This window comes from Daucus carota, chromosome 1 (assembly GCF_001625215.2).
Source record: "Daucus carota subsp. sativus chromosome 1, DH1 v3.0, whole genome shotgun sequence".
Lineage (NCBI taxonomy): Eukaryota > Viridiplantae > Streptophyta > Magnoliopsida > Apiales > Apiaceae > Daucus > Daucus carota.
The window spans coordinates 10,400,714-10,472,802 of record NC_030381.2 but is presented as its reverse complement, the minus strand read 5'-3'; the positions used below and the strand labels follow the sequence as shown (position 1 = coordinate 10,472,802).

The window sequence follows — 72,089 nt, the reverse complement described above, 5'->3', positions numbered from 1 at the left end:
AGAGGATGCAACAATTGTAGCAGCAACAGGAACAGGAGTAATAAGAGAAGTAGTAGTAGTAGTAGCTCTTGAAGACTTCTCCCCCTTTTTGGAATCAGCAAGCACATCACAAGGAATTGGGATGTTCTGAGCTTGGAGGAGAGTAAGAAGTAACCTCTGTTGAGTGTTTTGATTGATAAGAACTTGATTAAGTTGACACTCAACATCTTATACTCTTTTGTCTAGAGCATCAACAGAAGCAGCAAGTGAAGAATTTTGATGCAACTTGGATCTTATGTTGGCCATTGTGTCATAAGACATTCTAGCATCCAGATTTTTCTTATTATCTTTCTTGACATCAGAGACTGCATTATGAAGATCTCCAATTTCTTGTCTGAGTTGAGTAAGGTGAGATTTGTGAAGTCTCAAGTTATCCTTCACAAACATAGAGAGAGTTTTCTTCATTGGATCTTCATCTTCAGCCCACTCCATTGCTCTCTTATATTGCCTTAGAATTTCCATTTTAGTGTCACCAAAATTGAAGTTTTGGCTGAACACTAAATCTGGCATTTCTGAAGGCCCAGCTGCTTCTTCATCTTCATCATCATCTTCATCAGCCAGGGAGTCATCATATTTAGAATCACCCTGTGTAGAGAGCATGCCCTTAGGAACAGCAGCATGTGCAATTTTTGCTCTCTCCAGTGCTTCAGATGTGTGAAGCAACCCCAAAGTTTCTTCTGCTAGGACATTGGACTGGTCAGCCATAATTTGATAGGCTGACACTGGATGAGTGAATGTAGAAGCTTCCAAGGGGTCCACAGCAGATTCCATCCTTGTTTCTTCTGTACCTGCATTTCTCTCATGATCTCTATATTCTTGCATCAGGGTCTCACCCTGGCTCACCACATCCTCACCGTCACCATCTAAGGTGGTACCCACAATCTCTCCTTTTGCCTGGGAGGAAGAAATTCCCAGCCTCTCACTCACATCCTCTCCTTTTGCCTGTCTGCAAGACAGCCTCTCCTCTAGCTCAATTTCTCTCAGCCCTAAAAGTGCAGTAACAATGATAAGTTCTTCACTGACAGCTCTTGTGACAGCAAGATGATCTAATTGAGTTGCATCTGCCAGTGGAACTTCTTCTATCAATGGCTGAGGAATAGCCATTGATGCTACATTGTCATTCATCAACGGCTGATTGCTGTCAAGCACAGCCGTTGATAGAACTGCACTTACCGATTGGTGAGAAATACCGATCGATGATATGAAAGAATTAGCAATTGATGCATTAGCAGTTGATGCATCAATAGTGACAACTAGTGAATCTGTGAAGAGTGATGGATTTGGTAATTCCACAACTTCACTAGTAGTCACAGAAGAAATTGATTGATGACTAAACAAATCCTGTGAAGGATGATCACCAATTTCAGAGATTGACTTCTCCAAGAACAGAGTTGGAGAATTTGGGTGGGGGATGTTGTATAGTAAATCAACATCCTCCATATGGAAATCTGAGATTGGAGAGAGTGTTTCAACAGGAGGGGTCTGTGACTCCACATTTGTTGGAGCCACATCAATATGAATTTGAGAAGTGGTTTGTACTGTCACAAAATCTGTGATTTTGGACTGCACAGTGGAGTGTGTGTCAAGTGCCCTTTTCTTCTTTCTCCTAGAGAAGGTTTTGGGAGGTTTTTGGTCAGTGTCCCTGCCCCTTTTGTTCTGTGCTCTTGGAGGAGAGCTCTTTTCAATAGTGGCACCTTGTTGAGAAGATGTCACTAGTAGTGTGTTTGATTCCATATTAATCACCACATCTTTTTGGGAAGATGTGGGATGGCTTGGCTGGACCTCACTCACCTCTCCTTCCTTATTCTGAGGGCTTCTTTGATGATCACCCCTCCCCTCACCACTCACCACCTTCACACTCCCCTTAGGTTGTGAAGAAGTTGTTACAAATGGTATCTTTTGGGAGACACCAGAGGTGGTTTTCTTAGATTTGGACTTAGGAATTTTCTTAGTTTTGACAGCTTGGGTAGGAAGTTGGGGGTGTTCAACTTCCATTGCTGCACTGGAAGTAGAAGAAGGTTGAGGATTGGAAGAAGTACTGGGAATAGAAGGTACCTGCATTAGTGATGGAAGTGACAAGGGTACTTGATCATTTGCAAGTATCCTCATCAGATCACCACAGACCCTCTTGCTTTGCACCCAGCAGTCCATCTTGTTTTCTGGCTGTGCAATTACTAAATCCTTGACTAGATGATTAGCAATGATCGTCAAGAATCTAGCAAAATAAATATTATTGGGTCTTCCTTCATGAGGACCCAATTTAGCAACAATTTCATACAACACTAAATCACCAATGTCAAAATAATCATCAGTTACTAGCATGTAGAACATGGATTGCATAGACATTGTGAAAGCATCATAATTGGAAAATTTACCAGAAAAGACTTTGATAAAAAAAATCACAAAGAAAACTCCACTCTTTGCGCATATGGCGCCTAAGAATCTGTCCTAAGTTAGATAAATCACCATTATAGTGCATATTTCTAAGCATGCTGACAATTGCATTATCACTAGGTAATCTATCAGTAGAGTTCCTAGGCAGATTAAGAGCATCCCTAACAATTTCACCATCAATATTGTAGCTAGTACCATTGATAGAAACAGACAAGGTTTTAGAGGTTGAGTCATACCTTCCAGATGTCCACATTTGCTCAACAATCTCACAGAAGATAGTTGGAGCATGAAGCATGGCGTATGAGAACTTACACTCCTTGATGAAATCCATCATGGTATGAAACGCTGCAGAATGTTTCCCATCTTTGTCCACATAGGCGACATGATTGTTCTGCTCATAGACAAACCCGGTTCGACTTGTGATTTTGACAACAGGCGCCATAGATGAAAAAGCTTAAGAAAAGATTAGGGCTTGTAGGAGTTGAGAGAGAAGGAGAGTTAAGAGTTTGCAATACTCTCAGTAAAAGTAAATGAAGTAATCGTTCAAAAAGTAGCCAAGCGTCACCGATCGATATATACATATATGTATGTATATACCGATCGATAATTAAATTGAGAACTGACGGTTGCTATTTTAACATATCAATGGCTAAATAAAAGAGCCATTGATATGTCAAAATTGTATTTACTTATCCAGTGATATGTGACACACTATCAATTGCTAAAATAGCGATCGATAGTGGACAAATAGAGAAAGATAGTTCAATATCCTATCTGTCACTTATCACAGGCTGCATAAAATAGGTAAAAAAGTAACTAGAGAAATTTAACATACCAAGTTCACTTATTAATCTTGAGAATGTAGATTCATCAAGTGGTTTGGTGAAAATATCTGCTAGCTGCTTTTCACTGGGAACAAAATGGAGTTCAATTGTTCCATTCATTACATGTTCCCTAATGAAATGATACCTTATGTTAATGTGCTTTGTTCTTGAGTGCTGCACTGGATTTTTAGTTATGGAAAAGGCACTTGTGTTGTCACAGAAAATAGGAATCTTGGAAATGTTCAATCCATAATCAACCAATTGATTTCATCCACAAAATCTGTGCACAACAACTGCCAGCTGCAATATATTCAGCTTCTGCAGTTGATGTAGAAACTGAGTTTTGCTTTTTGCTAAACCAAGAAACTAGGTTATTTCCTAGAAATTGACAAGTTCCAGTGGTGCTTTTTCTGTCAATTCTACACCCTGCATAGTCAGCATCTGAAAAACCAATTAAATCAAAGCCACAATCTCTAGGGTACCAAATGCCAAGATTTGGAGTACCCTTGAGATATCTGAAAATCCTTTTAATTGCTGTTAAATGAGATTCCCTAGGATCAGCTTGGAATCTAGCACAAAGACATGTGGCAAACATTATATCAGGTCTACTGGCTGTTAAATATAAAAGTGAACCAACCATGCCTCTATAACTTGAAATGTCCACTTTCTTTTCCATAGTGTTCAATTCAAGTTTAGTGGCAGTGGCCATGGGAGTTTTAGCAGTTCAACAATTTATAAGATCAAACTTTTTCAATAAGTCATAGACATATTTAGTTTGACTTATAAATATGCCATCACTCACTTGTTTGACTTGCAAACCAAGAAAGTAAGTCAATTCTCCCATCATGCTCATTTCATATTTACTTTGCATTAGCTTGGCAAACTTTTTACAAAGTTTCTCATCTGTAGATCCAAATATAATGTCATACACATAAATCTGAACAAGTATACTAGAACCATTAACATTTCTATAAAATAATGTCTTATCAACAGTACCTCTTGTGAAGTGATTCTCAAGAAGAAACTGTGATAAGGTGTCATACCAGGCTCTAGGTGCTTGCTTCAATCCATAGAGAGCTTTCAGGGAAAATTTGGATCTTCAAAACCAGGTGGCTGACTTACATACACTTCTTCTTCAAGCTCACCATTTAGAAAGGCACTCTTAACATCCATTTGATAGACTTTGAAATTAGCATGGGCAGCATAAGCAAGAAAGATTCTTATGGCTTCAAGTCTGGCTACAGGAGCAAATGTCTTATCATAATCTATTCCTTCTTCTTGACAGTAGCCCTTAGCAACCAGTCTTGCTTTGTTCCTTGTCACCACACCATTTTCATCCATCTTATTTCTGAATACCCATCTTGTACCAACAATTGCTCTATCTTTGGGTTTGGGTACCAGCTTCCACACTTTGTTTCTTTCAAACTGATTCAGCTCCTCTTGCATAGCTAAAATCCAGTCAGGATCAAGAAGGGCTTCTTCAACCTTTTTAGGTTCTTCCTGTGAGAGAAAGCTACTGTATAGACATTCATCCATAGTAGCTCTTCTTGTTTTGACACCAGCAGCAGCATCTCTAATAATAAGCTCAAAGGGATGATCCCTTGTCTATTTTCTTTGTGGAGGAAGATTTGATCTGGATGAACTGGCTTCATTTGTAAAGTCAGTTTCATTTTGAGAAGCTCCCCCTAAGTGTATGGACCTTGAACTACCAGCCATTGATGAACTAGTATTGGATAAATCATTAGCCATTGATGTAGATTGAGTTACATCAACTGATGTTCTGGTATTGGGTAAATTATTACCAATTGATGGAGGAATCACACCAGAATTTATACTTTCAACATAGTTATCATCATCACTTTCCAGTTCAATTATTCCTTCAGACTCATTTTCAAATTGAAGGACATCATGAAATCCTTCATCATCTAAGCCTTGTATTTTCTTGTCATCAAACATCACATGGACAGATTCCATAACAATGTTTAATCTTAGATTATAAACTCTATAGGCTTTTCCAGCAGCATATCCAACAAATATTCCTTCATCTGCCTTTGCTTCAAATTCACCAAAATTTTCACCTTGATTTCTTAACACAAAACACTTGCATCCAAAGACATGCAGAAAGTTCAATGTTGGCTTCTTCTCTTTAAACAATTGATAGGGAGTCATTCCTTGTGCTTGATTGATCAAAGAGATATTTTGAGTATAGCATGCTGTGTTAACAGCTTCAGCCCAAAAGTAAGTTGGCAACTTTGATTCTTCAAGCATTGTTCTAGCAGCTTCAATAAGAGTTTTGTTCTTCCTTTCAACTACACCATTTTGTTGGGGAGTTCTTGCAGCAGAGAACTCATGGTGAATTCCTTTATCTTCACAGAAACTCTTCATAACAGAGTTTTTGAACTCAGTCCCATTATCACTTCTGATCCTTGAGACTTTTCTTCCTGGATCAATGTTGTCAACTATCTTGATATGATTGATGATGATTTCACTTGCTTCATCCTTGGAGTGAAGAAAATAAGTCCAAGTAAATCTTGTAAAATCATCCACAATCACAAGACAATACTTCTTCTTTGAAATGGACATTATGTTGACTGGTCCAAACAAGTCCATATGTAGAAGCTGTAGAGGTCTATCAATTGATGATTTCAGTTTGCTTTTGAAAGAGGACTTTCTTTGCTTTCCAATTTGGCAAGCATCACACATACCATCCTGGGAAAATTCCAACTTTGGCAGTCCTCTAACAAGATCTTTTTACACAAGATCATTCATAGCTTTGAAGTTTAAATGAGACAATTTCTTATGCCACAACCAACTCTCATCCAAGCTTGCTTTGCTGAATAAGCAAGTAAGAGAATCTGCACTTGTAGAGTTGAAATCAGCTATGTAGACATTGCCTTTCCTATTTCCAGTTAAAACCACTTTGTTATCTTTCTTATCAGAGATAACACAGGCTTCTGTTGAAAACCAAACTTGATGTCCTCTGTCACATAGTTGACTGATGCTAAGCAGATTGTGCTTAAGTCCTTTCACTAATGCAACATTGTCAATGATGACATTCCCTTTTGAAATTATGCCATATCCCAAGGTAAATCCTTTGCTGTCATCTCCAAAGGTTATACTTGGGCCAGCTCTTTCCTCAAATTTGCTGAGCAGGGTGGAATCTCCAGTCATGTGTCTTGAGCAACCACTATCAAGATACCACAGATTCTTTCTACCTCCCTGCACAGATTCAAGACAATTTAAGTTGATTTTGGTACCTAAGCAGTCTTGAGTCCAGTTTTGTTAGACACAGCCTTAGGTTTAGAAGAGTTATTTTCCTTGGATTTAGAAGGTTTAGAAACAACTTCATCCTCAGAGTTAATCTTCTTAACTTTAGACATCACAGCAGAGTTAGAGGAACCAACATTAGTAGGGTTCACAGAAAATTGATTTGCATAAGCATGATTCATGTTATCATGATAATTGGGCATAGCAGACATGTTAAATGCATTAAAGTATGGATTAGGCATGAAAGGCATATTAGCATATTGAATGGGAGTAGGAGGAAACATAGGCATGTATGACATGTGAGAGTTCATCATAGAATTAGGCATGCAATGATCAGATAGAGCATTTTTGCAGTTAACAGCAAGATGATTAACACTACCACATTTGGAACAGGTTTTTCTGACAGCATATTTGTCAGGTGTGTAATCATTCTTTTTGTTGATCCCAACTTTGCCATTCCTAGAACTCTTCTTCTTCCCTTTTCCAGCTTCCATTCTTTCTTCACTATGACCAATTCCTTCTTTTTCAATCTTCTTGGAACTACCAGATTCCTTCACAAAGTTCTTATTGATGGGCCCATATTTTTTATCCAACTTTTTGAGTTTGTTTTCATCAACTGCTGTTTGATTTTTTGATGGATAGCTTTCATCCATTGATTGAGAATCTATCAATGGATGATCACTATCCACTAAGAGATCAGATTCATCTAACAGTTTTTTGTTCGTTCTCCAGGCACTTTTACAAGTTTCCTCAAGAACTTGTGTGGAGCACATGTTCTCAAGAACATTCCTAGAATCCTTCCATTTAGCAATAATCTCTTGTTCCCTTTCCAATTGCTTTTTGAGAATCTCTTCTCTTTTTAGAACAGCCAACAACTCATATTTGGCAAGCTCAGAAGCCTTTTTGAATTTATCCATTTGGATTAATTCAGTTTCAAGCTTTCCATTTTTTTCAGCAAGCAAATCATTAGTCCCTTTAATTCTAACATTTTCTTTTGTCAGAGATTTAAGAGAGACTCTAAGATTATAGATTTCATTAGACATGTCATCAATGATTTGTTTACATTCAGATTTAGTGAGATCAGCTGTGTTGGTTGTTTTTACCTGTCCATTGCTGGTGGTGGAAGAATCAGCATCATCTCCAATTGCCATCAAGGCAAGATTGACATGCTCCTCAATGTCAGAATCACCTTCATCAATAGCCCAGTCACCATCCTCAGTTATGAATGCCTTTTCCTTGCTTTGCTTGAGTAGATCAAAGTATTTTTCTTCTGTAATCTACATTCTCTGAGGAAGATCCTTTTCTTTTCAGCAGAAGGTCTTATGCACTCATTAGAGAAGTGTCCAGGTAGACCACAGTTGAAGCATTTGAATTTTGATCTATCAACCATACCAGATGGTTTGGATTGATTTCCTCTATTGAATGGTCTAGAGCTGACAGCATTTCTTTTGAATTTGAGTTTGGAGAATTTTCTGGCAAGAAATGCTAGATGTTCATCAAGATCATCTAGCTCATCTTGAGCTGAAGGTTCTTCATCTTCCTCAATGACTTTTCCTTTCTTCTTTCCATCATCCTTCTTTCCTTCACAAGCAGAGCTGCTTGAGGTCTTTCCAGCAATCACAGACTTTAATGCCTTCTCCTCTTCCTCTTCCTTTTCTGCCACAAGAGCCACAGTTTTCTCCCTCTTGGAGTTCTTTTCCAGTTCTTCATATTGCTGTATTTCAAGCTCATAAGTTTTAAGAATACCATATAATTTGTCAAGAGAGTATTCATTAAAATTCTGAGCCTGTCTTAGAGCAACAGTCATAGGTTTCCAATCTCTAGGTAAAGCTCTCAAGAATTTGAGATTTGAATCCTTGACCATGTAGATTCTACCATACAACTTTAATCCATTTAACAGTTTTTGAAATCTGTTAAACAAATCATTTAGAGATTCACCAGATTTAGAGTGAAAGCTCTCATACTGTTGAACAAACAGCTGCATTTTGTTTTCCCTAACTTGATCAGTGCCTTCACATAAAGTTTGAATAGTGTCCCATACTTCCTTTGCAGTTGGACAGTTGATAACACTATCAAACATGTCATCATCAATACCATTGAAAAGAATGTTCATAGCCTTGTTATCCTTGTGCACTTCTTTCTCATCTTCCTCAGTGAACTCAGAAGGATTTTTAGGCACTTCAACATCTTCAGCTTCACTTCCATCAAGTCTCAGGGCAGTGTTGATTTTAACTAGAACATGTGGTCCTTTCTCAATACAGTTGATGTAGCTAGGATCCAAGGAGAGAAGATGCATCCTCATTTTTACTTTCCAATGAAAGTAGTGTTCTTTGACCAGCATTGGAATCTTGACTCCTTCATCTCTTCTTCCCATTGTTGATTGTCTTTAGGATCTGAAAACTTCTTGTATGTTTGAACCTGGCTCTGATACCAATTGTTATTCAGACAATTCAAACAATAAGTTAGATTGTAGAAGGGGGGGTTGAATACAATCTACAAAAATTTCAATAACTTTTTGCACAACAAATCATATTCAAATTACAAGAGAATATAAAAGCTAAAACAGAAATTTAAAGAACAAGGATCTTAAAAATTTCAGGTGGATTGTTTGATCCACTTAAGAGATTTTTATATCAAGAACCTTCCAAGTAAAAATACTTGGCTGCTTACAAAAGAATGAAGAGCAGAAGCTTACAATTTCTTGCTAACTTTCTCTAATGCTTTGCTCTTCAGTTCTTGGTGTTTGAATACTTTGAAATGTGAAATTACAAAGTGAATATATACTACTACAAACAAAGCTAGTCTGTAAAAGTATTTTCCTACTCACTTTCTAGCTAGTACAAATATAGAATTTCTTGGACTTGATACTGCATTTGGCAGCTTGAAATTCTTGTTGCTTTGCCAGAAATGGTAGGCTTCGAGGTTCTCAATATTTGACTAAACTCCTTTTGGTTTAGCTTCCAAAGCTGGTGTAGCATCTGTCACATCAACCCATGTGAACTTTGTCTTTTACCTGACTTGTAGCTGTCAATTGCTGATAATCAATTGCTAAAATCATCAATTGATGATACACTGAAATAGCAGTTGATAGTCTTCTTTGAGTTATGGGATAATGATGATGTTGATGTAGCGGTTGATAGTCTTCTTTCCAAATAGCCATTGATACTTTAAATTACCGATCGATCTTCACTTCACTTGGATAGATTACATGACTTCTCATATTTACAATTATGTCACCCTATCTAAACATCCATTGATAGATCAACTGCTAATCTAAAAGTATACATTATTTTTACATCAACTGCTAAAATGCTCCAGCTTTGTTACAATACCTCATCAGCCGTTGATGGGTCAATCTAATCAATTGATACTGCCTTAGCATGCTACCAATTGACCAGCTACATGCAATTTTATTCTAAGTAAGAATAAAATACCTTGTATCATCAAGCATCACATATTCCTAACAAAAGTAAATCATATAAAAATTAACAACAACAAACATGTCCGATGAATAAAACAAATATTATAAAAGAATATCCAACAAACATACATCACTAATAGTTATTTTATTGATATCAACCATCAATATATGTCAAGACTATATTCGTTTCCCGTGTTTGAATTTGTCGACTCCAATATAACGGTCTATAACTACCTTTACTTGCAACAACCTTTATTTTTTTAATATTGTATAAACAGCCTTCACTATTCATTGCAAAATAAAACAGCCTTCACTATTCGTTGCTGAAGAACGGCACCTCTTAGTTAGAAATCGAGCAAGAGAACTATCACCAGATAGAGGTAGGGTTGTGGTATTGAGAGAGAGGGGGTTGTGTTTAGATGATCCAAAACCCTACAATCTATAAGGGTATTTATAGGTGCAGAAAGACTTGTGTGCTACTCTTTCCCATAATTAAATAATCTGAAACAAAATCATATTAAAACTTTTAAGCTACTATATTCCATAAATAATTTGAAACAAAATCAGATTTTGAAACTTGCTTCTAATATACCCGAAACTTAAAAAGGTAGTTCTAATTTTTGATATTTTTCATTCAAAAATTCCATAAAATTAGAAGAATAGAATGGAGCGATTTGAGAGGCGCCACCTACACGCCCCTTGCTTCTCCTTTAAAAATCGAGAAAGAGAACTATCACTAGAGAGAGGTACGTTTGTGGTATTGAGAGAGAGGAAGTTGTGTTTAGATGATCCAAGACCCTACAATCTATAGGGGTATTTATAGGTGCAGAGAGACTTGTGTGCTACTCTTTCCCATAATTAAATAATCTGAAACAAAATCAGATTAAAACTTTCAAGCTACTATATTCCCTAAATAATCTGTCTTTCCCATAATTAAATAATCTGAAACAAAATCAGATTAAGACTTTCAAGCTACTATATTCCATAAATAATTTGAAACAAAATTAGATTCTGAAACTTGCTTCTTATATACCCGAAACTAAAAAAGGTAGTTCTAACTTTTGATATTTTTCTTCCAAAAATTCCAGAAAATTAAGAACATAGAACAAAGCGATGTGAGAGGCGCCACCTACACGCCCCTCGCTTCTCCTTTATATAAGTATATTGATATGCCGACCACATTGAGATGCGTGCAAAAAGAAATGGCTCGCTCTTTCTTGGACAAAAGGAGTTCTTAGTCTAACGGCTTTCGTCTATTTGATTTAAAGATCTAACGATTTAACATCAAACTATTGAGCGTGATGCGATAGCCTAGTGACAAGGGCTTAATTCTCTCGTCATCCTAGGTCAGTGGTTCGATTCTCGCTCATCTTGAGATTTATTTGTGTATGTGTGTGTGTGTGTGTCTATATATATATATATATATATATATATATAATAAGCCCAATTATTCAAAAAAAACAATAATCCCTCCGTCCCAGTGGGATGATACGTTTACTATTTGCACGCATTTTGAGCCTTTTATAAAGTATAGCTCCATAATCTTTTTTAAAAAATTTCCTTTTTTGAATAAAAATTTAAACATCAAACATTTATCAGAATTTTTTAAAAAAAAAATTATAGAACTCTACTTTTAATTAATCTTAAATAGCGTGCCAAAAAGTAACCTATACAATTTACTGGGTCAGAGGGAGTATCAAACTACCAACAATGTTTCGGCTTGAATAATATACCAGAGATATATTAGTATGTTGGGTATTTTAGTTGATTACGTTATACCGTTTGAGTATGTTATATAGTTTGGTGTGATGACGAAATTCAATTTTCTACTATCAATATTAGTTTAATAATGAAATTTAATCTTTTAGTGTCAATATTAGAAAGACATATGGTTAGAGAATATAGAGGGTGTGTTTGAAATTTAATGAAATCGGATTTTGATTACTTTAAAAGTCATTATATATTGCTTGTTGCAAATTTATGTGTCGTAATCTTTTCAACTACTATTAGATTTTATTGTAAAATTAGCTTTAATAATACAATCATATTGTTGTTTCTCAAATAATCAAATTCTATTCATTGTATTTTTACTCAAAACATTCAGTTTTCTGTATGATGGCAAGATTGTCTTCTAAGCGAACATAAAAAATCCGCTTCTAGAAAATGTCACAAAAACCAATGGCAGATCAGTTGGATAAAGTTTTATTTTGAGGACAAAAATATCATTCTACAACATGAAAGATTTGTAGTGGTGGGTCGATAACTTGACACAAAGAAAGTTGTTTGAGAGCATCTCCAATGGCACTCTCAATCATACTTTAAAATATAATATTATATGTGGCTCTTATTGAGTTATACAGTTGGGTCGTCCTAAACTATAATATCTTAACAATTCTATTGAATTTGATTTATTTATACAACAAGAGCGAGGAAATTGTAGAAACAATGTCTTAGAGAGTTTACTGATATACCAAATATAAGTATAGGAGGTTCCATAGTTGTATATTTTATAAATTTGAAGAATACTACTTATTAATCTATGTGATTATAATTGTTAATCATATTGCGATCATAAATTTTACCGACACTATTAATGCATTGAAGACATAAAACTAAAAAAAATGTTAATAAAATAATTTTATTAAAATGAGGTGTAGTGTATATAATGCATTATAAAAAATAATAAAGTGGAAATTATGTAGCTCAAAAAAAGAAGCTTTAGGGGCTGGTATTGTATCATGATTTTCAATGACTTTTATTGACTTTTAAAATCTAGGTGTATTCAATTGAGATTTTTAAATACTCTTTTAAAGTAAAGAGGTATTGTATCAGGATTTCTAAAAAGTCTTTCAAAGTTTGAGGTATTGAATTACAACTTTTAAAGAGTTATTAAAAGTCAGTTGTTATTCAATATATCAATGACTTTGGTGGAAATATATAATTGATAGACTTTTAATGATTTTCTATGGAAAATTGTATATATTTTTTCAGAAAATTTTCAGGTAATTCTTGAAAAGATTTGACATGACTTTTATCATTCCCTCAATTAACCGGTCGCTCCAACCTAGGGTTCATCATTTGAGAAAAGTCTCTCCAATTCATCTTGTGTGAAAAAAGTTCCTTTTCTTCTCTATTATGATTTTCTATTATCATTCTGTGTTTTTACATACATATAGATCTACTTGCTTCTACTCATGATTTTTAATTTATACAAATTGTCGAAGATCTCAATCTTGTTATAAGCATACAACGAAAATTCAGCTACATTCAGAGCCTATCACGCATATATTCCATTCAAAGGCCATACCTACCAATTAAACATCCGTACACCTTCAAACTTAACAATCCACATATAGTGACTGAATCAAGTGAAGCAGAATTCTGTATCGACGAGAAGCACTACTTAAGTAGACCAAAAATGTTGCAGTATTAAAGGCAACATGATCAGTCTTCCAACAACTCTACGTACTTGAGCTATATCAGTCAGTTTATGGTATCAAAACACATCATTATTAATATTAATATGAAGAGTGAAAAACACATAATTCTCGAACTCTAAAATCCGTAAATTTATAGTATCAAAAGTGAATACGAAAATCTGATACAAGGTCACAATTAACATTATGTTTGTAAATATGATTCAGTATACAGTATTATAGTATATACACCCAACTTGGGTATAGTAGAAGATCGAGAGGGTATAGCAAAAGGTCTAGAGGGTTTCAGAGAGGCTATTTATGATTTTAATAAAAGTCTATTAAAGTATTTCAAAGTTATGAATTCGTAAAAAAAAAGTTTGTTAAAGTTTTTAAAAGTCATTGTCTCGGGAGTCATGAATTGTTTTTGAAATCTTAAGAAATAAACGAGAGTCATTAAAAGTCTATAAAATCCATTAAAGTCATCCTCCCAAAATTTGTCATTAAAAGTCATGATACAATACGAGACCCTTAATTTGGAAATGAGATTAATGTGAAGCAAACAAGGCAAACACGAGACATGAGTGTTCTACATCGCAAAACGACACTGTTGGCACATGGTAAATGTGTAATAGACAGTTAATAGTAACAGATAACGACGGCAGAAAGTGTGCAAAGTTCTAAAAAACAAGAGCCAACCCCCAAAGCAAAATCCCATTAGATCCACAGAAGCCTGTGTATTATTTGCACATCTAGAATTTGAAGTATCGCATCTTCAAAGCTCTAGTTCTTACGGTTTAAGAAGGTAGCAATTAGTCGTCGTGAAGGTCAATGATGGTGAACCCAGGAACTGACGATAAACCTCCCAACCCATTTGTTCGTGACGCCTCTTGTAAGAAGTCTCTTGTTCGACACCCATTACCGGTAATCTTATTTCATTTCTATATAGCTATAGAAATATAGAAATGGGCAGTTTTAATTTGGACTGGATTTGTGATATTACCTAATTTTGAACTGTGTGTCATTTTCAGTTTAACAAGTCTGGATCAGTTGCTGTCTAGTTTCTAGTTAATAGTCCATAACTTTAATTGAACCATCTACTGTTATTTGGATGACTTGGTGTGTGAGACTTATAAATCTTAAATCTTTGTGCATCAGTAAAATCAAAGCATTTGTGTATTTGTGAATGAGTGTTGTCCGCTATTAATTTTCCATTTTGCCGCTTGACACAGAATAAAACAAGAACTAACATTGTAGAGAAAGAGATTAACATCACATAATCACAGGTTAGAATGTGAGAGAACTTTAGATTGATACTTCAGCATCTTCGCAGTTGAAGCACATATCTGGTAGTCTTCAATGTAATTACCAACTGGACAATGGACAGAAGTATCAAAAGAATTAGTAAAATTTACGAACCAACTACTTTTAAACAGTGTTTATATTTTATTATTTTGAAATATGAAATGACTCCTGTCACTGGGTTGTATCTTGTTATTTACCGTATATGCTGAGTTGTTATATTTTGTCGCGTGCTAAAGCCTGTATTACTTTATATTTCATTTGATTAAGTACTACCTGTAGCATAAGGTTTTAACTGGATATTTGCAGGTGAAGACAAATGCATCTGAAAATTCTGTGGAACCAAGAGCTTGTGGTGAAAATCCTGATCTTGAATTTTTACCTATTCTTCGTTCCGGGGCATGGGCAGACATTGGGTTTCGTTCAAGCATGGAGGATGTGTATGTTTGTGCTGACAATATAATGCACGACTATGGGGTGAAAAACTGTGACTCTGGGCCAAGTGCCTTCTATGGGGTACTCTCTCTCTCTCTCTCACACACACACACATTGTTCATTGTGTATATTATATTTTTTCAGGTACTATTCTTGGCTGTGAATGGATGAAAACTTGTGGGTGTTGTGTCTTTTTGGATGTGTGTTATGTAGGGAAAAAGTTATTTTGTTTATGGTCAGTTGTCCCTCGAATCATGAGTAATTATTTTTATTATGCTGAATGTTTTGTATTGGAACTCCATATATATTTTTGCAAATTATAGGCGTCCCTTTCATACAAGTGAAGTCTGAAAGTTACACGGTTAGGTGTCTCTGTGGCCCAACAGATTTGCAAATTTGCAAAGTTGCTTCTTAGGTTTATGCTCGATACTATAATCACTTTTAACTACTCTATTTGGTTGCTCTAGAATTAAATGAAACTGTCATTGATCAGACACCTGCTTGTCCTGTGTGTTTGTTCTAAATTATACCAGCTTCACTATATTCTTGGCATGTTGGTGAATTTTACCACACAAGAATACCTGGTAACCTCTATTGTCATAAATTTACTTCCTTCAACTATTAATATGAGTTCCCTGTTTTAGCTGTATATTTTTTCAGATACTGTCTATCAAGTAAATGAGTACTCACCGGTTACAATGTGATTACTGAGACAGGTTTTTGATGGTCACGGAGGAAAGCATGCTGCTGACTTTGCATGTCACCATTTGCCAAGGTTCATTGCTGAGGATAAAGATTTCCCTGCAGAGGTTGAGAGGGTCCTGGCTTCAGCCTTCCTACAAACTGACAATGCTTTTGCAAAAGCTTGCTCTCTTGATGCTGGTCTTGATTCTGGGACAACTGCATTGGCTGCTCTTGTTCTTGGGAGGTTAGAGCTTTTAATTAATTTTGCAATATTTTGTCCAAGTAGCATTTTTCTTGAAAGTCTATGTTTTTGGTAGCCAAAGACCTTTATTTCCAAGTTGTAGGCCGTATGCAAATGGTAGATAAATTTTATTTTAATAATTATCTTATCATTAAGGAAAAATCAATTTCCAAGCCCTTCAACTATTGTGGCAGATACTGGTTAGTATTATGTACCTGAACTAAAACAACCTTGTTCATTCTTGCTTCAGTAAATTGACTTCTGGGTGTTGTATTCTTCTTTTAAAACTAATATTAGCTACGATTATGTTGGAATGTGAAAACAATTAGAGCAGTGATAAAAATGCAGCTGATTATGTTTGTTTGAACCCTTGAACAAGTTATTTTGTAATTCCTGTATCGTAATTTAAAAAAAAAAACATAATGGCCTGTTTGGAAACTTAGATTTCATTTGAAATCCTGGATTTGATCAAATGACATGTTTGGCTACACAAAAATAGTTGGATTTTTGAATTTTATTTGAAATCTTGGACATTCAAATACTAGTATAAAAGTGAGAATTTGTAATGATATCTCAAATCATGTCATTTAAAATCCAAATTTTGAAATGAAATACATGTTTCCAAATGCAATCTAAAGGCTTATATATATTGAAGGATTAAAGTCCTATCCTAAACTTTATCCACAAAAGAATTTATTGTAGACCAAACATGTGTTCTATCTCCAGAGTTATTCTTGTGACTTTGTAACTGCCTTGATCAAATCTCATCCTCTTCATTGCCTCTTGTTATAAGCCAATATTAACTACTGATTACAATCAGATATTCGAAAAACCTATGTTGGAACTTGGAAGTAGAGAGTTCCGGTTCCTGGTAAATTGGCCGTTTGAGATTTTTTATGGATTTGGGGTTCTAAAATTTAGTCAAGGTAGAAGGATTTTAGAAGAAACAATGATGGCAATGTGATTTAAGGATAGAAGGTCGGAAGAAGCGAGAAAAGTTAAATTCATTAAAAATAGGCATTTGGAGAGGCCTTCACTAATATTCTGCCATAATTATATAATACTGCCACCTATCTGGGGTGAAGGCCAAGAAGGTATTCACGGATGTTTTGGTGGTGAAGTCACATTGTTGGCTTAATAACCATTCGCCTCTTTCAGTCTGATGAAAGTCTCAAGTCACAGCTGGACCTTATTGTAGTAGTTTTTGTGCCCATAATAGGTTGTAGTCATTAAAGAATATGTCAGAAGCAGTTCAGGTCTTGTTAAAAATCCTGTACTTCAGATCCTTGGTATTAAAAGGAAGCTTCTAAAGTAACGTAGGTCAAAGAAAGGATTATTCCTATTAGAGCTGCTAACTTTGGTCTTTGTTTGAAAGGCTAAAGAATGAGATTTTGTTACTATAGGATTTTTACCTGTATTGACAGCTCATTAACGTGTCATTAGTTGATTCATATCACTACAGACCAGCAAGTTCCTAATGTGAAGAAGGCTATTTGTTTAGGAAGGGTATAACCTCACAAATATTAGTTATATATTCTGATGAAGTGTTTTTTCCAAAGATCTGGGACCTTAGGCTAACCTCCTTAATAGTTGAGGAGATGGAGAATTGATTATCCTATTAAAAGTTGCAAAAACTCTAATTGTAATGCTTATGACCTGATCTATTAATTTGATGAACAACAAACTCTTGCTCTGGATTTTTGCTATATTTCATGGCCTTTTTATCTTGTTTGTCTTACTTTTTCTGTATCTGTTCTTGGCATCCTTTTCTTTTACTCTTTGATATGGAAGGCTTGGGTCTTGGCTGGTTCAATGCAAATGCTATGCTTCTTTAGTAACTAGTGCAGGCACAATTGTTGCTGTCAGATTAATGTAATGCGTGTTTGATCTTTGAGGTCCTGAGACTGCACTCCCTTTATTTCTTCATTGCTTTCTTGGTGTTCACTCTTCATTGCGTTACTTGGTATTACAATAATTTTTGCTAAATATATGTCCATTAAGCATGTTTATCTGTTAAATTTGGTTATTTGCTTATTTTGGCAGTTCACTGGTGGTGGCAAATGCTGGTGACTGTAGAGCTGTACTATGTAGAAGAGGTAAAGCCATTGAGATGTCAAGGGATCATAAGCCAATTTGCTCAAAAGAAAGAATGCGCATTGAAGCTTCCGGGGGATATGTTTATGATGGTTACCTTAACGGTCAAATAAATGTTGCTCGTGCTTTGGGGGACTGGCACATGGATGGTCTAAAGGGTAGCAATGGTGGCCCCCTAAGTTCAGAGCCTGAAGTAATGAGCACAAAGCTAACTAAAGAAGATGAATTCCTGATAATAGGCTGTGATGGAATCTGGGATGTGTTTATGAGCCAGAATGCAGTTGATTTTGCACGCAGAAAGCTTCAGGAGCACAATGACCCAGTTATGTGCAGCAAGGATTTGGTTGATGAGGCTCTGAAACGAAAAAGTGGGGATAATCTCGCTGCTGTCGTGGTGTGCTTCCAACCCCAGCCACCCCCAAATTTGAATCCCCCCCGAGGAAGAGTGCAGAGAAGCATATCTGCCGAGGGCTTGAAGGAGCTACAAAGCTTCTTAGATAGCTTGGAAAATTAGGATGGTGACGAATATGTTTCTTCTTTCTAGTTCTTTCTAGTTTCCAGTATTGTAGCTGGTGTCTTAGAGTTTAAAGAGTTTTTGTCTAACTGTAACATATGCGGCATTAGCTCTTTCCTATGTTTTAACTTAAGACTTCTTTACAATCGTATTTAGGAATCCTGATGTCAGCTTATCGGAACTTTACATTTTGATTCATATGCATGACAGTCTTGTGCAGGAAGCATGCTAAAGCTATTAGAACGCTTTAAAGAGCGTTGGTACAACTTTAGCTGATGACTTCCAGAATCAAACTGGTATCTGAAGCTATGAGTGTTCCTTCTGATTGAAATCTGCAATCAGCCAGGTTCATCGTTCGCTGATATATACACTAACATTGTGGAAGTAATAGCTGTTCTGTGTTGTGGATGCATCTAACATGTTTCGTTTCACTTACTAGTAGCTGCTATAAGACCTTGCATACATGCAACTCTTATATATACTTTGTGAACAACATTAGAGTCCCTTGGCAAAACTGAGAAGAAGGTACAAAAATATACACATATATAATACATTAGCAAAACCCCTTTAGACTTGTTTGTTTTGTACCCTGAGTATGATCATCTGTTCTGGAAGTTGAATGTCCTGATTGAATATGCAAAAATGAAGCCAAAGAGTACAGCAAATCCAGATATGATTATCGCAACATATCCCACAAAATCATAGTCGAACCCAAAATAGTCCTCTATGAAATGTTGCACCGTTTCACCTGTGTCTAGCTCGTCTTGTAAGTCCCCGAATTGTGAAGCAACTAATCCGTATAATGTCCAGGCAATGGGGCAAATGTAGTAGTACCATCTCCACCATATTGGTATTCTCTGTAATCAGATCACAAGTTCAAACTTTTTAGCTACATGACTTGCTTTATTTTACACCAAGCTGCGGAGCAATCATATGAATCGAAGGACTTACTGTTTTCGGAACAATGAACCCAGAGAAAAGGTTCCATAACGCGTAAAATGCAGATGAAACTATGGCCGCGATGTTGTGGTTTGGAGTGACGGCAACTGTCATCATCCCATAGAAGGTGAAGTATAGTAATGTGAAGTACATGAAGAAAAGATGCCAGAAGAACTTGACGAATGTCCACTCGAATCCGAGCATGGCATATACTATGAGTCCGTAAAGGATTGTTTGTATAAAACTGTAGGGAAGCTCAATCAACACCTGCACAAGAAAATGTCATCATGCATCTCATCATTCTGCACTTGCATTCAAATTTAAATGCAGTCTATACCTGTCCAACAGCATATGGAAGAGCTGAATACATCCCAGCTGCTCTTTCCCTGTAGAAGACGGTTCTTTCAATAGCGACCACCGGCTGCACTGTTGTGGCATTTTGTACTCCAAGGAATAAAACGGCGGCATACATAGAACCCATTGAATTGAAAAGGTCTTGTTTATTCCTCCTACATTCGGGAAAGAGAAACATATTCAATTTTAGTAAGGTGATCCCCTGATTATGATCCTGCAGCTAGGAAGTCAGATATAACAATGCACAAACTGCATTGGGCTCACCTGCTAGAACCTACATTCCAGAATATGGTTCCGAACAATAATGCTATGAAGACTGTGAAGAGGAATCTCACGGCATTGTATGGAGGATTGCGCCAATATGACCAATTCTGTTTCCACAGGCAAGCCATACATTGGGTGTAAAAGGACTGAGAGTATTGAGTTGGGAAGTACAAATCCTTAGAACCTGGAATAGGTGTGCTGGCTTCCTTTATCAATTCTTTGTTTCTCCTAAATCATGCACCCCAACAATATTAACTGATTGAACTCATTAACTTATATATGCTAGAGCATGCTACATTTGAATCTTGAGGTAGGATTTTCTACCTGTATAGTTCCGACTTCTTGTACACTTGAGCAAAGTCGACTCCTTTTGTTGCTTCACGCGATTCTGAAGTTATATCCAACATCCAAGTTGCTGGATTCTGACCATCTTTTATTCTGTTAACTCCATTGATTCCCTTGAACAAATTGTAAATATTAAAACCGGCAACATAATATAAAATGTTCTGGAATTCAAATAGTATCTATGGTGGAGTCTGAAATCCAGTACCCCAATCATCTTAAAATGTTATTTTGGACACTAAGGTTGAATACACCTACAAATATATTCATGCAGATGCTTATGATTTAAGTTTTTGCGGACTGAGTTAGCTTACCTCAAAGTACTCAATTAGATGGCAGGAAAGACGGCCTAATGGACCGACATATATTTCTTCACCTCCTCGTTTCAGCAGTAAAAGCTGCATTTTAGAATTTATCAGCAGGATTCTAGATTTAGCTTATAGAACAAAACATAAATGTTATGAAATTTTACCTCATCGAAAGCATCAAATATATCAATGCTTGGCTGGTGTATGGTGCAGACCACAGTTCTTCCGGTATCCACTGTGTTTCTCACTGTTCGCATCACAATTGCTGCAGCCCTGGCATCAAGTCCTGAAGTGGGTTCATCCATAAAGATTATAGATGGATTGGCCACCAACTCAACTGCAATCGTCAGCCTCTTGCGTTGCTCAGTTGAAAGACCATCTATACCAGGTAATCCTACTAGAGCTTCTCTCAAAGGACTCAGCTCTACAAGCTCCATAACTTCCTCAACAAACATCTGTTAGCCAATAAATCAATTTTAGTGACAGAATCTATATGCCATGTATGTCAAAAGGTATTGACTCGAATCTAATTGGTGCCCTGAAGTATGTCAATTCGAAAAAATTGTTACAAATTTTTTTCAGAATTGTATTGAACCCCATAGTATGATTTTTGATAAATTTTCAAGTGTTTGTTAAATTAACTGAAAAAAATATAGATTTTATTGTTAAAAATTAAGCACTTCTAAGTGAGACCAACTACCTAATTTGGTGTAATGTTAGCAATTCTCTGTGAAAGTAATGTTTTTTTCCAATAGACATAAATCTGGGTTCAATTTATATGAAATATGATCCGAAACTCGTTATATTCATACTATAATACTTTATTGTCCAATATAGGCGTGAGCTTATCGAATCTATGTGAGACTAGTTTTTTGAGAGGGAATCAGCACCTGTTTTGTTGTCGCGTCAACTTCAGGAGGCAATCGAAGCCATGCAGAATACTGCAAGGATTCATAAACTGTAACATGAGGAGAGTGAATATCAGTTTGCTCACAGTAGCCTGCAATGCGAGCAAAAGTTTCTTGCTTCTTCGGGTATCCAGATATAGTGATTGTTCCCTCAATATAGCCACCTGTTTTTCTACCAGCCAAGACATCCATCAGAGTAGTCTTTCCAGCTCCACTAACACCCATTAGAGCTGTAAGAACTCCTGGCCTAAATGCGCCACTCACACCTTTTAAAAGTTCTAGCCGTTCTTCAGTAACACCTTGAGCTTTCATTTCCTATAATATAAGTTTTTTTTTTATAAGTAGAGTTGAGCGACTATTGTATTCATTTGACCTTATGAAAAGCTGAGGGTACCTGAGGCATATCGACCCTGTAGCTTATATCGTCAAATGTGATGGAAAGTGGTTGAAAAGGAAGAACCATTCCATGTTTCTTCTGGTTATCTTCATTAATAATACCCACTCTAGCTGACATTGACCTGGAAGATACACTTCTTCGATCTTGGTTCCCTTTTTCTAAATTATCTTTACAACCATATTGTTAGTGCTAAGGCAGATAAGTTTGTCATCAAGGGAAATCAAGAATGAGATTCCACATACGAGTTCTTACCCTTTGAGGAAAGCTCAATATATTGTCCACTTCTTTCAGCTAAGATTTCTTCTGTTAAAACTGCCCGAGACTTTCCAAATGCTGCACAAATTGACCATTTCACATGTTAGTTTCACTAGATAGATGAACACACTTCTGCTGTACTTTTAGTATGCACAAGTACCGTGAGTGCTTACGGTTCAAGTAAGTTAGAGCTAACGTGAAGATGAAATTGAAGAGGAAAACATAGCCAACCAAAGCTCCTACTCCAATCCAATACCAGTATGCTTGCGGAAAAAGACCACGAGCCTTCATCACCGATACTCCTAAAGGTTCTGTTGCATTAGGAAGAACCTGCATATTGATAGTGCCACATTTAAGTCATAAGAGCACCCATTTTCTTTCCATTTGTAGCAATATTCTTAGGGTACCTACATGAGCCCAACTCTTTCCCAGGAATTCATTCACAGCTACAGCATTCTGTGCATACATGAGAGGCGAAAACCAATAGCCCCATATCCACCATGCCTTGATGTCATCTGTGCAAATCAGGTAGAGAAGATTTTATAACATATAAGTTAGATCTCCAGGATAAGAGTATTAAACCAATGTTCAAGGTCTATATATTGAACTGTGTTTACTTCTTGACATGACGAATCCACCCAACACAAGTACTGTGAGTAAAGCACATGAACCAAATGTGTTTGCCACAATGATGTTCCTTCCCAAAGCGCCTATGGATCGAAATAGTCCAGAGGCCATTTGGTTAATCACCACAAGCAAAAGGTACTGTTTGAAAAACCTGGGTTTGTAAATGAACACATTATCAGTATATTGAAACCATGATTTTAGAAAGATTGCGTAAGATTCTACAGAAATGTAATACCTTCCAGCATCTGGCTCAAATCCCATGACATAATAAGTCATGCAGACCCAGACTAAAGCTTCTACAATAGTTATTGGGATCTTGAGGATCCAAGTGGGTAAAGAATATGCCCAAGCAGGGAAGAACAGAAGGTCCCTTTGCTTAAAAAAGACCGGAAGTTTAATAATGCTCAAGGCAAGCTCGGAGAATCCATTGAACATAAGTGTAATGATTCCAAAAAAGAGAGCACCTAGGTAAATCTGCCCGTCATCTAACGTACGTTTAGCCATTTCTGTTCGTAGAAAGACTGTCATTGCTATGGAACCAACAAATATCATCTGCAGAAAACCATAGAATTGGAACAAAAATTTAGTATTCATTGTTTTTTGCAGCATGTTGAATCCAAATCCTGCACAACTTTTTATTTCCTTGCGTGTGTACCATGACAAAGAGTCCCACCTAAGAAACTATATAGAAATTCAGTAGTGACATAATGCTTACTTGTGTCATCTTAAATGTGTAGACAAATGAGTTCCTCCGCATAAGCAAAAATTCTCTAGCTATACAAGCTTTTAGTAGTTCTTTCTTGCTAACCCCGTACTTCTCTGTGGTTAAAGCAGCAGGGTGGCCTTTGGCTTTGTCAAATGGAATTGCAAGGTTATCACCTAGTTTCACACCGACATGAAATGACTGAAATGCTTCTGCTAATTCTCTAGCGCTAATAAAATGATATGGCTGGTTTTTATGTAACCAGTACTGCTCTTGATCTTTCCTTGATGTCACCTAAAAGAAAATTTTGATTAGATATTGATAACTTAAAAACCAGCAAGCATATAAACTTTGAACTCTAAGAGTTTAGAAGTTTACTTCTTGTAAAAAGTCAGCAACTCCTTTCCTCTCTGGACATACAAATCCCATGGATTCGAAGAATTCTAGCACATTTTCACAGGGACCTTGATAAACAATATGCCCATCAGATAGTAGAATAATGTCGTCAAATAGGTCATAAGTTTCTGGGGCTGGCTGAAGAAGTGAGATTACAGCAGTCCCCTGAAGGATGTGTATGGATTGCCTGATTGAATTCACAATCTGAAACGTTGTCGAACTATCCAGACCAGTTGATATCTCATCCATGAAAAGTGCTTTTGCCGGTCCAACCATCATTTCCCCTGTTTCATTATACACAAGGAATTCCATGAGAAAGAATAAATAAAACTAGCATCACGGGCAACATATTGCAAGGGAATCAGTATAGGATACAAGTCCCATGAAGTGTTCAATAACTATGCTATATAGCGTAATTACTTTAAATTTGGAAGAGAATCAGTATAGGAATTCCACTAAGTGTTCAATTGCTATGCTATACAGCCTAATTACTTTAAATTTGTGAATGTGCAGTGAAGTTTTATATTCACTGAGGATTCAGTGATGAGATCGAATTGTCTTATATTAGAAGGCCAGATTCCAAGGTCCCAGAATCAGTATAGAATACAAGCCCGGAATCAATATGGAGCTAAGCTAAATAAGTTTATGCCCTTTACCTGTTGTTAGTCTCTTCTTTTGTCCTCCAGAAATACCTCTAAACATTTCATCTCCTACAATGGTATCAGCGCAGGCTTCAAGTCCTAAAATCTGGAAAAGAAGGACGAAAAGAAACGATGAATACATAGAAATATGTTCAAAAAAGAACATCTTTGTTGTTTTTAACTGAAACTATTTAGTAGGTACCTTCAGAGTATAGTCCGTAACAACACTAGACTCCTGCCCTTCTAGTGATGTTGCCTGTAGAATTCAAGTAACAAGTTCCCGTGTTCATTTAGCTCTATAGAACAAAATAAAATAAACTTTTTCCATTTTTTTCCTTAAAAAAAGAACTTGAGCAGCTAACTAGTTGAGGTTCTGTACCTTCATGTATATATCAATATCAGGATCTGGCTTGATATTTGCTTCTTTTTCTCTCCTGGACAGTTCTAGTAACGTTTCTGCAAGATTAAAAAATGGTTGATAACATTTGCCAAAACTATGATCATGTCTAGTTCATAGCATGTTTTAACTAACCATAACGGGCTCCAACCCCTTGACATCTTGCGGAAAAAGCAAGTGTTTCTCTGACTGTCATTTCTCCTATGTGAAGATCATGTTGACTTATATAAGCTGATGTTCTTTGCGGAACAAATTCATCCATACCAGCACCATTGTATGTCACTCTTCCAGATACCTGTCATTAAGAAAGTACTTATCTAGTTGGTAGACACTCTATAAAATTTCCAAACAAAATAAATATTGTGCGCTAATAATTTTGATGTTTCTCATATTTACTTGATTTGTGGTTGCTCTTAACAGAAGCAATTAAAGTTGGTAGATTACTTACTTGCAGATCTGATCCAAGTTTTCCAGCCAAAGCTAAAAGAAGAGTTGTTTTTCCGGAGCTTGGTGGACCTAAAAGCAATGCCATTCTGCAAGAAACCGGATCAATAGGATTAGAACTCCGACATCAATACAGCATATATGATGTAAGTTTAGTTTTCTCACCTTCCAGGCTTAATGATGCCACTAACATCATGAAGTATTGGCAGTGGCTTCTTTCTGCTGGGAAGAAGATGGAGATAGTTTAGCGTGTCCTGTTTGTACATACACAGAGTTAGAACTCTGATTTGAAAGATGTGTAAACCAAGATATGGAGAAAAAATTCATCACATGAATCCAACAAGACTCCACAACTTGGTGATCATTGCAAAAAATTTGTTGTGCTTTCGATGACTTACCTCAAGAATATTAGCGGAGAAGTTAAATATGGTAGGTAGTGCTCTTCCTCCAACATAGGCTTCTGCATCAACACTTAAATGCTCAAATCTGACTTCAATAGCTGGAATCTCAAGTCCAACTCTGTCACAAATCAAATATAATTTTAGGAAATCGACTCTGAGAAATATGTCACATGGCCAATAATATCAGATAAATTAGGAATCATGATGCTGTGAAGTAGATGTTTACCTATCGATTCTTTCCTTGAGTTTCAACAAGAATCTCTCATTATCTTCTTCTGCAACTTTAACCAGCCTCTCCAAGAGGCTTCTTTTTTCAGCTATTCCAAGGCTTTTTATATCGATTTCTCGAGCTTCACCCTCTTTTTCAGTCAGTAAACCTCTCCTAATCCGAAGATAAGTTGGCAGTTTCTCAATCGCAGCCCATGTCAGTGCTTCTTCATCATCTTGCTCAACAGAAGTTCGCGAAAATATATCTCTGCCACTACTTCTCCATATGTTAGAACTGCTTATTCTTGCACTACTCACTCTAAATATGTCACTTCCTTCCATATTCATCAACAAAATTTTCTTGATGTTTCATGCAATGTAACATGAAAATATGTTTAGTGCCTATCTATTCACCTCAATGCATTACAAAGACTGGAGCTTCTCTGATTTGTTAAGTAATTTTGATGGGGGGAAACTAGAAGTATAAATAGCATATCAAATGTAGAGGGTCAACTTCAAAACACTATTATGGTGGTTGATGTTATATCATCAATAATGCACAAACATAAAGTATGACTTTGATAACAAAATAAGTGAGTGAATGAGTACTCTAATGCCAACTTATTACATTACTATACACATCTTTATGCATTACAATCATCACCACCACTACTATAAAAAAAAATCTTATTGCTAGACCGGAGCCTAAAATGCAATATATCTATAATTCTCGTATTTGTCGTGATGGTCAAGTTTGTTGCATCTTTTCCAAGTCACATTCCTATTTATTTGAAAAGGAATATATAGTTTTAATTGATATTAAAAAGTAGTTAGAAACGTGAATTGTCCAAAATGTTCAATGCAAGTGTTTCTAGAAAGGCAGAGTGGTATTAAAAAGAGGAGTCAATGGGTACGAAGCAAGGAGAGAATAGAAAAATGGGAGATTCCAACAGGAAGTTGTGGGTGTAAGGTATCGTCTGGATGTTCCTTGAATAACACTTGTAATCTTTTTTAGTGAAGCTTATTAATGACTTAATACTCTTAAATAATGCTAACATCCCGAGGTGATTCCATATTTGTAAATCATGCATTAAATTATTACATGGGATTTTGTCTGTCTCAGATCCTGTTTTTAATGCGACTAATATATGCAACTAGCTGTGATGCACATGCATCTAGGCATGTAGCTTGGTTTGGATAAGAAACTCAGCAAAATGAAAATATGATAACAATTCAACAAATAATTAGTTCCATTTTTTCATCAAGTCAGAGAGATGGGAAGAAGCTGCCCAGTGTGCATATCTTCTTAGACCAAAATTATATACTCAGCTCTTGGATTTACTCTGTCAAAAAAGGATTATTAATCATCCCAGACAAGGGGGTCACCCATCTTTTATGTCATAAATCATGACTTTTACTTTAGTGATCTACTTTTTGCCTAGTTATTTTGAGATTCTGATTCCGTCACCGTATCCAAAAACTTCTTTTTAAGGATCGAGACCACGACTATATTATTTCTGCTCTACTGTACCTTTCCCTGATGAATGGTAAAGCAGGCCAGGCCGAGTAAGATTGAACTGACTGTTAGAATATAAGATCCTGGAAAGGGCCATTCTCTAACACCGTGAGGTTTTAGAGTAACTGGTTACTTGACATGGTATCAGAGCTCAGGCTGACAGAAGACTCGGGTTCGATCCCTGCCACCCCCAATATTCTTACAATTTATTGTGGCACGAATGGCAAATTAATGCTCCAAAGATGAGCGCCCGTGATCCACTCTCGACCCATAAATTGGTTCCTTGACATGGTATCCACTCTCGACCCATAAATGGGCTCTCGAGTGAGGGGGAATGTTAGAATATAAGATCCTGGTTCCTTGACATGGTATCAGAGCTCAGGCTGGCAGATGACTCGGGTTCGATTCCTGCCACCCCCAATATTCTCACAATTTATAGTAGCACGAATGACAAATTAATGCTCCAAAGATGAGCGCCCGTGATCCACTCTCGACCCATAAATGGGCTCTCGAGTCTGGTTCCTTGACAAGGGCCATTCTCTAACACTGACATCACATTAACAATCAAACAAATAAAATGGTGATATGTAGAGGAGTCTCTACCCGATAGAATTAGAAAATACTCGGCGATGAAGTCGTATGCATGTTTATTTATCACATGAGATAGTGTGGTGTCATATTAAGCATTTTGTCCAGGTCCATGTAGTAGTTACATATCTTTCATATCCTTCTGCTTAGAGAGACTCCAGAGGGCATCATTCTTGCAACATTTTGTGAACACCAAGTTATTACTACTATTTATTAATTATATTTTTTATTATTATTATGAGGTAGAGAAAACTCTATTGAAATAATTTATAAGTTTCTTGCCACTATTTGGTTTCTGAGTCTATAAAACAAATTATTTTCAAATGAGGTGTATGCTGAGTTAGGTTTAATTTGCATAAAGGATGAGATGTGCGCGCATATTCTATTTCCGAAAGGGACATACTAAATACGTCTACGTTTGTTTTGGTTAAGATGCAGATGATTTGGACTCCTAACTCCCATTCATACTCTTATTACATCATACAATATTAAATCCAGCAATTCATACACAAAAAATTATATAGAATGTATTGTCTATTTGTGAAGGGGAATCCTGCAATCCAGAAGCAAAAGAATAAACCTGTCTCACAATTAACAAGAAGTCTACTTGCCATGAAACAAAGTTTGAATAAATATTTTTCAATTTAGTGGCGGAAAGCAAAATAAAAATGGCAGGCCAGGGGCTGAAATGTCAATTTATTTGGTTAAGAGTCAACTTTTGAGCTGAGATGGTGAGGAGTATACATCAGAAAAAGAATCTTTCATCATCAAGGGGTCATAGGATCAAATTATTCTGAACCATTTAGTTGTTTGTATATTGCACTTTCGTTAGTAGAGCTGTTCACGAACCGAGCCGAGCCGAGTTTTGACCGAACCGAGCCGAGCTTTAATTTTTTTTCTGACGAGCCGAGCCGAGCCGAGCTTTTTAATCGAACAAAAATTGTGTTCAAGCTCGGCTCGTTAACTAACGAGCCGAACACGAGCTTGTTCGCGAACAAATACGAGCCGAGTCGAGTCGAGTCGAGTCGAGCCGAGCCAGAAAAAAAATAAGGACAAACCGCTAGTTGACTCTTAAAATAGCTAACCTAATAATTTCAATTTTTTTGAAACTTTGTTTATATCACTAAAATGTATATATGTTAACATCCATACAGTTGGATCGGTAAAAAATATTTTTTAAAATATTGAAACACTAAATTAGGATTAAACACTAGTTAGCGATACTAGTCAAACTTCTACTTGCCTGTTAAAAACCAAATAAAATTATTATTTCCTAAAATTTTGTTTACATCACTAAAATATATATATATATATTATGTTGAATTCTGAGTCCAATAACATATATAAATTATAAAAAAACCCCGAAAATATTACATTTTTTCGAGCTTTAACGAGCCGAACTCGAGCCGAACGAGCTCGAGCCGAGCTCGAGCCGAGCTCGAGCCGAACATACTAAAAGCTCGACTCGAGCTCGTTTACTTAACGAACAATTTTTTGTGTTCGAGCTCGAGCTCGTTAACTTAACGAGCCGAGCCGAACGAGCTCTTAACGAGCCGAGCTCGAGCTTGTTCGCGAACAGCTCGGTTCGTTAAACAGCCCTATTCGTTAGTACACCCTCCGTCCCCCTGAGTTGTATACATTGGGGGACGGGGACGCGGCACGGACTTTAATGCTCCTGCAAATTGTAGTTGTGCAATTTATTTTTAAAATTTTTCTTTTCTGAATTAAAGTTTAGATGTTATATTTTTATACAGAAAAAGAAAATCTCAAAAATAAGTTACGGAACTATATTTTATAAGAGCATTGAAATGCGTGTCGAACAGTTAAAAAGAAACGTATAGAATTAAATGGAACAGAGGGAGTAGTAGTTTATACTTCTCACTTGTGGTACCGGGGGGAGAGAGATAAACTATCAGTGGTTTATTTTTTTTTTCTTTAAAATAACTATCAGTGGTTTATTGTTCCTGTAAAAACTTTAAAAAAATAAAATTTATGACAATGATATTTTTAATTTATGAAATTTAATAATAGTTATTGATCAACGAATTACATCATCAAATATATAAATTTTATATGAACTCGACAAAATTTATAATATCACAGGCTTATTCACAGTCGAACAAGTATATCACAGAATTTGAAGATGGATCCTCAGGAGTCAGGAGTAATGGATTGTATTTCTATGATGTTTTAAGAGACTCGTATTTAAAGCTTTTCTCATATAGGGATCGAGTTTTTTTTGAAACACAACAAATATATATATATATTAATTGAACGATTTAACAGATTACAATGTCCCCAGATTGCTTATCAGAACAAAAGAGAGCCCTATAAGAACCTAACCAACTTGACTGGGCTTTAAAACAAAAGCAAATAAGAGATCCAGGGACATCTGCTCTTAGCCATTCTAGACCTAACTAAACCAGGGTAGATTAATACATAGCATGCACCAAAAACACCACCTGCATGCATTCTAAAACCACTAAACCGAAGGAGCAGACGAGGAAGCCTTGCCAGAGTTAAACCCTAGCAACGTGAGAACCTGTTCAACTGTCATAAGTTCATCCACTTCTGCCAAGGGGCGAACATAATTGGAGACATAGAGCTATGGAATGATGACATGCATAGTGCCAATGATAGCATGGTGCAGGATGTCCCTTGCATAGATCCCATTTCCAACTACAGCATCCAGATTAACCACTTCACCGTTAAAAACAGGGGAGTAACGACACAGGCTCCCATCTGTCATAGCTTTAACAGCCTTCTCAGTAAAGAGCCCCTTATCATTGAAAGAGTAGTGCTCCATAACCTTCGCTTTGCCCTTGTCCTTGAAACATTGTAGAGGCCTCTCCACAGAGACCAACTCCCCGAATTTTCGCTTTTTAGGAGGTGGAGGCCCATCGATCACTTCACCCTCCACTAGATTCTGCAGTACTTCAGAATTTGGGAGCGACATTGTCATGCCCATATCTATGGCCAGAAAGTAGTCCATATTTCCAACAGTTCCAGTGAACTCACCAAAATCCAAGCCCTTTTCAATACCATATTGAGCCATGTAGTCCACTGTGCCATTCATACGCTGTGGGATGCATGCTATCATCCTTTTTGTTTTGCCCTCAGCGAAATGGTTGGCATAGATCATATTGAACATGCTGTAGACTTCTAGCTGCTCATCATCCAAGAAAATGTGCTCTTGGTGCCTTATTGTGTCATAGACATGCCTATTTGTTGTCTCAATATGCAGCATGTTAGATATAATTGATGATTACTAATGTTCTTAAAGTTTGTTTTAGAACAGGAGTGATCAGAGTTTAATTGGAAGCTGATCAGAGTTTGATGAAGCTGATCAGAGTTTAGTAAAGTCTGACCAGAGTTTGATAAAGTCTGATCAGAGTTTACATAGTCAAGACTCGTCAGAGTTTACACGTGGAAAGAGCTCAGAAGCGGATATACTTCAAGGAAGGATAGAAGCGGAGGAGTGATTTGCTGACTATGGAAACTAAACAGAAAACTGGAGCAATCTTTGATTGATAGAATACATAGCTGATTTATAGGATATCAAATCAGAGATTGATTTTGTAACTGTGTCTATATAAACACAGAATAGGGTTACTCTATAGGAGTTGAGTTATCGAGTACATTGTTAAGAACCCTAGCAGCTCTTAGTGATACAATATAAATCACTGAGAGAGTTTTTGTAACCATTCAAGCTTTGTGAATAAGAGTTTATTGTTTTCAATCTCTTATATTGTCATACTGTGTTACATATTGTGATCACTATATCATCTTATATAGTGAGTTTATAGGACCTAACAAGTGGTATCAGAGCCAGCTCTGTTAAGATTACTACAGTGAGATCTTAATCACAATCATGTCTGAAAAATCACAAGCTTCATCCTTTAGAGTTCCAATCCTTAAGGCATCTGAATATCCAGTCTGGAAAGAGAGAATGATCATATTCTTAGACTCTGTTGATCCAGAATACCTTGACAGGATCTATGATGGACCACATATGCCCACCAAGCTCTCTGTTGGGCTTGCTGATGAACCTCAGAAGATGGTTCCAAAAGAAAAGAAAGATTATACCCCTGAGGACATCTTGTCAATTGGTAAAGACTCTAAGGTGAAACACCTTCTGCACAGTGCCCTTGATAATGCAATGTCTAATAGGGTGATTGGGTGCAAAACTGCTAAACAAATCTGGGATGCTCTGGAAACCAGATGTCAGGGAACTCAGGCCATAAAGAAAAACAGAAAAACAATCCTTACACAGGAGTATGAGCACTTTGACTCAAAATCTGGTGAGTCCTTGACAGATCTGTATGACAGATTTGTCAAACTGCTGAATGACTTATCTCTCGTGAACAAGGAATATGACCTTGAAGACTCAAACCTCAAATTCCTTCTGGCTCTTCCTGAAAAATGGGATTTGAAAGTCACTACAATAAGAGACAATCTTGATCTTGGAGAAATGTCTCTTGATGATGTTTATGGAAGACTGAAGACTCATGAACTTGAGATGGAGCAGAGAAACAAACGTTATGGAGGAAAATCAAAGTCTGTTGCTCTAAAAGTTCAAGAGGAGGCTGCTAAAAGCAAGGGAAAAGCTCATGTCATAAAGTCTGACATTGAGTCATCAAACTCTGATGACTCAAACTCTGATGTTCCCTCAGACTCTGAAGAAAGTGATGATGAGATGATGCAGTTAGCAGCATTGATGGTGAAAAGCTTCAAGAAGTTGGCCTACAAAAAGTTCAACAAAGGCAAAAGTTTTTCAAGGAAAGACAGAAACTCTGACAGAGTTTATGATAAGAAGAACTTCAAGAAGAATGAGGGCAAGGAAGGGAAAGCTGGAAAAGCTGACAAGTATACCTGTTTCAACTGTGGTGAAAAGGGTCACTTTGCATCTGAATGCAAGAAAGCCAAGAAGGAAAAAGAAAAAGCCTTTATCACCAAGAAAGGAAACTGGACAGATACATCTGATTCAGAAGAAGAAGTCAATTATGCTCTGATGGCAAACACTGACAACAACTATGAATCTACTGCAAAGGTACCACATTCTACTCTTGCCTTTGATACTGAAGATATAACTGAGTTAAGATTGTTTCTTAAAACTTTGCATATCAGCTTTAGAGATCAGACTTTAGAAAATGAAAGATTAAAATCTGAAACTCTAAGTGTAAAGAAAAGGAATGATTATCTAGAAAAAGAATTAGTTCAGATGTTGGAAATTCAGAAAGAAAGAGATGATGCTGTCATTATCAAAGATGAATTATTAAAGAGGTATTCATCTCTTCAATCAGAACTTGCTAAGGAAAGGGAGATCATTAAGACATGGACTAATTCAGGCAAAACTACTCAGGATATCTTAGGTAGTGGAAACTGGAAGAAGGGACTAGGTTACACTGATAACTCAGAAGCTGAGTCATCAAAAACAGAGTTTGTTAAAACTCAAAAACCTAAGGTTAAACCTGTTAAATTTGTTGCTGAATCCTCTAAGTCTAAACAGAGTAGACCAGAATCAGAGATTAACAACAATTTAAAAACTGTTAAGCCCAAACAGGTTAACATAGGACTGATGACTCAGAAACAGCTTAAGCATAAGCTTAAAGAGGTAAAGTCTGATAGAAAAGACAAGGAGCCTAGGAAAAATAGAAATGGCAAGGTTGGAATAGACAAGAGTAATAACTACATGCCTGTTCCAAATGCACCTAGGAAGACATGCCATAACTGTGGAAATACTAATCATCTTGCTAATTTTTGCAGGAAGAACAAAGACATTAACTCCTTACCTACAAAGTCTGGAGTTAGAAAAAGTAGTATTAGATATAAACCACAAGATCCATGTTTTCATTGTGGTAGTTTATGGCATTCTATTTATACTTGCAAAGAATATCATAGTTTGTATTATGATTATTATCAATTGAAACCTTCTTTGAAGAAGATTAATAAAAGCTCTGCAAGTACAAAATCTGTTTCAAGTACAAACTCTGATCCAAAGTCTGTTAGCTCAAACTCTGATAAAAATAATTCCGCTGCAAAAGCTAACAAACTTAATAAGGCCAAAGGATCCAAGCAAGTCTGGGTCCTTAAAACTAACAATTAGTGGTCTTTGTGATTGCAGGGCAACAGGAAGAATATTCTAGTCTTGGACAGTGGATGTTCAGGACACATGACTGGAAATAAGGCCCTGCTGTCAGAGTTTGTGGAGAAAGCTGGCCCAAGTGTTTCTTATGGAGATGGCAACATAGGAAGGACTCTGGGATATGGCAACATCAATCTTGGAAATGTCATCATATCAAATGTAGCTCTTGTTCAAGGGCTAAAGCACAATTTACTCTCTGTCAGTCAGATCTGTGACAGAGGATATCATGTTGATTTCTATGAAGAACACAGTGAGATAGTAAGCAAGTCAACAGGCAAGGTGGCAGTGATTGCTCACAGACATGGAAATATTTATGAAATCCACCTGCCTACAAACTCTGAAGGAAAAGCAATTTGCTTATCTACAAGAATCTCTGCAGAAGAAAGTTGGAAGTGGCATAAGAAGCTCTCACATCTAAATTTCAACTCTATAAATGAGCTTATAAAGAAAAAGCTTGTGAGAGGACTTCCTGAATCACTACTCACATCTGATGGATTATGTGATTCATGTCAAAAGGCCAAGCAGAGAAAGACATCCTTCAAGAGTAAGACTGAATTCTCAATAAAGAAACCATATCATCTTCTACATGTTGATCTATTTGGACCAGTTAATGTACCATCCATTGCAAGGAAGAAATATGCTCTTGTCATTGTTGATGAGTATACTAGATACACTTGGGTATATTTTCTTCACTCTAAAGATGAAACAGCCTTGCATCTGATGGATCATGTGAAGCAACTGGATCATGGATCTAAAGACAAAGTGAAGATCATTAGAAGTGATAATGAAACTGAGTTCAGAAATTCAACAATGGAAGAGTTCTACAAAGAAAGAGGTGTAGTGCAACAATTTTCTGCACCTGGTACACCACAGCAAAATGGTGTAGTTGAGAGGAAAAACAGGACTCTTATAGAAGCTGCCAGAACTATGCTTTTTGAGGCTAAATTGCCTACTTATTTCTGGGCAGAAGCTGTTCAAACAGCTTGTTTCACTCAAAATGCAACACTGATTAATAAGCATGGCAAGACCCCATATGAGATGGTGAAGAAAAAGAAGCCAAATCTGAAGTACTTTCATATATTTTGGTGCAAATGCTTTGTATTGAAGACTCATCCAGAACAGCTTACCAAGTTTGATTTAAAAGCTGATGAAGGCATTTTTGTAGGTTATCCTCTGACAACAAAGGCCTTCAGAGTCTACAATCTAAGAACCAAGGTGATTATGGAATCCATACATGTGTCATTTGATGACAAAAGAATTATGGGTTTAGCAGATATGGATGATCATGAAAAACTGCATTTTGAAAAGAAAGAAATATTCTCTGATTCAACAAACTCTGATGAACAGTCAAACTCTGACTGTGAGCAAAATACAGCAAACTCTGGTGAAAACTTACAGGTTCATGATGATGAAGCAAATGTTGAGGGGGAGCATCAGAATGTTTCAGACTCTAGCTCATCAGAGAATGCTGACTCAAACTCATCAGAGAATACTGATTCAAACTCTGATAGCACAAATTTGGGGGGAGCTACAGAGAATGATCAACAGAATCAAGAGAGCATGGATCAAGGGGGAGGATCCAATAATGAGAATGGCCAACTTCCACATGCTAGGAAATGGACAAAATCTCATACACCTGATTTAATAATTGGAGATCCAGAAGCAGGTGTGCAAACAAGGACAGCTACAGCAAATGAGTGTTTACATCATTGCTTTCTGTCACAAACAGAACCTAAGAAAGTGGAGGAAGCTCTTCAAGATGCTGACTGGATTCAAGCAATGCAAGAAGAGCTAAATGAGTTTGAGAGAAACAAAGTCTGGACCCTAGTACCAAGACCAAAAGATAGATCCATAGTTGGTACAAAATGGGTTTTCAGAAACAAAACTGATAGTGAAGGTGTAATTACAAGGAATAAAGCAAGACTTGTGGCAAAAGGGTATTCACAACAGGAAGGTATTGATTATGATGAGACATTTGCTCCAGTTGCAAGATTGGAGGCAATTAGAATCTTTCTGGCCTATGCTGCTCACAAGAAATTCAAGGTATTTCAGATGGATGTCAAAAGTGCTTTTCTAAATGGGAAACTGGATGAGGAGGTATATGTTGAACAACCTCCAGGCTTTGTGGATCCAAAGCATCCAGACTATGTTTATAGATTGGACAAGGCACTTTATGGATTAAAGCAGGCTCCAAGGGCATGGTATGAAACTCTGGCTCAATTTCTTCTTGAAAGTGGATTTACTAGAGGTACCATAGATAAAACCCTGGTCTATTTGAATCATGGTAATGATCTGCTTTTAGTTCAAATCTATGTTGATGACATTATTTTTGGCTCCACTAATGCTAAACTCTGTCAAAGATTTGCCAAGCTCATGCAGTCTAGGTACCAAATGAGCATGATGGGGGAACTCAGTTATTTTCTGGGTTTACAAGTTAAACAGACTGAAGATGGGATTTTTATAAATCAAGCCAAGTATACCAGAAATCTTTTGAAGAAATTTGGTATGCAAGACAGTTCAGCTGCAACTACTACTATGGCAACAGCAACCAAACTAGACAAAGATACTGGAGCATCAGTGGATATCACAAACTATAGAGGAATGATTGGATCTTTGCTTTATCTGACTGCAAGTAGACCAGACATCATGTATGCCACATGTCTATGTGCAAGATTTCAGGCAGATCCAAGAGAGCCTCATCTGATTGCAGTAAAGAGGATATTCAGATATCTCAAGGGAACCACATCATTGGGATTATGGTATCCTAGAGAATCAGATTTTAGTCTAATTGGATAATCTGATGCAGATTTTGCAGGTTGCAAAATTGACAGGAAAAGCACAAGTGGGAGTTGTCAATTTATGGGTGGAAGACTTGTTTCTTGGTACAGCAAGAAGCAGAAGTCCATTTCCACATCAACAGCAGAGTCAGAGTATATATCTACAGGCAGCTGCTGTGCTCAAATTCTTTGGATGAAGAATCAACTGTTGGACTATGGGTTATCCTTTTCTAAAATTCCTATTTATTGTGATAACCAAAGTGCTATTGCTATGACAGGAAACCCAGTTCAACATTCTCTGACAAAGCACATCAGTATAAGATATCATTTTATAAGGGAGCATGTGGAGGAAGGAACCATTGAACTTCATTTTGTTCCCACAGAACAGCAGCTAGCAGACATATTCACCAAACCACTCAGTGAAGCAACCTTTACTAGGCTGGTGAATGAGCTAGGAATGATATCAGGAACTGAGTAAACATAATGGTCAGATCTTTCAAAATTAAATTGTCAATTTACCATATGTACTGCTCACACATTTGCCATGAAATACTCTGATTGTTAAAATCTGATAACATTCTCTGATGATATACTCTATTTGCTATACTCTGATTGACATTCTCTGATGTCATTCTCTGACGATATTCTCTGATGTTTGTAAACTCTAAATCTTGATAAATTATCTCATTTTTATTTCTCTGAGACAAATAACCTGTGAAGATATTATGAAGCATGATCTGAATTAGTAATCATGAATCTTAGTTAAGTTCCTTAATCTTGATCTCAATTTTGTGCTACTATTTTCCACTATATGCATATTGATATCATTGAGACTCTATTACTTCACATATCTTAATTATAAGTGAGACTGATTAATTTGCATTTTCTCTCAGTAAATTAGACAGTGTTTGTAAACTCTGATGCTATACACACCCCTGGAAATAAGCATGGTACTCCTTTGAGATCTTAGATGTCTATATGACAGTGACTGGGAAGACCCAAACATTTACTGGTATTAAGTAATTGCCAAGATTTTATAATCTATGGTGACCAGTCACAATCTCTGATTACTGGAGAAATACTGTTGCAAAAATATATTTAAAGGTCGTGATTCATTTACACTGAAAAGCGTCCTTGAAAAAAAAAAAAAGAAAAAAAAAAGGGGGTTAGTTTATTTTATATATTTCTCCATCAGAGTATGTCTATTGTCTATGTATTGAGAGTTTAAATAAATTATTCTTGTCTACCTTATAATTACGAAATTGTGAAATTCTTTAGTCTCTGATCTCATATGTTAAATCACACACATTATTTCTGTTTGCACAAAATCACGCAAGCGTACGTGGTCACAAGTAATATAGAATATAATTCAATTTCGTTCCCACAGAGACTGGTGTATTCGGAAATATGCACTTATGCACCAATGTATGATTATTATTCAATGCTTGGACAAGTATCAAATTGGGTTTTGGTTTTCTACTTAACTAATCCTATTTGAATTATGAAACTAAGAATTATCAACTAAGAGAATAACGATTTACTAATGAGAATAAAACATGGGATTCTAGCTTCATTAACAACTTCATTCAGAGTTCTACCTTTATTCGATTGTAATGGTTGATAGCTAATCAGATAACACGAGACTGATACACGCTAACTGTCGTTATACGTGCACCATACTGATACACATCCACAATTAAGATAGAAGGTAAACAGACACCAATTATGCTTAGACCCTATATGTCTATAGAATTTGAAAACATAACGGTTGAAGAGCAAGTTATCTATCAAGATTACATAGGGCGATGCGAGATGGGTAAAATCACATCACAAGTCATGTTATCGAACACGAAACCTATGCTCGCATGGCAAGTTCTAAATCAATATATTCACTGTCGCTTCAATAAAGATTAACAAGCAATCTTAGATGTTAGCTACGCATCCAAGACGAATAAGCACAACCAATACGAGGAAATCAAACCATCACATATGAACAAGGCAAATTAACTACTGAAATTCATCGATAAATCCGCTAAAATCCCATGACGATGATTAGTTCATAATCGAACTTCTCATCATCATGGGTTCGAATGTAAACATGGTACTGAATAGGAAAAACAAAATCAACGTATGAGAATAAGAGTTAAGAAACAAATCCGAAACGAGCATCCAAAGTTACGCCTACTTCGAAGAATTACAAAAGTAAAAGCTATGAAATTCGATCTTGATCTTCTCCGTAGCCGTCACGTGCTCCTTGGAATGATTCTAGGTTTTGTGTTTAGTCCCCCAAAGCCTTTCTTAAACTTCCCCAGCGATCGGGCCTTGAAACGGATCAGAAACAGGAAAACGGGCTTAAATTCGCTGCCAGTTTGGTGCGGGTGCGCCAGATTTGGGGCGGGTGCGCCAGATTTGGAGCGGGTGCCCCAATTCAGCAGCCCACTTCTTTGTCCATAACTTTTGACTCGCTCATCCGATTGCTTCGTCGTTTTTTTTTCAATGAAAGCTATGAATCTCCTCTTCGTTCTCCTCCAAAGAAACCTACACAACATCACACTAAAACATATCAAAAACATCAAAAGCTTGAGGCCAGATCATCCATTTAAGTCAAAACGAAGGCTTCCAAGTGGATATAAAATCCACTTATCACACCCCCAAACTTAAACCGATGCTTGTCCTCAAGCATAGACACACACACAAATACTAATAATGCAATGCATGAATGCAACTAAATGCCTACATCTAAACGAATCATGAAGTATAATCCTTGTTAACATAGCATCCTCAAAATATGCAACATTCTCGGCATTCATCTCGTTCACATATCAGCCATGTTCTCTTCCACTACAAGTGTGAAGTGCATCGTGTGTGCTAGCATGCTCTCTAGTGAAACAAAACAAAGACTATCAAACTTCAACAAAGTCCTCACTATGAGCCGTTAATAAGAATCCGGTTTAAACATTTCTTTACTACCGAGTCAACTACAGTTCAGGATCACCAAAGAATTCCTATGCCTCTCCTATTTTTTTCCTATTTTTTTTCTTGCTAAATCTAAGGTTGAGACGCTTCTCAGTGTAAGTGAGGCACGACCGCCATTCGACTTCGCTTTTCTCTTCTTTTTTTTTTCTCTTTTTTTTTTTAATCAAGTAATTCTCCAGTAATCAAAGGTTGTGAAAGGTCACCAAGAATTTGCTTATTCTAATACATTTGCACTTAATACCAGCACAAGTACATGGATCGTCCCTTTCACATGACATTGCATTTTACACATTGATCTCAAAGGAGTACCTGATATATTTATTCTCTTTTTTTTTTCTTTTTTTTTTAGAAAGGCATATTCATCCCTTAATTCCCCCAAACTTAAGATTTACAAACTCTAAGTTCAAAAAGGGAATAATCCACACTCTACGCTCGACTCAACGCAAGGACTCAAGAAATAAGTTAGTCTAAGTCTTATCTCTAGAGCATAAGTGTAATTACAATTTCCACACAAGCAATCTCCAAGTAACAAGGCATCACAAATGAGCAAGACTACTAGCCAAGAAATTATGCACAAAAACTCATCATAGGACATCAACTTGGAAAACAACTTCAAGATTCATGCAAATGCAACTATATGAAACTACTAACACATACTAACACAAGCATATTCTTTTTTTTTTAGAAAGGCATATTCATCCCTTAATTCCCCCAAACTTAAGATTTACAAACTCTAAGTTCAAAAAGGGAATAATCCACACTCTACGCTCGACTCAACGCAAGGACTCAAGAAATAAGTTAGTCTAAGTCTTATCTCTAGAGCATAAGTGTAATTACAATTTCCACACAAGCAATCTCCAAGTAACAAGGCATCACAAATGAGCAAGACTACTAGCCAAGAAATTATGCACAAAAACTCATCATAGGACATCAACTTGGAAAACAACTTCAAGATTCATGCAAATGCAACTATATGAAACTACTAACACATACTAACACAAGCATATAAGCATAAAAAAAACGAAAACGAAAATGAACTAATATGCAACTATATGAGATAATATTCTAAACTATATGCAACATGCAACCTATATGCACACACTATATACTATATACTAGTCCTTAGATTACCACCCCCAAACTTAAAATCTTCAATGTCCTCATTGAAGGTGATAAAAAGGATCGAATGTACCTATAAGGAGTCAGAACGATCACTCTCCTCACCCGCCTCGGGTGAAGAGTCAGCTGGAGGATACATCATATCTGCACCGAACACAGGCCACTCAACGTCTACGCCCGTAGCACGAAAAGCAGTCCCCAACGCCTGTGTCAAATCCCTCGCAAAACGGCTATGCATATCATGCATAGTATCCATACGCCTCGCGAGCCGCCTAAACTGTGAATCACTGAAACCACGGCGCCCCTCACCAGAGCTCTCCACGGGCTCAGAAGGCCCCGCAATCTCTCGAACTGGTAAAACTGGAGGTGGTGCCCTCATCCGTCTACCATCGGCATCTCTATAACCCAATCCTCTAAGGCTGGCGTGACCACCCGGCCACTCAGGTAGCCGCTCTATAATTGCATGATCAATAGCGGCACCCGGCATCTGCAACTGCTCATCTGCTGACCAACGAACACCCACTGCAGTACATAACTTGGTCACTATCGTCGCGTGAGGTATAGCCACTCCAGTGCGACTCCTCAAAAATCTCATAATGTTCTGGTGGATGACGTATGTAATATCCACATACTTCCCACTCAGAATCCCAAACAACAATATAGCCCGATCGACAGTGACATCGTGGTGGTGTCCCGATGGCATAATACTATGGCAAATAAACTGGTTCCACGCTCGAGCATACCTGTTCATAGTAGAGGCAGGGAAAGAGGCTCTCACATTAGTAGACGGATTACGCTTCCACGTAGTACCCGGAATGCATAGCTCATAGACAATTTGATCTAAATCAATGTTCCTTTTGTCCTTTCTCACCCAATCATCCTGAGTGGACTCCATCTCCGTGCCCCCAATAAGAGCTTGGATTGTCTCCAAGGTATAATCCACAGTCAACCCCCTAACAACCGAATACCCGTTTTGATCCGCTCGGGCATTAGCATAAAACTCCCGCACAATACTCATCGGCACCGGTGCCGGTGCCTCACAAAAAGACTCCCACCCCCTATTCCGAATCATCTGCACCAACTCACCATCACCCGGTGACGGTAAGAACCCCCTCTCCTTAGCAATAGGCTTCCCCAAAAGCCGAGTAAACTCCTCTCGAGCCTCCGGAGTCGTGAACTTAGTAACCTCAACCCCCAAACTCGATGAATCCGTAGATGTGCCTCGCACACTACTACTTTCGGCTCTCCTCGCTCTTTTGGGTGCCATGGGTTTGAATGTGTGTAGTGGGTGTAGAGATTTTTGGAAGCTTTAGAGAAAGATAGGAAGTGGTGTAGGATTGTGTAAATAGATGAATGTATATGAATGTAGTGTTTGAATTGGATTAAGAACAAGTGTGTTTGAATAAAGAGATGAGATTGTGCTTGTGGGTGTGTATGGAATTGTATGTATATGTATGTAATATATGTAATTGGAAGAAGATGAGATGGGTTTGTGGTTGGGTGATTTTTGGTGGTTCAATCTAGGGCTAGAAAAGAAGTATAAGGCTGGAAAGAACTACAAAATCGAGCTGGGAGATCACCAAAAACGAGCCGCAAAAGAATTTTTTTTTTTTTTTTATAATAACGCACTGCCCATTTCGCGCGCGTGCCCCACCACGCCGCAGGCGCGCCGCTCGCGCGGGTGCGCTGTGCGTGGCGCGGGTGCGCGAGAGTGACAGTGGGTTTCGGCCCTTTTTGATGCGCCACTGGTGGTTCGGCGCGGGTGCCGCGCGTTTTGGCGCACCTGCCCCGTTTCGCCAGTGGTTAAACACCCCAAAATTTTCTAACTCAAAAAAAAAATATTTTTTTTTTCTAAAAATTAAAACATTAAAACGCGTGGGTTGCCTCCCACGAAGCGCTTGTTTAACGTCATTAGCTTGACGTGAAGTCCCAAGAATTAAATACTAGTGAGGATGGTGCTTACCGACTCGCGATTCACCGGTCCTCCGAAATATGGCTTCAATCTTTGTCCATTCACTTTAAATGATTCCTCCGGTGTTGTTTCATATATTTCAATTGCTCCATGTGGAAACACCGTCTTTATTGTGAAAGGACCTGACCATCTAGACTTCAACTTTCCCGGAAATAGCCTTAGGCGAGAATTAAAAAGTAACACTTGTTGGCCAATGAAGAAATCCTTTTGCACCAACTTCCTATCATGCCATCTCTTCACTTTTTCCTTGTAGAGTTTATTGTTCTCGTACGCCTGAAGCCTAAACTCGTCGAGTTCATTAATTTGAAGCATTCTTTTCTCACCAGCAGCTGTCATATCCAAGTTCAATTTCTTCAAGGCCCAATACGCTTTGTGCTCTAACTCCGCGGGCAAATGACATGCTTTTCCATAGACCAACTGAAATGGTGACATCCCCAATGGGGTCTTATAAGCCGTTCTATAGGCCCAAACGGCCTCATCGAGCTTCAACGCCCAATCTTTCCTCGAAGGACTCACAACTTTCTCTAGGATTCGCTTGATTTCACGATTAGATACCTCGGCTTGGCCATTCGTTTGAGGATGATAGGCTGTGGCAACTCTGTGATTGATACCGAACCGTTCCATCAGCGCTGTGAACTTGCGATTGCAAAAGTGTGATCCTTCATCACTGATTATAACTCGAGGAGTACCAAAACGAGTGAATACGTTCTTCTGAAGAAAATTTATGACTACCGCAGCGGTGTTGGTTGGTAAAGCTTTGACTTCGACCCATTTAGACACGTAATCCACAGCGAGAAGAATGTAGAGATTATTGCAAGACGAGATAAAGGGTCCCATGAAGTCTATACCCCACACATCGAAGATTTCAACCTCAAGAAGTACATTGAGGGGCATTTCATCCCTTCGAGAAATATTACCAACCCTTTGACAACGATCGCATTTCAACACAAACTGATGAGCGTCCTTGAGGAGTGTAGGCCAAAAGAAACCCGCCTGTAAGATACGAGCAGCTGTCTTCTTCCCTCCATAGTGTCCTCCATAAGTGGAGTCATGGTAAGCTTGCAAGATTCCTTCAATCTCACTGTATGGAATGCACCTTCTGATAATTTGATCGGAACCTTGGCGAAACAAGAAGGGCTCATCCCAACGATACCACTTCGCCTCATGAAGAAACTTTTTCCTTTGAGCATACGACAAATCGGGAGGAATGACATTACTCACCAGATAATTCACTATATCCGCAAACCATGGCTCTTCTTCTTGGACCCCAAATAATTGTTCATCAGGAAACGACTCATTAATTAAAGTGGTGTCTTTGGATGCTCGCGCTTCATCTTCCAACCGAGAAAGATGATCCGCCACCTGATTTTCAGTGCCCTTTCTATCCTTGATCTCCAACTCGAATTCCTGAAGTAAAAGAACCCAACGAATCAAACGAGGCTTCGAATCTTTCTTCGACACTAAATATCGAATGGCAGCATGATCAGTGTAAACCAACACTTTCGTCCCAAGCAAATAAGACCTGAATTTCTCGAATCCATAAACAATAGCCAGCAGCTCCTTCTCGGTGGTAGTGTAATTCAGCTGAGCACCATTGAGAGTCTTACTAGCATAGTAAATCACATGAAAGATGTTATTCTTTCTCTGACCAAGCACAGCTCCCACCGCATAGTCACTAGCATCACACATCATCTCGAAAGGCTCATTCCAATCAGGTGCAGTAATAACAGGTGCTGTGGTTAATTTCTTCTTGAGAGTTTCGAACGCAGCCAAGCACTCTCCATCAAATTTGAAAGGCATGCCTTCTCTAACAAGTTGCACAAGGGTTTGGTGATTTTAGAGAAGTCCTTGATAAACCGTCGATAGAAGCCCGCGTGACCAAGAAAACTCCGAATCCCCTTTACTGAGATTGGTGGAGGAAGATTTTCAATTGTCTCCACCTTAGCTTTATCCACCTCCAGACCCTTGTTCGAAACTTTATGCCCAAGGATTATGCCTTCTTGAACCATGAAGTGGCATTTTTCCCAATTAAGAACGAGATTAGTTTCCACACATCTTTTTAGCACCATCGTCAAGTTGCTCAAGCATTCATCATAAGAAGTACCGAACACATAAAAGTCATCCATGAACACCTCAACATTAGTACCAATCATCTCGGAGAAAATAGCCATCATGCATCTCTGAAAAGTTGCTGGTGCACCACAAAGTCCAAAAGAAAGACGACGGAAAGCAAATGTGCCAAAAGGGCAAGTGAAAGTGGTCTTTTCCTGATCCTCTGGTGCGATACAAATCTGATTATACCCTGAATAACCATCAAGAAGACAATAGTACTCATGACCGGCCAACTTATCCAGCATCTGATCAATGAAAGGCAACGGGAAGTGATCTTTTCTGGTGGCTTTATTGAGCTTCCGATAGTCCATGCATATTCTCCAACCTGTGACTGTACGAGTCGGAATGAGCTCATTCTTCTCATTAGCTACCACGGTCATGCCTCCTTTCTTAGGCACACACTGAACAGGGCTCACCCAAGAACTATCCGAGATTGGATAAATAATGCCGGCATCAAGCCACTTAAGAATCTCCTTCTTCACCACTTCTTTCATGATTGGATTAAGTCTTCTTTGATGTTCAACAGTGGGTTTACTACCCTCCTCAATCAGAATTTTATGTTGACAATAAGAAGGGCTGATTCTCTTGATATCTGCAATAGTCCATCCAATGGTTGATTTGAACTCCCTAAGAATTCTCAAAAGCTTTTCTTCCTCGATACCTGAAAGGTTAGATGCAATAATTACAGGTAATGTAGAAGCTTCGCCAAGAAACGCATACCTTAGGTGTTCGGGAAGTTGCTTAAGCTCGAGTTTAGGAGCTTCGACAATAGATGGTTTCAGCTTTTCATGAGAGTCCTTCAACTCCGATAACCCAAGAGATTCAATTGGAGGATCCATCCGTCTTTTCCAAGGAGAAGCATTTAAGTATTGAAGGTGCTCTTCTTCCTCCTCATCTCCGAAATCTGAGTCACCTGATAGAACCCTTTCCAAGATGTCAGTTTTCAGCCTGTTATCGATTTCCGAATGAGCTGCAGCTTCGAGCATATCCACATTAAAGCATTCCTCCTCATCTGATGGAAGTTTTATGGCATTGAACACGTTGAAAGTGACCATCTGATCTTGAACTCTCATTGTGAGCTCACCCTTTTGTACATCAATCAAAGTCCGCCCTATCGCAAGGAATGGTCTTCCCAAGATGATGGGAGTCTTCTTGTCTTCCTCAAAGTCGAGAATGACAAAATCAGCAGGGAAGATTAGCTTATCCACCTTGACCAACACATCTTCAACTATCCCCCTTGGGTATGTAATCGAACGATCAGCCAGTTGCAAAGACATATTAGTAGGTTTCAGCTCTGGAAGACCAAGTTGCATGAAAATAGACAAAGGCATCAGATTGATGCTAGCTCCCAAATCACATAAACACTTGTCGAAAGACAATTGCCCAATAGTACACGGGATTGTGAAACTTCCCGGATCTTTCAGCTTCGGAGGCAATTTCTGCTGCAACACAGCACTACACTCCTCGGTCAAAGCCACAGTCTCCAAGTCCTCAAGTTTGAGTTTCCGAGATAGATTGCTTATCGAGCTTATGCTTCTGGAGTCTCTTCGGAAAAGGTGGAGGTGGATAGACTTGCTTGACCCCAATATCAGCCTTCGGGCCAGATCTCTCGGCTGAATCCTCGCTTGCTTCCTCGTTGATTTTGTTCTTGTCAGCTTCAACAACAGTTTTTCCACTATCTGACTTAGATGAGAGCACGGGTGTTTCAACCTGTTGATCACTCACTTCCTTGTCTTGCTCTGTTGCTGATTCTTTTTCCTTCGTAACCTTTCCGGACCTTAAGGTGACAGCCTGTACCTGTTCCTTCATCTCTTTCCTACCCGGATTGGCCTCGGTATCACTAGGAAGCGTTCCTTGTGGTCTGTTTATCAACGCGTTAGCAATCTGCCCAATCTGATTTTCCAAAGTTTTGATTGACACCGCTTGGCTTTTAATCATTAATTTCATCTCTTCCCATTCAGATCTTTCGTTGGAAGACTGTCCAGCCACCCCATGATTTTGTTGCTGGAATCCAGGTGGATGGAATTGCTGCTTCGGTGCAAACTGTTGTTGAAACCCAGAAGGGTTGAAAGATCTAGCTCCTTGCTGCTGAAACTGCTGTTGCTGTTGTGGCATGAAGTTCTGATTATTGCTCCAGCTGAAATTCGGATGATTTCGATTATTCGGGTGATAAGTAGCCGGAGCTGGCTGCTGAGATCGCTGAAAATTGCTCACAAACTGAGCTGACTCGCTAGATATGGCACACTGATCAGTGGCATGTGTACCCGCACAAAGCTCACAAACTGAAAGTGGCTGCTGAATCCCCAAGTTTACCAAAGAATCCATCTTCATAGTAAGAGCCTTGATTTGCGCAGTCAAGGCTGTAGTAGCATCAACATCTAGAATCCCTGCTGCCTTGCTCTGATGAAGACGCTGAGTAGGATTCTGATATTCATTTGCAGCCATCATCTCCATCAACTCATAAGCCTCCTCATAGCTCTTAGTCAATAGAGCTCCACCTGATGCTGCATCGAGCATTGGTCTCGATTGAGGACCCAATCCATTATAGAAGCAATTGATAACCATCCAATCAGGCATCCCATGATGTGGGCACTTCCGAAGCATCTCTTTGTAGCGTTCCCATGCTTCACAAAGAGTTTCACCAGATAGCTGAGAGAATTGAGTGATAGCATTCCTTAGTGCAGCTGTTTTGGCCATAGGGAAGAACTTAGAAAGAAATTTCTGAGCCAGATCCTCCCATGTCGTAATAGATCCTGCAGGAAGAGAATGTAACCATCCCTTAGCTTTATCCCTCAGAGAAAACGGGAACAACCTCAATTTAATGGCATCTTCCGTAACACCATTGAACTTGAAAGTGTCACAGATCTCAATGAAGTCTCGAATATGCATATTAGGATCCTCTGTCGGAGAACCCCCAAACTGTACTGAGTTCTGTACCATCTGAATAGTGCTAGGTTTGATTTCGAAAGTGTTGGCCTGAATCGCTGGCCTGACAATGCTCGACTGAATGTCATTGATTTTCGGCTCAGAGAAAGCCTTAAGAGCCTTAGTATCATTAACTGCTGGTGGTTGATCATCCATTGTAATACTCACTACTGTTTCTTCCTTAATCAATGCTTCTTTACGAGCCTGAGAACGTGTTCGCATACACGTCACTCAAGTACCTGAAACACAAACAAACGAACTAACGTGAGAAAAGAATCCAAGTCACTGAACTTTAACGACCACTAATGACAAGCACATAAACTAAAATATAACACCGAGTCCCCGGCAGCGGCGCCAAAAACTTGTTTGCAAAAAATCACGCAAGCGTACGTGGTCACAAGTAATATAGAATATAATTCAATTTCGTTCCCACAGAGACTGGTGTATTCGGAAATATGCACTTATGCACCAATGTATGATTATTATTCAATGCTTGGACAAGTATCAAATTGGGTTTTGGTTTTCTACTTAACTAATCCTATTTGAATTATGAAACTAAGAATTATCAACTAAGAGAATAACGATTTACTAATGAGAATAAAACATGGGATTCTAGCTTCATTAACAACTTCATTCAGAGTTCTACCTTTATTCGATTGTAATGGTTGATAGCTAATCAGATAACACGAGACTGATACACGCTAACTGTCGTTATACGTGCACCATACTGATACACATCCACAATTAAGATAGAAGGTAAACAGACACCAATTATGCTTAGACCCTATATGTCTATAGAATTTGAAAACATAACGGTTGAAGAGCAAGTTATCTATCAAGATTACATAGGGCGATGCGAGATGGGTAAAATCACATCACAAGTCATGTTATCGAACACGAAACCTATGCTCGCATGGCAAGTTCTAAATCAATATATTCACTGTCGCTTCAATAAAGATTAACAAGCAATCTTAGATGTTAGCTACGCATCCAAGACGAATAAGCACAACCAATACGAGGAAATCAAACCATCACATATGAACAAGGCAAATTAACTACTGAAATTCATCGATAAATCCGCTAAAATCCCATGACGATGATTAGTTCATAATCGAACTTCTCATCATCATGGGTTCGAATGTAAACATGGTACTGAATAGGAAAAACAAAATCAACGTATGAGAATAAGAGTTAAGAAACAAATCCGAAACGAGCATCCAAAGTTACGCCTACTTCGAAGAATTACAAAAGTAAAAGCTATGAAATTCGATCTTGATCTTCTCCGTAGCCGTCACGTGCTCCTTGGAATGATTCTAGGTTTTGTGTTTAGTCCCCCAAAGCCTTTCTTAAACTTCCCCAGCGATCGGGCCTTGAAACGGATCAGAAACAGGAAAACGGGCTTAAATTCGCTGCCAGTTTGGTGCGGGTGCGCCAGATTTGGGGCGGGTGCGCCAACGGGGCAGGTGCGCCAGATTTGGGGCGGGTGCCCCAATTCAGCAGCCCACTTCTTTGTCCATAACTTTTGACTCGCTCATCCGATTGCTTCATCGTTTTTTTTTCAATGAAAGCTATGAATCTCCTCTTCGTTCTCCTCCAAAGAAACCTACACAACATCACACTAAAACATATCAAAAACATCAAAAGCTTGAGGCCAGATCATCCATTTAAGTCAAAACGAAGGCTTCCAAGTGGATATAAAATCCACTTATCAATTTCACAAGCACATTATTGAGCTATGGATTTTATAACAAACTCTGATTTATTGATGAATATTCTGAAAATTATGTCTTTATTCTGAGGCATTTAGAAATTTATTTTCTTTGATGTAAATCTCAGAGTTTAAAATTCGAGAGATTTGATCTTGATTTTTTAAATCTTGTAAATTTCAGGAGTTCAAATACTCAGAGAATGTGAAGAGAGTATTCCAAACGGATGTATTGTTAGTGGGTTTACATGAAAAACATTTTAATAGGAGAACGTGTAATCAGCATTTATAACTGCACATGTTTTACTGCGCTCATGATTATTACTCTCTTTTCTCCATGCCACTAACTCTCATCTACCAGTTAAAATCTGACAGGTGTCCAAGTTAACAAAGAGCCATGCGTGTACAGCTAAACAAAATCTGAAGAGTTTATCACATCAGATTTTATTGCTTATTATTCACTTATACACTTAATCTTAATACACACTCTCTTCACAAACTCTTATTCTCTTCTCTCTGAAATTCAAATCTTCTCTCACACACCTTCTCAAACACCTTCCTTCACAAACTCTGTTCTAATGGCAACCACAGCTTTTACCTTTGCAGGTGTGGAATTTGTTCCCAACAACCATGCTGCCATTCTCAACACTGCCGACGCTCCAAGGGATTATCATCCCATCCAGCAATTTTTGGCACAGAGTGCCCTTGCCACTGCCCTTACAGCTCCTGCCAGACTCTCAGGAAGCCAAATAATTACTTTCTGGAGAACAGGGCATTATGACAATAGTGGTGAAGCTGGGTCACCATCAATTGTATTTGAGTATGATGGAGCACAGTATGCTGTCACTCCAGCCACTGTACGAGCAGTACTCAACCTGCCAGAGCATGCTGCTTACATCACAAATGGAGATGCAAATCTCAGAACCATGATGATTGATTTGGGCTACTACGACTCTCTGGATAAATTGGGTCAATTAAAGCGTCCAGGACTCAGAAGGGAATGGAGTTTTTTCTTTGATTGCATTACCAGGGCTTTCCAGAAGAAATCTACAAACTGGGATGCTATTCCAATGGACATGCTGCAGATTGGGTATTCTCTGATCTATTCTACTAATTTCGATTTTGGTAGATTAGTGATTAGAAATATTGGTGAAAGAATGCATGAAAATCGTAAGATTATATATTTTTCACGATTTTGCCAATTGCTGTTTAATGCCACTGTTGGAGAAGTGGATTTTGATGTTGCAGATGAGATCAAACCTTTTAAACTTCATAAAAGGGTTTTCAAAGATCTCATATCTAAAGATGGGAAGAGACCAGTTCTCAGGCCTCTACAAATTCCAGCTCCATTAAGAGCTCGACTGAATATGCCTCAAGCACCACAACCACAGTCTCAACCCCAACCACAACATCCAGTTTCTCCTACAGTCACCAGAAAACCCAGATCATCAACACCTAAACCATCAAAGTCTACAAAATCTGATGCCCCTTCTACTAAGCAGACCAGAACCTCTGTTGCTACACAAGTTCTGAAGACAAAGTCTGATAAACCAGCAAACTCTGATGCTGTAAACTCTGATGCTGTAAACACTGATCGTGTAAACTCTGAAGCTGCTTCTCCTCAAAAGCAGAAAAGAAGGAGACTGGTTGCAGCCTATGATTATGATGATCTTGAACCTGCACATACAACAAACTCTGAACATCTACAGACCAGTCCTCAGCCAAAGACAGCTAGATTCAAAAGAAGGGCTAACAAGCCTAAGAGGGCAAAGGTACTCATAACAGAGATCACAGACTTTACTCTTGAGGAAGAGCAAGCACCATCTACTACACTTCCAGAATCTTCTCAAGCTCTGATGGTGCATCCTCTTCAGGCTGTCCCACTATCAACTGCTACAACATCTTCTACTTCATCTGAAGTAGATGAGGAAATTATATGCAAGGAGCAAGCTACAGCTGAAGCTGAGACTACTGTATCTGATTCTCAAATTCCAGTCTCTGATCATGGACCATCCACTCCAATTCCTCATTCTCCAATGAAAATTCCTGAGGATGCCATTGTTCATGATACAGCTCCAGAAAACTACAAGTCTGATGCTGTAGTTGAGGAATCTGATAAGGTAGCATTGGAAGCACTACAGTCTCTTGCTAAGGCTGGTGAAGAGCCTAGCAAATCAAAAGCTGATGCTCAAGAAAAATCTGTTCAAGATCCTGTGGAGAAAGTTGTTGATCCTGCATCATATGATGATGAGGATGATGAAAGTTCAAATGATGACAATGATGATGAAGTTCCTGTGTCTCATCTACAACAAAAGTGGGAGTCTACCAGCCAATATAATGCCAGGCTGCAAACTCTGGACACAAACTCTGAGCCACTACCTGTGACGACCCGGATTTTCAGAAATTATTTTATTATTTTTATTCATGATTATTCAAGACAAATGAGGAATAAATTTCAATATTTTATTCTAGTTTGATAATTTTCAAAAATATTTGTTTAAATTATTTTCCTAGTCATTGTGATTATGAGAAAATATCTGTTGATTGTACAATTATATGTTACGAGATTTAATTGAATTAGTTGTCTACTACTATGTCTGTGTGTGCATTTATTTATACTTTTAATATTACTGTATTGTTTTATTGAAATTTATTATCCTCTTAAATGGATATTTATTTTTGTAAAAATACAAAGATAATTTCAAAAATTATTTTAATTGCTCAATAGTGATCATAAATATGTTTAGAAGTTTTTAAAATATTAAAAATCCAATTTTGTACAAGGACATGATTTTTAATTAGTTTCTAAACGCAGCTAACTTCTTAATTTTGTATAAATTTTGAAAATGCTCTATAAATCTTGAAACTTTTATTTTATTAGTTTTATAATATTCGGTAATTTATAAAATTAGTTTGTTAATTTTTCGAGAAAGTTTTAATGCGAGTTATCCCGTAAATCAACTAAATAGCGGGTGTTTGGATGATTATTCAGCTTAAATTAAAACGTGGCAGCCTTTGGCCAAACCACGTGCCCTGCTTTTCACCACCGCCATCCCTTTTCTTCATTTTATATACATCAGCCTCTCAATCTCTCTCTCCCTCTCTCCCTGTGAAATCCTCCATCTCTCCCTCTCCGCTCCTCTTTCTTTTCTCACCCATCTTCCTCTCTTTCTTGGCATCACCGTCCCTTCCCTGCAGCCGCCGAATTATGCCGTTATGCCGCTGCCACCTCTTTCCAGCGACCACCATAGCCCTGCACCAATTATAAATCAGTGGGTGTAAAGCTTAATTTCTCTTTGTCAAATCAGTTCTATATAAACGTATATATACATGTGGTGTTGTGTTTATATGGATTAAATTGATTTATATAATCGATTTATGTGTGCTTGTATGTATATAAACTGATTATATGCTGGTTTTTGAAATTTGAAGGTTGATTGAATTTTTGAGATTGAGATTGGTGTTAGTAATCGTATGATTGAATTGTGTGCTTAAATGATATTTGAATTGGTTGTTGTAAGTTGATTATAAATAATGCGCCAACTAGTAGTGTAATCGGATGACTTGGGTACTTGAATTATGGGAATATATAACTGAGTATTCAAGCTTTAAGGTCTGAGATTTTTTGTAAATTTTTTTAAAGTGGTGTTTTAAGAGTTTAAGTATTGGGCTAAAAAAAAATTTTGATTTACACATATTCGGTTGAATTCTAGATTGCTGTTGATCTGTTTTGAATTACAACTCTGGGATCATAGAGTTGAATTATATGCTTAATATTTGTGTGGTTATGTGCTCCTTATAGTCTAGTTTATGTGCGCGAAAGAACCGAATCGATTCGATTAGCGAGCTAGGAGATATGACCGTTTTAGTATAGTATGGTGCTGAAAATTCTGGGCAGGTTTGTCCTGTTCCAGGCTCTGTTTTACAGCTTTAAACTTGGATTTTCTTTCTGAAAATTTTACTGTAGGTTGGAATAATATTTAGGAGTGTCTCATAAAAATTTCGTATTAAAAAGATAAATTTTCAATTTATTAAAAATCATAGACCGAGGGCTGTTTGAACTATTTGTTCTATTTTTCTTTCTTTGCTAGTGCATAGTATGAGGTTATACTTGACTAGTTGCATATGATTGATTATTACATTGATTGGCTCGGTTAACCTTGTATATCTAATTAAAAGTGTTTTGCGTATAACAAGTTAGCAATCCTGCTAAAAGATTTTATTATATGTTTACTACAAGTCAAGACAGATTTTCTTATGTGTTTACTGCAAGTCAAGGGATCTTTTTATATTAATAATTCATGTGTTAGCAATAGTATTGGTTGGTTGTTGGCATTGCAAACAGGTGGATAAGCTTATAAACAGAGGAGATGCTGCCGAATTTTCGTTAGAAATTATATGGATTTAATGCCTATAAAAAGGGTTGTTTGTACAACTATGTGCTATGTGTTTATGTGACTGTGGTACGTATATGCGAAGGGTAGATATATATATAGGTCTTAATGCAATTCAGGGTTAGTCAATATGTCTAATCCGACGACTGAAATACTATTTTATCATCGTATAGAATTGAAGACATTGACCGAGGCATTAATCGAGAAGTGATTGAAAGGGGTATTCAGAAATAGCCAAGCAGAATGTTACAAGTTGAAGTAGGACGGAGATTTGTTATAGATAAAAGTGTGTCAGAAGCTGGCAGAAAGGAATGATTATGCTGTATATAGTGTTACTAGGAATCTGAGCTAAACTTTGGAGTTAAGGCAAGTACTTCTACCTTCTCTCACAATTTAGAAGCAAGTATTTCTACCCTACTCCTCTAGTACCTATAGATACTAAAACCTTCTTTATATCATGATTCAAATTATTTGCAATTACTTTCTTGTGAAGCATATCTAGTACTTTTAAACTTTTTGGTTGAACGGATAACACTTTTGGTATCAACTCTACACTATGATATGCATAAAGAAATTGTTTTAACAAAATGTTATTCTGGCTCTTGAATTACATGATGGAACTGCAGATTGTTTTAAAAATTAAACTATTGGGTTGTTTTTGTGTAAGAGGCTCGGGCACCGGCCCAGCGTGAAAGGTGGCTCCTTAAGCCCGGATTACCGGAATTCGTAATATTTGTCAACCTTGCTGAATAAGCTTGGTTTATGGACTATAGCATGACTGATCATCTGTTATAGCCAGGTGTCCAATTATTTTTAAAGCCCAATAAAATTGTGAATAGTTTAAAAAGAAGTTATCCTGCCTTCAAGAGATATTTGCTTATACATTCATTTCTGCAATTTTAAATATTTTCACTTCTTTATTATGGCATTGCTGTACAACAAATATCAATTTCATTTTGTTATTCTTGCTGAGCATTATTGCTCATTCTTGCTATTCCTTCTAACCCTTTTCAGCTAGGAATAAAGATGATTCACTTAAGACTAGGCAAGGATTGCAAGTGGTTGAGTTTCAAGCAGATGGACAGGTAGAGTATTTAGGATGGTGTCATTAAGACTAGATGCAGTTGGAGTTCTGCAATTCAATTCAGTTGGAAATTAGATTTGTTTATTTGGTTATCAGCTACTCTTCTTATCGAGGTTTAGCTGATAATGTTGTTTAATTTGTAAATAAGATTTTATAGTTTTAGTTTCTGATTTCAATGCTGTAGCCTGTATGCGATCCTGTTTTCAGGGGGTGAAATTGATTTTGAATTAAAGACCTTGTTTTAAAAAAAAATAATATCCAGGTTTAGAAATACTTGTTTTTACTTTCTTCCAAAAATACAGGTTTTAAATTGTTTTTCTTTTAATGGCTCAAAACTACAGGTTTTAAATTATTTTTATTTACACGTGGCACCAGATCTAGACCCCCGGATTTGAGGGATGTCACAGTTGGTATCAGAGCTACAGGTTATAAGTTATTGAAATCAGAATGTAGGTTGTAACTTGTCTAATAAGATAGACACGTTAAGTGAAACCTCACATATAGGTAAGTTCAGATTAGTGGTGTAACTTTATATAGAGGTATCGTAAGACTATTTGGGGATAGTCCTTTTGAGCATAATAAAATGAAGCTAAACGATTATGTTTAAGTGATTATGGTTATAGACACAACAATTCCTAATTCTAGTTCTTCCAGTCCCTAGTGGCCTAGTTTATTGACCAATTCAGATTTATATCATTGTAAGATGGTCAAAGTTAGACCTATCAACAGAACCTTCAAGCTAGAACCAGTAGAGATTCTCACACAGTCTAATGTATCCTTTATAGTATCTTCCAAGTGTTGAGTATTATTTGAAGAGTCACCTTTTGATTCTTGTCAGAGATATCTAGAATTGGTGAAAGAATAGAGGTGTTAACAAGTCCGAGTTTACAACTTTGTATATAGTTAAGTAGTGAGCGTTAGAGCTACGTAGAGTTCGTGTTAGATTATTCGATCTAGTACTTATGTGTGAGTTAAGACGTCAACGCTCTATGGTGATGATTGTATAAAGTTGGATAAGACTTTTGACCGACAACGATATCAATGATGGGATCTTCAGAGGCTATTACTAGTCAACGATAATATATGCAAGTGGTCACTAAAACGTCAAGAAGAATCACTAGAATCAGAACGAGTCATCAAAAGAATCGATCAAGAAGACATCTGTGAGAATCCTGGCAATACCTTCCTCATTGTTGATATATTGATTTCTTTCCCCATCAATGATTTGTTCTGACATCACTTTCAAAAAAAAAAAAAAATATTTGATAAAGAGTATATTTTTACCTTTCACTCGAGTTCTCGAATGATACTTGTGCTTACTGTCACACCTTTAGAATCTATTCAATCTTGGTAATTTCGAACCCTTTCATATTTTCTACTCTAACTGAGATGAACAACCCTACCTATAGGGGACACAAGGACTACCTGTCTGTGTGATAGGAGTTGGATGGGACGCCATCATTTGTGTGTGTTGTACATTACAAGAAGGTTAACTACCTTTAGTAGTGTCTTAAATTAGACACGCAACACCGAGTTCTATAGACCATATTGATCTCTCAGTTATTCATTTATTTCAATCACGTAACACTTGCTCCAATATGTGAAATCTGTCATATCTTTTACCTTCAAGATTCTTGTAATCTCTAATAGTTGGAGGTATGCCAACCGAGTTGCCAATATGAATTAAGACTTTGTAGAAAGAAGCACCAGGGATGAAAGCGAATGACAATGCTGGTTATATCAGAAAGGAATATTACGGATTATAGAGATCGTACGCTCTAGTTTTCTTTTTGATGATTCCGAGGACGGAATCTTTTTAATGGGGGTAGATTGTGACGACCCGGATTTTCAGAAATTATTTTATTATTTTTATTCATGATTATTCAAGACAAATGAGGAATAAATTTCAATATTTTATTCTAGTTTGATAATTTTCAAAAATATTTGTTTAAATTATTTTCCTAGTCATTGTGATTATGAGAAAATATCTGTTGATTGTACAATTATATGTTACGAGATTTAATTGAATTAGTTGTCTACTACTATGTCTGTGTGTGTGCATTTATTTATACTTTTAATATTACTGTATTGTTTTATTGAAATTTATTATCCTCTTAAATGGATATTTATTTTTGTAAAAATACAAAGATAATTTCAAAAATTATTTTAATTGCTCAATAGTGATCATAAATATGTTTAGAAGTTTTTAAAATATTAAAAATCCAATTTTGTACAAGGACATGATTTTTAATTAGTTTCTAAACGCAGCTAACTTCTTAATTTTGTATAAATTTTGAAAATGCTCTATAAATCTTGAAACTTTTATTTTATTAGTTTTATAATATTCGGTAATTTATAAAATTAGTTTGTTAATTTTTCGAGAAAGTTTTAATGCGAGTTATCCCGTAAATCAACTAAATAGCGGGTGTTTGGATGATTATTCAGCTTAAATTAAAACGTGGCAGCCTTTGGCCAAACCACGTGCCCTGCTTTTCACCACCGCCATCCCTTTTCTTCATTTTATATACATCAGCCTCTCAATCTCTCTCTCCCTCTCTCCCTGTGAAATCCTCCATCTCTCCCTCTCCGCTCCTCTTTCTTTTCTCACCCATCTTCCTCTCTTTCTTGGCATCACCGTCCCTTCCCTGCAGCCGCCGAATTATGCCGTTATGCCGCTGCCACCTCTTTCCAGCGACCACCATAGCCCTGCACCAATTATAAATCAGTGGGTGTAAAGCTTAATTTCTCTTTGTCAAATCAGTTCTATATAAACGTATATATACATGTGGTGTTGTGTTTATATGGATTAAATTGATTTATATAATCGATTTATGTGTGCTTGTATGTATATAAACTGATTATATGCTGGTTTTTGAAATTTGAAGGTTGATTGAATTTTTGAGATTGAGATTGGTGTTAGTAATCGTATGATTGAATTGTGTGCTTAAATGATATTTGAATTGGTTGTTGTAAGTTGATTATAAATAATGCGCCAACTAGTAGTGTAATCGGATGACTTGGGTACTTGAATTATGGGAATATATAACTGAGTATTCAAGCTTTAAGGTCTGAGATTTTTTGTAAATTTTTTTAAAGTGGTGTTTTAAGAGTTTAAGTATTGGGCTAAAAAAAAATTTTGATTTACACATATTCGGTTGAATTCTAGATTGCTGTTGATCTGTTTTGAATTACAACTCTGGGATCATAGAGTTGAATTATATGCTTAATATTTGTGTGGTTATGTGCTCCTTATAGTCTAGTTTATGTGCGCGAAAGAACCGAATCGATTCGATTAGCGAGCTAGGAGATATGACCGTTTTAGTATAGTATGGTGCTGAAAATTCTGGGCAGGTTTGTCCTGTTCCAGGCTCTGTTTTACAGCTTTAAACTTGGATTTTCTTTCTGAAAATTTTACTGTAGGTTGGAATAATATTTAGGAGTGTCTCATAAAAATTTCGTATTAAAAAGATAAATTTTCAATTTATTAAAAATCATAGACCGAGGGCTGTTTGAACTATTTGTTCTATTTTTCTTTCTTTGCTAGTGCATAGTATGAGGTTATACTTGACTAGTTGCATATGATTGATTATTACATTGATTGGCTCGGTTAACCTTGTATATCTAATTAAAAGTGTTTTGCGTATAACAAGTTAGCAATCCTGCTAAAAGATTTTATTATATGTTTACTACAAGTCAAGACAGATTTTCTTATGTGTTTACTGCAAGTCAAGGGATCTTTTTATATTAATAATTCATGTGTTAGCAATAGTATTGGTTGGTTGTTGGCATTGCAAACAGGTGGATAAGCTTATAAACAGAGGAGATGCTGCCGAATTTTCGTTAGAAATTATATGGATTTAATGCCTATAAAAAGGGTTGTTTGTACAACTATGTGCTATGTGTTTATGTGACTGTGGTACGTATATGCGAAGGGTAGATATATATATAGGTCTTAATGCAATTCAGGGTTAGTCAATATGTCTAATCCGACGACTGAAATACTATTTTATCATCGTATAGAATTGAAGACATTGACCGAGGCATTAATCGAGAAGTGATTGAAAGGGGTATTCAGAAATAGCCAAGCAGAATGTTACAAGTTGAAGTAGGACGGAGATTTGTTATAGATAAAAGTGTGTCAGAAGCTGGCAGAAAGGAATGATTATGCTGTATATAGTGTTACTAGGAATCTGAGCTAAACTTTGGAGTTAAGGCAAGTACTTCTACCTTCTCTCACAATTTAGAAGCAAGTATTTCTACCCTACTCCTCTAGTACCTATAGATACTAAAACCTTCTTTATATCATGATTCAAATTATTTGCAATTACTTTCTTGTGAAGCATATCTAGTACTTTTAAACTTTTTGGTTGAACGGATAACACTTTTGGTATCAACTCTACACTATGATATGCATAAAGAAATTGTTTTAACAAAATGTTATTCTGGCTCTTGAATTACATGATGGAACTGCAGATTGTTTTAAAAATTAAACTATTGGGTTGTTTTTGTGTAAGAGGCTCGGGCACCGGCCCAGCGTGAAAGGTGGCTCCTTAAGCCCGGATTACCGGAATTCGTAATATTTGTCAACCTTGCTGAATAAGCTTGGTTTATGGACTATAGCATGACTGATCATCTGTTATAGCCAGGTGTCCAATTATTTTTAAAGCCCAATAAAATTGTGAATAGTTTAAAAAGAAGTTATCCTGCCTTCAAGAGATATTTGCTTATACATTCATTTCTGCAATTTTAAATATTTTCACTTCTTTATTATGGCATTGCTGTACAACAAATATCAATTTCATTTTGTTATTCTTGCTGAGCATTATTGCTCATTCTTGCTATTCCTTCTAACCCTTTTCAGCTAGGAATAAAGATGATTCACTTAAGACTAGGCAAGGATTGCAAGTGGTTGAGTTTCAAGCAGATGGACAGGTAGAGTATTTAGGATGGTGTCATTAAGACTAGATGCAGTTGGAGTTCTGCAATTCAATTCAGTTGGAAATTAGATTTGTTTATTTGGTTATCAGCTACTCTTCTTATCGAGGTTTAGCTGATAATGTTGTTTAATTTGTAAATAAGATTTTATAGTTTTAGTTTCTGATTTCAATGCTGTAGCCTGTATGCGATCCTGTTTTCAGGGGGTGAAATTGATTTTGAATTAAAGACCTTGTTTTAAAAAAAAATAATATCCAGGTTTAGAAATACTTGTTTTTACTTTCTTCCAAAAATACAGGTTTTAAATTGTTTTTCTTTTAATGGCTCAAAACTACAGGTTTTAAATTATTTTTATTTACACGTGGCACCAGATCTAGACCCCCGGATTTGAGGGATGTCACACTACCCAGGGATCTTCAGGTTGATCCACCAAGTGAAGTATGGGATAAACTCTGGCTGAGCCACCAACATTCTCTGGAGCCAACTAAAGCTGAAGAATTCTTATCTATGGCAGAGAATAAAATCTCAAACTCTGATGTCATGTCAAGCCTCAAGGCCACAGTTCTTTATCTAAAGACATTTCATCCTGCTCAAGCTCAGACATCTAAGTCTATAGATGGTCTCAGAATAGAGGTAGCCAGTCTCAAGGAAACTCAAACTATGGAGAAGAAAAGGACTCTACTACCTATGAAAGATGATGTTAAGAAGCTGGTGTCTGCAAATGAATCTCTGGAAAAGGGGATGACCACCATTGAGTCTACTCAAGAGAAAATGTCCAAGCAGCTGGAAGCCATCCAATCTTCACTTTCTCTGATCACATCAATTCTGATTCCTGATGAGGATGATGTCAAAAAGGGGGAGAGAGTAGCTAAAGTCAAATGCAAGTCTACTTCTCAAGCTCTGAAGAGAAAGAAGAATGATGATGATGATGATGTGGATGACTTCACAAAGCACAAGAGATTTCAAACAGGGATTGGTGGAAGAGTTTCAAACTCTGACAGTCAAAAACAGTCTAAGCAAAGCACAAAGTCTGCTCCAACACATAATGTCACATCTGGATCAAAGCACAGACCAGTGGCTGGATCAGATAAACCATTGACTGATGAAGAGCTTGCTAGATTGATTTTTGAACAAGAAAATCCAGAAGCCAAATTGGATTTGGAGTTGATTGCTGCAGAGGAAGCTGAGCTGAAGAAAGAACATGTTGAAGCTATAAACTCTGGAAAAATTCAAAAGCCTGCAAAATCAACTACCAAGCCAAAAGAAAAAGGGATATTGATCAAGGAAGCTACTGTTGCTGATCAGAGTTTACCAGTCAAAAAGGTATACTCTGAAGATGAGTATACATCCAAGGGAAAAAGCAAAGTAGATGAACACCTTGAGAAAGGATTGGTTAAGAAGAAGCCTACAACCTCTGACAAGGCTCAAGTTGTAAAAGAAAAGAAATCAGAAGCTGCAATCTCTGACAAAGCTCATGTTGCAGAATCACAAAAAGGAAAATTAACCTCTGACACAGCTCAAGTTAATAAGGAAGCAAAGAAAGACACAACCTCTGACAAGGCTCAAGCTGTGTTCAAACCAACAACTACTCCATTGCCAGGATTTGCAAAGCCAAGTCTGATGACTGAGATAAACTTTGAAAAGGGCTCAATTCAACCAATCTCTCATCGTAAGGCAGGAAGAGATAAAGGAGGGCTGGGATCTAAATATGAAAAATTTGATCAGAGTATAGGATCAATGTCAACAGACCCCTCATCTCTCTGTGCTCCCAAGACTGGAGCATTGCAAGAAAGAATGGACAAATTAGATTCAGTCCAACTGGTGAAGAATGACAGAGGAGATAACATTCTTATCTACTTCATGTCTGATGGAACAGTGTTTAGAGTAATTGAAGCTGATCTGTATGCTAAACACTGGGAGGAATTGAGATATGTCTCACACATATTTCTAGTAAAGAACAAGTCATGCCAACACATCTCCAATCTGCTCAAAGATCAAATCAGAAGAAAGATGGGTATTACAGGAAACAAAAATGCTGGACCTTTCATTCCTAAATACCTCAATCATAAAGGACAGCTGGTTGAGATGAAGAAAAATTCAGCAAAAATAGTAACAATAGCTGGAATCAGAACTCTTGCATTTAATGAAGAGTCTGATAAAGCTTACAATATCAGGCTGGATAGAGACTTGAGAAGAAACAAGATATATGATCTCAGAGCTGCAATTTATCAAACTGGAGTTTCAGACCCAGAGCTGAGAGAGATCAAGAGACAGATGATTACAGTACTTGAAGAAGCTGAAAGAGAACTCCTCAGAGGATATCTAAAGACAGCAAATGGTGTCTATGAAGCTAAGGAGTAAAGTATCTGTAAGTTTTAAAAGTTTTCTGTTATATAGTTAAACTCTGTTGCATTTGACTTATCTGTTTTGACATCATCAATTATCTGTTAACTTGCACATAACATATTTATGCACAAGTTGGGGGAGATTGTTAGATATAATTGATGATTACTAATGTTCTTAAAGTTTGTTTTAGAACAGGAGTGATCAGAGTTTAATTGGAAGCTGATCAGAGTTTGATGAAGCTGATCAGAGTTTAGTAAAGTCTGACCAGAGTTTGATAAAGTCTGATCAGAGTTTACATAGTCAAGACTCGTCAGAGTTTACACGTGGAAAGAGCTCAGAAGCGGATATACTTCAAGGAAGGATAGAAGCGGAGGAGTGATTTGCTGACTATGGAAACTAAACAGAAAACTGGAGCAATCTTTGATTGATAGAATACATAGCTGATTTATAGGATATCAAATCAGAGATTGATTTTGTAACTGTGTCTATATAAACACAGAATAGGGTTACTCTATAGGAGTTGAGTTATCGAGTACATTGTTAAGAACCCTAACAGCTCTTAGTGATACAATATAAATCACTGAGAGAGTTTTTGTAACCATTCAAGCTTTGTGAATAAGAGTTTATTGTTTTCAATCTCTTATATTGTCATACTGTGTTACATATTATGATCACTATATCATCTTATATAGTGAGTTTATAGGACCTAACACAGCAGATCCCATTTCTTCTCCTGGGGATGGATAAGCACATCATGAATTCCAGACATGAGGGCCTGCTCCTCAGTTTGGCTCGGGAGCAACCCAAGAGCACCCCATAGATTTTCTCCCTCAGAGTCCCTGATGATGACCCCAACACTCAACCGGTTTTCATTTTGAAGTAGGTTTTGGATGATCACACAGTGAACGTTTATCTTCTTGTATCCAGGTTCTGGAATTTCCCAAATGAAATCCATAGAGCAAGAATTAGAAAGGAGAGAAAGTGAAGCAATGAGTGAGCTGAATAGAGAGTATATGTATAAGACCTCTGGAGATTAAATAGTGGAGTAAGAGCATTTGAAATTTGAAATCTTTAGCTGGACACATTAATCAATGTACAAACGGGCTGATAGAGCTGCAAGCCTCTAGATGTCTGTTGGAGAAAAACAATATCTAGGTTAAGCTTCTAATTATCCGGGAATTAGCCGCCTATAAGGCATAATGCTGTGAGTCTAAAGATTTGTTGCAGAAGATTGCCTAGAAAATATAATCAGACACCAGTGCTCTCTTTTTCAACTATAGAGTCTCCTGTAGGTTTGCCACATGTAAACCTGGGCCTCACCTTGGGGAATATTCAGTACCCCTCAGCCCAGTTGGTATTGACAATAGGCGTGGTAATTCCATTCTTTGCTAACGAATCCGCATTTTCATTTAATGCCCTAGGCACATAATGTATAAACAGGGACTCCTGGATTAAATGCTGATAATTGAAATCTTGATATAACATTGGAAATTCTTAAAGCAGGCCCTTATTGAATGCATTAACCGCTATAACTGAATCTGAACAGATCACTTACCTACTGAACTCCGGATTCCTTGTGGTAATGCATGTGATTACAAACAGAATGGCTCTAATTTCTGTCATTAGTGTAGTTGTTGTGTTAGTTGGCCCAGAGAAGGTGATGATGTTCCTCCCATTCTTACCCTTTATCGTCCCTCCTATTCCTCCTCCCAGTATTCCATCCTCTGTACCTCCCCATGCTCCATCTACTGCGTAGACGAGATCGAAACATTGAAGTTTGAATGACCAATAAGCTTCTGAAAGCATATGGTTATGAAGTGATGGAACAATCGGATCTTGGCCTGCGTTTTATGATACTTAATAAAAGTTCGAACAGAATATTAACCTTAATCTCTACGGCGCAAGCGATTCAAATCCACGTCTTCTACTGTATTCCTTGATTCTCCTTGGACGAAGTGTGGCCTTCGATCTCCCAAGGTGTGCCTCTCCTTAAAGCTCCGAAAACCCAAAACCCTAGCTGTCTCCTTGAGAAAAACGTCTGCCTCTCTCTGACTCTAGGATTAATTCGTTTTGGTGTGTCTCTCATCTTTAGGAGAACGAGAATATATATAGGCTACAGCAGGGATCATGGATCATTAGGTCAGGCCTTCTAATGACATTCCGGGCCAGGCCCAATGTCATTAAATATTAATTCTATCCACTAAAGAACTAATATTTGCACTACCTTTCCTAATTCCGTAAATTAATTATTTAATTCGGTTTCCATATTAATTCAATTGCTTATAAATTCCCCATGTTTAAGATATCGCATGTCCATTAATTAAATTAATTTCTGACAATTAATTTAATTAATATCTTTTATCCTTGATCATCCACTCAACCTTATAATTATGCATGAACAAATCTGCCTGCAGGACTAAAGCATAATTATCTTTATGAGCTTTCAAGAGGACATCATCACCCGAATATATTTTTCGGACACGGTTTCCTTTTATAGTCAATATCCCACTCTGTATATAATGTCATTGCCCAATACATAAATTCGTAATTTAAAATAAATTATTTAATTTATGAGTCAAGGCATGTGCATTAAATTCAAGTGTCAATCACTATATCCGGATTAAGAACTTAAGCATTAATAACATCATAGAATCTTAGTTCTTTATTGTCAGAATTAAAGAAACAATTATTCTACTATTTTGATCCCGTTCAATATACACAAAGTATATAAGTATTATTCAATAGTCAAGATAAACTATTTCCAAATAATACTTCAGCCGTTCTAGTGGTTTGTCTAACACCACCTCGACTGTGAACCCTTATTATATTATATAAGGAGTCTGACAATCTAATCTTCTGCTATCCCATTTGATACTAGATTGTCTATAATAAATAATATACAGACAATGTGAAAACATGCATTCAAGATTCTCAAATAATTGTTATATACTTCAAATGAATATTTCAGTATAACCCTAACAATCTCCCACTTATACTCAAGATATTCTTTAAGTATATCAGTGTCTATTACAAGCAATCCACTACCAACTATAATAACTATGTGACCAAGTATCTGACTCCTATCTCTTCCACGTGCTCCTGAAAAGCCTTAGCTGGTAAGCTCTTCGTGAAAGGATCTGCCCGGTTATCCTTTGATGCTATGTCAGCCACAATGATATCTCCTCGCTTAACGAACTGTCGTATGAGGTGATACTTACGCTCTATGTGTTTCGCTGCCTTATGGGCCCGTGGTTCCTTGGTATTCGCCACAGCACCAGTGTTATCACAATAAATCGTGATTTGCTGTGGCAGATTAGGAACCACATCCAAATCCAGCACGAAGTTTCGGAACCATATAGCCTCTTTGGCTACCTCAGAGGCTGCCACATATTTGGCCTCCATGGTTGAGTCTGCGATGCATTTCTGCTTCACACTCCTCCATATTACGGCTCCACCTCCCAAAGTAAAAACACATCCCGAGGTGGACTTTCTCTTATCCTTATCCGTCTGGAAATCCGAATCGGTATATCCCAGAGGCAATAAATCAGAGGACTTGTAAACCAGCATATACTCCTTAGTCCTTCGCAGGTACTTGAGTATTGCTTTTACGGCACTCCAATGTTCCTGTCCTGGGTTTGACTGGTATCTGCTAACCATGCCTACGGCAGAGCAGATATCAGGCCTCGTACATAACATTGCATACATTAGGCTCCCACATGCCGAAGCATAAGGAACTGCCTTCATGTTCTCTATCTCCTTAGGTGTCGAAGGACACTGCCTCTTTGATAGAGTAACTCCATGTCTGAAGGGTAAATTACCCTTCTTGGAGTCCTGCATGTTAAAACGAGCTAATACGTCATCTATGTAGGGCTCCTGAGATAAAGCCAACATCCTTTTCTTGCGATCCCTTATAAGTTTGATCCCAAGGATGTATGCTGCTTCACCTAAGTCCTTCATTTCAAATTGTTTGAACAACCATGCCTTTATTGAAGACAACATCTTAACATTGTTTCCAATGAGTAAAATGTCATCAACATAAAGCACTAGAAAAACCACTGTATTTCCCTCACATCTCTTATACACGCATGCTTCGCTTGGACATTGATCAAATCCATACGACTGGACTGCCTGATCAAAGCGAATGTTCCAATACCTAGAAGCTTGTTTAAGTCCATAAATGGACCTCTTCAGCTTACAAACAAGATGCTCTTGGCCTTCTTTAATGAATCCCTCTGGTTGCTGCATATAGATTGTTTCCTCAAGATTTCCATTAAGGAAAGCTGTCTTGACATCCATTTGCCAAATCTCATAATCGAGATGAGCTGCTATAGATAAAAGAATACAGATTGACTTAAGCATGACTACTGGCGAAAAGGTTTCCTCATAATCGATACCTTCTTTCTGAGTATACCCTTTCGCAACAAGTCTTGCTTTCCAGGCTTTCACCATTTTGTCTGATCCCCTCTTTTTCTTGTAGACCCACTTACATCCAATAGGTTTTACACCTTTGGGTGGTTCCACGAGCTCCCAGACCTGATTAGAATACATTGATTCCATCTCAGAATCCATTGCCTTTTGCCAAAGACTTGCATCTTTGTCCTGTATTGCCTCTTCGTATGTCCGGGGATCATCATCATGTTCACCAGAGACTAAGTCCGAAGACTCTCCCAAAAACATGAATCTGTCGGGCTGTCGAACAACCCTCCCACTACGACGAGGAACTGGTGCGGTATTAGTGACCGGTTGCACAGTCTGCTGTGGTTGTTCTACTTGTACTACAGGTTCATTATTCGTCCCTCCCACTAATTCCTCTAAAACGATACTACTCATGAGTTTGTGATTCATTATATAGTCTTCCTCTAAGAATCTTGCATTGGTGCTAACAGTGACATCCCGATTCTTAGGACTATAAAATAAATAACCTTTTGTTCCCATGGGGTAGCCTACAAACGGCTTTACTTCTGTACGAGATTCTAGCTTAGCCGCGTTCTTGTTCAGCACATGTGCTGGACAACCCCATATCCGAATGTGTCTCAGACTCAGTTTGTCCCCGGTCCATAATTCTAAAGGGGTTTTAGGAACCGACTTAGAAGGTACTAAGTTCAGAAGATAAGCTGCTGTTTCTAAGGCATGTCCCCAAAAGGACTTGGGTAAATCCGAATAACTCATCATCGATCTAACACTCTCTAAAAGAGTCCGGTTCCTTCTCTCTGCTACATCGTTCTGTTGGGGTGTGCCTGGTGCAGTCAACTGGGATTCTATCCCATTCTCTGATAAATATTCCCTGAATTCCCCAAGCAAGTATTCGCCACCACGATCAGATCGTAGTGACTTGATACTTTTATTATGTCGCTTCTCCGTTTTAGCTTTGTACTCTTTGAATTTCTCAAAGCACTCAGACTTACGGTGCAACAAATAAACGTATCCATATCTAGAATAATCGTCAATAAAAGTGACGAAATACTCATAACCACCTCTTGCTTGGATATTCATAGGTCCACATAAATCAGAGTGAACCAATCCTAACACTTCTTTGGCTCTATTCCCCTTTGCCTTAAAAGGCCTATTGGTCATTTTACCTTCCAAGCAGGATTCACAAACTGGAAATGGCTCCACTGCCAATGAGCCTAAAGGCCCGTCTACTACCAGTCTTTGAATCCTCCTCAAGTTAATATGACCTAATCTCAAGTGCCAAAGATATGTTTGGTTCAAACTAGAAGGTTCCTTTCTTTTATTAGAGGTAGAAGATGTGTTATTCAATACCTTATGTTGTAGTTGCTGTGCGGGTTGACTAGGATTAATTATATACAAATTGTCTTGCAATGTACCAGAACATATAATCCGTTTAATCATCATAATAGAAACATTACGATCCAAACAAACATTATAACCATCCATAGCAAGTTTAGAAACCGAAATCAAATTCCTTCTAAAAGAAGGTACATAAAGACAATTGTTCAAAATCAAAATCCTATCAGAACCAAAAGATAAATGAATAACTCCTACTGCAACTACTACTACTTTCGTAGCATCTCCCATGAACACGTATATCTCGCCATCTCTAAGCATTCTGGATTGCTGGAACCCCTGCATAGAGTTACAAACATGATCAGTGGCTCCAGTATCTACACACCAAGTGCTCGTAGATATAGCCGCTATAAATGTTTCTGTAACCAGAGAAAGAGACATACCAGTATTGTTTGTCTTCTTAGGAAGAGGACAATCCTTTTTCCAGTGACCCGACTGCTTGCACCGGTAGCACTTCCCCTTAGGCTTTTTCACACCACCTTGAACCCCTACTGCCTTCACAGCTTGCTGTGTCTGAGCTTTTTTCTTCTTCTTATTGCCTTTCGGCTTAGAGGAAGAACCTTTCTCAGCCACATTCACTTGAACACTCTGCCGAAACAATCCTTCAGCTGCCTGAAGTTCTGTCAGCAGTTCCGCAAGACTATACTGCCTCTTATTCATGTTGTAATTCAAGCGGAACTGCTCAAAACTCTTGGGCAAGCTCATAAGGACAATGTCAATCTGGGTTTCCCCGTCAAGCTCAGCACCAAGGATCTCTATCTCATTCAGATGTGACATCATCTTGAGAACATGATCCCTTACAGGTGTACCTTCAGCCATCTGAGTGTTCATTAAAGCCTTCATGGCTACTTGCCTAGCAGCCCTATTCTGATCTCCAAAAAGTTCCTTGAGATTAAAGAGCATATCCGAAGCAGTGGCCATAGCCTGATGCTGATGCTGCAAAACACCCGACATTGCTGCCAGAATGTAACATCGCGACATCTCATCAGCCTTTATCCACCGCTTATAATACTCTTTCTCCTCATCAGGAGCATCAGCAGCGGGCTGCTCAGGCTTGGGTTCATAAGTGCAAAACTTGTACCCCTCAGCAGTCAACACAATGTCCAAATTACGTTTCCATTCAATATAGTTAGGTCCGGTAAGTTTGTTATCCTTAAGTATGGTGAACAGTGGATTAAACCCCATTATATCCAGAGAATCATGGATGAAAAAATCACATTACACATAAAGAAGGGTGCATAAAAAATTAAGTCCTATTGGTTCCTCTAACAATTATTAAAATTAAATGCACTAACGTTTAAACACCATAAGTTTCTGGTACGTCACGATGGGTGACATGTATACCACCTAAATTTGTTTAAACGTTACTTCGGTCCTATCACTAAACAATAAGCCACGTTGGGGTGGTCTATATTATTTTTCATAGCTAAGTGTATACCATCATCAAATCTTAAATTACCCGAAACCTATGGAACTTGGTACGCCACGATGGGCGGCATGTATACCTTCCAACATTCCTCGAATAGAATACTTCAATTCAATATTCATGTCTGGTTTGACTTCTAGGCAGTGGAGGAGTCACATCGGTCTCACTTAATACCCATAAGCCTTAGAAATCGCCCCAAATCAGAGATAAAGAAAATTCGTATCTATTCGTATTAATTTAAGAAGTTTGTTCCAGTAATATCTATAACATTCTAGACACCATAAATTACATGCCACGATGGGTGACGTATACATAATTTATATTCGTCTTTATGTTAAATTACATACAAACAATGATGGAGACCATGGGATTTAATATCATATTAACTCCCTCTCCCACTTAGAATTTACTTTGAGGATTTTAATCTAGATGCATCGCCCTATGTTATTTCTTCGAAGTCCACATGCATACTATCATGGTTATAGCAACATAAAGAACACATAAAGAACACATAACATGGCAGCATACTAGCATGATTAAAGCATTAATTAAAAACATCCCTATGTCCATGTCATTCTAGCATGCGAAGGGTTAGTATCACATGGCATAACAACACAAACAAGAAACACATAATAACAATAATCAAGAATCATAATAAAGCACATCCACTATTATGGCCCCGGAAAAAACAGCTTCGAATTCATCCTTCGACGGAATCCAAATCTGTCCAGAAAACTTGGAGAGCCCGTTTGGAGGCCTAAACGGCCTCAGAATGCCTCGAAAAACTCTGAAAAACACCTTCGAAATCAGCTCAACTAGGGTCCCCCGGGTTGTGGCTAGCTTGGTCTCGTTCTGCCGTCTCCGAAAAGTGCTCATTCGCCCAAATCGGACACCGTATGCAAAAGTTACGGCCAAAACAGTGCAGCACCCCCGAAACCCTAATCGCAGCAGCGGAAGATCCTTGTTTCTTGCAGCCCCGTTGATCAAACAATTACATACTAATTGTACAGACGAACCAGCCTATTCTATTACATCAGATCATAATCTAAAACAATTACAAATTGAATTACAAGATTAAACTATCACGATCAACCCTCGTGATTTACAACAGCCACACTAAACCACGTGGAATCCAAACATAACAGAATAATTAAAACACGGCCATAATAGTGGACAACGACCTGCATCACAGAATCACTATATACATGCATTTATAATCATGACATGGACTACATATCATAAATCGCAGAACCGCAACCTGGCTCTGATGCCATTGATGGAACAATCGGATCTTGGCCCTGCTTTTTATGATACTTATTAAAAGTTCGAACAGAATATTAACCTTAATCGCTACGGCGCAAGCGATTCAAATCCACGTCTTCTACTGTATTCCTTGATTCTCCTTGGACGAAGTGTGGCCTTCGATCTCCCAAGGTGTGCCTCTCCTTAAAGCTCCGAAAACCCAAAACCCTAGCTGTCTCCTTGAGAAAAACGTCTGCCTCTCTCTGACTCTAGGATTAATTCGTTTTGGTGTGTCTCTCAGCTTTAGGAGAACGAGAATATATATAGGCTACAGCAGGGATCATGGATCATCAGGTCAGGCCTTCTAATGACATTCCGGGCTAGGCCCAATGTCATTAAATATTAATTCTATCCACTAATGAACTAATATTTGCACTACCTTTCCTAATTCCGTAAATTAATTATTTAATTCGGTTCCCATATTAATTGCTTATAAATTCCCCATGTTTAAGATATCGCATGTCCATTAATTAAATTAATTTCTGAAAATTAATTTAATTAATATCTTTTATCCTTGATCATCCACTCAACCTTATAATTATGCAAGAACAAATCTGCCTGTAGGACTAAAGCATAATTATCTTTATGAGCTTTCAAGAGGACATCATCACCCGAATATATTTTTCGGACACGGTTTCCTTTTATAGTCAATATCCCACTCTGTATATAATGTCATTGCCCAATACACAAATTCGTAATTTAAAATAAATTATTTAATTTATGAGTCAAGGCATGTGCATTAAAT

At 37.5% G+C, this 72,089-nt stretch overlaps 2 protein-coding genes, 1 long non-coding RNA gene and 1 other non-coding gene across 5 annotated transcripts; 3 read left to right on the top strand and 1 right to left on the bottom strand.

Moving 5' to 3' along the window:
- Positions 1–13,937: 13,937 nt before the first annotated feature.
- LOC108203222 (probable protein phosphatase 2C 22) lies at positions 13,938–18,829 on the top strand. Its single transcript, XM_017371980.2, has 4 exons — positions 13,938–14,285; positions 14,973–15,179; positions 15,815–16,026; positions 18,067–18,829. Exons 1-4 carry the CDS (start codon positions 14,193–14,195, stop codon positions 18,629–18,631), a joined length of 1,077 nt encoding a protein of 358 aa, XP_017227469.1. The 5' UTR covers positions 13,938–14,192; the 3' UTR covers positions 18,632–18,829.
- A 262-nt stretch (positions 18,830–19,091) lies between these two features.
- On the bottom strand, positions 19,092–26,690 carry LOC108203227 (pleiotropic drug resistance protein 1). The gene is made up of 24 exons (XM_064091924.1): positions 26,234–26,690; positions 26,005–26,125; positions 25,772–25,860; positions 25,611–25,695; positions 25,298–25,457; positions 25,145–25,221; positions 24,968–25,021; positions 24,781–24,871; positions 24,107–24,408; positions 23,741–24,022; positions 23,261–23,577; positions 23,016–23,176; positions 22,810–22,913; positions 22,572–22,728; positions 22,396–22,476; positions 22,141–22,310; positions 21,729–22,061; positions 21,003–21,293; positions 20,845–20,928; positions 20,513–20,646; positions 20,189–20,416; positions 19,908–20,079; positions 19,583–19,837; positions 19,092–19,488 (listed from the first exon to the last, which is right to left on the bottom strand). The coding sequence occupies exons 1-24, from the start codon at positions 26,560–26,562 to the stop codon at positions 19,231–19,233; spliced, it is 4,335 nt and encodes a 1,444-aa protein (XP_063947994.1). The 5' UTR covers positions 26,563–26,690; the 3' UTR covers positions 19,092–19,230.
- Positions 26,691–47,994: 21,304 nt separating this feature from the next.
- LOC135150032 (small nucleolar RNA R71) lies at positions 47,995–48,101 on the top strand. The gene has a single exon (XR_010288386.1). It is a non-coding gene; the product is annotated as a small nucleolar RNA R71 (small nucleolar RNA).
- A 5,592-nt stretch (positions 48,102–53,693) lies between these two features.
- On the top strand, positions 53,694–60,696 carry LOC135152103 (uncharacterized). 2 transcript variants are annotated; one of them, XR_010291301.1, is made up of 4 exons: positions 53,694–54,809; positions 55,458–55,528; positions 59,548–59,740; positions 60,389–60,696. It is a non-coding gene; the product is annotated as an uncharacterized LOC135152103 (long non-coding RNA). The 2 variants fall into 2 exon arrangements; XR_010291302.1 differs by lacking the exon at positions 55,458–55,528 and having other exon boundaries at positions 53,697–54,809.
- Positions 60,697–72,089: the final 11,393 nt, after the last annotated feature.

Bases quoted from the DNA above. Each gene is read 5' to 3' on its own strand.
- LOC108203222 (XM_017371980.2), top strand. From the start codon at position 14,193: ATGATGGTGAACCCAGGAACTGACGATAAACCTCCCAACCCATTTGTT. The intron at 14,286-14,972 runs GTAATCTTATTT...GGATATTTGCAG, and splicing joins TTGTTCGACACCCATTACCG to GTGAAGACAAATGCATCTGA. The intron at 15,180-15,814 runs GTACTCTCTCTC...TTACTGAGACAG, and splicing joins GGCCAAGTGCCTTCTATGGG to GTTTTTGATGGTCACGGAGG.
- LOC108203227 (XM_064091924.1), bottom strand. From the start codon at position 26,562: ATGAATATGGAAGGAAGTGACATATTTAGAGTGAGTAGTGCAAGAATA. The intron at 22,062-22,140 runs GTACCCTCAGCT...CTTATATTATAG, and splicing joins ACAGGGTCGATATGCCTCAG to GAAATGAAAGCTCAAGGTGT. The intron at 21,294-21,728 runs GTGCTGATTCCC...ATTGGCTAACAG, and splicing joins TTGACGCGACAACAAAACAG to ATGTTTGTTGAGGAAGTTAT.